Here is a 70,635-nt window from a genome sequence, read left to right on the forward strand (position 1 = left end):
ATGGGGTGACTTTGACACAATAAGAGCATGAGGAATTGCAGGACATAACAGATAATAACAGGAGGCACCTCTTCAATGATACTGTTCACCAAGGTACACATTCCCATGGTGACAAGTTCAGAAACACCAAATGAAATGGCAAAGGAAGCCAAACTAGGACCAAAGAGGAAAAGGTAAATAGAGATGGGCTATTTGCATTGGGGGGTGCAAGGATGGTCAAGGGGAAGAAATTGTGAGTAGGAAAAAGAGAAGACAAAGGTGAAGCAATGGAAAAGATCAGGACTGTTTGGAGGTACCTGCCAAGCATGCCTGCATCAAAAAATTCACAGATCATCTGACCAAACTTTCTCATTGACTTCTGTGGCCACCAGGAACCTGAGTGATTTCCCTCCCATCATGAAGGAAAGATCCATGGTGGATCAAAATGCAGAATCCTTCATGCTGGAAGGGACCTGAGGAGATCTCTAGTCCAACTTCCTGCTCAAGGTAGCGTCACCTCTGGGTCATGGCAGGTTGCTCAGGGCTCCATTCATTTTCAGCTTGAAAAGCTCCAAGGCTGGAGATGACACAAGCTCTCTGGGAAATCTGCTCCATGCTTGACCGTCTTGATGAGCAGAAAGTTTTTCCTCCCTTGTTTCAGCTGATGCCCATTGGCCCCCATCCTCTCACCATGCACAATAGTGAAGAGCCTGGCTGCATTTCCATGAGGACACCCAAGAAGATATGGGAAGGCTGTTATTAGGTCTCCCCAAAGCCGTCTCTTCTCCAGGCTTTGCACATTTGCAGCAGAGGTGGCCAGTGGCTTTCTGGGCTGCATTAGGAAGAGCACTGCCAGCAGGTTGGTGGAGGTGATCCTTCCTCTCAGCACTGTTACAATTTCTCTTGTTGACTTCCCTCAGGGTTTTCAGCCCTGCCACCTTCACTTGCACTGTAGCCACAGCTGCCCTCCACATCTTCCACCAGTCCTACCCTGTCTTCTTGTGAAAAACAAGTCCAGGAGGGCATTCCCCCATGTTGAGTCGGGGATTATTTTCCACCTTCCCTTCAACCAAGGCCACCTAGCAGAGGTCCATGGTCTTCACAGTCCCCACTGGTTACCAGGGCCTAAATTTGTGTCCGTTCTCCAGCTGTCTAAAGGAGACTTCATCCTCCTCCTGTCCTTCATCAGGAGGTTCATTGATCCTGACCAGAAGATCACGGTGCGTTGAGGAGTCAGTGATCCTCATATCAGTAAACCTGAGTAGACCCAGGCCTGGGCTGTGCTCCATGTACAGCCTGGGCTTCAGGTCCTGTTGGGCTGAGTGTATCCCTTGGTCGTAAGTTAAATTAGATTGTAAAAGACAGGAAGCTCCCACCAGCCACTGGTGATTGGGCCATCTGCATGTCCTGACCTTCATACAAAACTGCAGCAATAAATACCCGTGTGGACATCCTCTTTTCGGGGCAGTAGAAGTGATGACTACAATTGTTTTCCTTGTAAGAAAACGCTAAAAGAGCTCACAGGAGCAAAATGAAATAACACTTCAACAGGTGGGATCTGCACAGCTTGCTGCACCAGGATCAAAAGCACGGGTGATGGGATCAGAGTGTGGGAATGAGGCCTTTGGAGGGTTAAGTGGTAAAGCCCAGGGTTTTACTGGGGCACACTGGAATGCCCTGGAGTGTCCTGGCCATGGGAGGGGAGGGTCTGAGACCAGTAGAACTCATGGTACCTACTTTCTTAAATACACCCTGTTAGAAAGACCATGAGACCTCACTGGTCTCTGGGATGTCCCCAGTTCCAGCAAGGGATGGGAGGACCAAAGTGCCCTCCAGTTCCCAGACTGGATACCCTCCAAGTCCACCCCACTACTTACCACCACACCATAACCTGCACTTGCTTCGAAGAATGCCTAGGGAAGAAGAGCAAAGGGGTGGTCTGGACTGGATCTTGGTGGGGCTGGGGTGGGACACAGGTGTCCTCAGTCCCTACAGGCCCATGGCTTCCCCTGGTCTGAGCAGGAAAATCCCTTCTGCTCTGCCTGGCCCCATTCCTCCAAGTGTCACCTACAATACCTGACCATGCAAGGACCAGGGGTGGGGATGGAGACAAGGAGAGAGTGAGGAATTCATGTCCTCCAAAGAGGATGGGGTTGAGGTGGGGGAAGACCCAAAGACAGGGCACTGGGGTGAATTAGTGGACACCAGGGTTGTGGACTGGAGGTATTGCAGGGACAGGACTGTGTCGAATGCAAGTGAGGATTAAAGGAATTCAAGAGGAGGGGACACGGAGACTTCAAGCACAGTGGTTGGTGGGGACAGAAGGAAGAGGACTGCAGAGGACAAAAATGACAGGATTGGGAGAGTGTTTGGGAGTGGGGGTTCAGGGAAGGGGATCTGGGGACACTGCTGCAGTGGACAGGATGAAAAGCAAAAGACTGAGGGGAAAGACAGAAAGAAAGGCATCAGGAGGGATCAAAGGGAGGGGATTTGGGGACCCCACATAGGACATGAAAGAGATCCCAGGGATGAGATGTCTGAAGGGACCAAAACAAGGGGATGGGGTTGCACAAAACGGATGGAGGTGGTGTCATCAGGACAAGAAATCTGTGGGGGCACTCCCAGGGAAGAGACGGGTCCAACCATTCCAACAGGAACTGAGGCTCTGGGCACAAGAACATTAATTGTGGGGGAAGGGGGGGAACAGATGGAATTGTGGAGGGGAGAAAGCTGCATTGTGGGGGCTGGAGGTGCAGGGGAGCCTGCAGGAGCCCCTGGCTTGGGAAAGGGAGAGGCCAAGGCAAGGGGTTTCATGCTCCCCACTGTGATTTCGTTCTGCAGGAGACCTGATGTCCTGCAGCCAAGACCCATCCCCAGCCTTGACCCCCTCCCGTGGCACTGGGGACTCACCTGAGCATCTTCTAGGGTGCACAGCAGGATGGGGAAGAGCAGGGCCATGGTGAGCACTGCGACCTTCATCTTCCTCTGCAGTGTGGCGAGTGCTGGGTGAAGCTGGAAAAAGTGAAGGGCAGATTTATCCCTCCCAGGACTCCTCCTCGCGCACCCCCAGCACCTACGCCTAGAACCCCAGGGCAAAGCCAGGCTTGGCAGAGACACCAGCCCTGGTAGCAGAGTCACCCCCTCATCCGGCATGGATCCAACCACCTTCCTCGGCACCAGTCCAGCTTCCTGCATGGGGCAGCTGCACATGGAAGGGCCCAGGCACCTTGGGGTGGTGATGCGGAGTGGACACAGCACTCATGCCAGCTGGACATGTTGTGGGGAACTGTGTCACAGGTTTACAGAAGCCCAGCTAGACGACATCCATAGCTCTTCCCTTGCCCACTGATGTTGTCACTCCATCTTAGAAGGTCAAAAGGTAGGTCAGGCAAGGTGAAGCCACACTGTCTCAAATCACTTCCCTGTCCTCCAAGTGCCTCAGCACAGCTTCTAGGAGGATCATTTCCATGATCTTCCCAGGCACAGAGGTGAGGCTGACAGGTCGCTAGTTCCCAGGATCCTCCTTTCTACTCTTTTCAAAAAGGGGTGCAATGGTTCCCTTTTTTTCAGGCACCGGGGATTTCCCATGACTGCCAGGACTTCAAATATCCTGGAGAGTGGCTTGGTAACTGTATCAGCCAATTCCCTCAGGACTCTGGGATGCATCTTGTCAGGTCCTACAGACTTATGTATGTTCAGTTCCCCAGGTGGTCCTGAATCTGACCTTCTCTTACAGTGGGAGGGACTTTGCTCCACCAGTCCCTGCCTTGTGGTCCATCTACTCGAGAGGTTTTGGAAGACAAGGTGCAGTGAAGACAGAGGAAAAGGTCTTGTCAAGTACCTCAGCCTTCTCCCTGTCCGTTATTTCTAGTTTTCCAGTCTTGTTCATTGAGTTGATACAAGTTTTTTGACCTTCCTTTTCAGGCTGATGTACCTGTAGAAGCCCTTTTTCTTATTCTTTGCATCCTTTGACAAGTTCAGCTCCAGCTGTGTCTTGGCCTTCCTGACCCCATCCCTACACAACCGGGCAGCGTTCCTCTACTGGTCCCAGGGTGCCTGTCCCTGCTGCCTCTGCCTGTGCATTTCCTTCTTCCCTTTACTTTGACCAGCAGGTCTCCACTCAGCCATGCCGGTCTCTTGCCTTCCTTTCTTGATTTCTTACACCTGGGGATCAATAGAGGTTATTCTTCCCCCCAATGCAGGACTGGCCACTTCTCCTCTAAAACTTACCCTTTGTGTTGGCCAAGTCCCAGACTTTCTCAAAGGCCTCCTGGACTGAAACTCCATTTTTCTGGCTGTCAATGTTTGTGTGCAGGTGGCTCACCCTGATTGCGGTGAGGCATCAACACAAGATCACAGGATAAGAAACTGCAGGACACCACAGCTAATAAAAGGAGTTGCTGGTTTTGTACTGACCAAGGCAGGAATCAAGAGAAGCCTCTTAGAAACTCTAGGAGGGCACAAAGAAGCAAAGTCAGGGGCAGTGGGGAAAGAGCAGAGTTGGACTCTTTGTAGAGGAATGTGTGAGGATGATCAAAGAGAAGAACTTGGGAGGGAAAAGGAAGAAAAAGAAAAGCAAAGGTTAAGCTCAGACATGATGAAGACTGCATCAGAGTTTCCCTAGCAAGTAGTCAATGACTGCAGTGGGACAAAATTAAAGAGTTGATTCCTACAAACGTATGTCTGCTCCCTTCCATGGTCATGGGGAACATAAGTGCTCTCCCCGTTATCATCAAGGGAAGAGCTGTGGTGGAAGGAAATGCACCATCACCCATCCTGGAAGGGACCTCGGGAGGTCTGTAGGCCAAGCACAACCACTGTCAGTGGAGAAAGGAGAAACGAGGTTTGGGCTGTTTGTATGCTGGGCTGTGGGAGTGGGAAACATCGGCCTCTATAGACACGTGTCCAGTAGTGATCTCTCCAGGAGCTGATCTTAGACTCTCCACCTGTCCAGGAGCTGGTCCTGGGATCCCCTCATCCCTCCAGTACCCACACGCACAGACAAACACACACAAACACGCAGACACATGCATGAAACACACAAATTTATTTCTCCAGCAGAGAGTAAGTGAACACCTGAGGCTGGAAGGCAGCCAGATTTGAAATTCTCTGTGACGCCTCTTCATGCTTATTTTTGTCAGGAGCTCCTTTCTCATTCATATTCACCTTCTCCAGTGTTGCTTCAATTCCTGCCTATCTGGTGGTGCTATTCTGGAGCTTGAAGAGGAGATCCTTGACCATCAGATACCTCTCGCCTCTTCTCTTCAGTGTCATATCCCGTGGGATTCTGCCAAGCAGGTTCCTCAGCAGGCCAAAGCCTGCTCACTGAAGTCCTGATCTTTGCCTTCTTCTCTTCTCTCAGGAGCCTCAACTCTACTTTCTCACCCCTGAATGTTACATCCCTGACCAGCACTTCCTTGTTTCTAAATATGATTGCCTGCAGGACACCTCCCCTCACTGGCTCCTCAGTCACCCTTGTCAGGAAGATGTTGTCAATTAACTCCCAAACCCTCCTGAATGGCTTTCACTGTGCTGTGTTGCCCCTTCAGCAAATATTGGGAGAGTTTAGGAGTGCCATGAGGTGCAGGGCTTCTTCCAGTTGAATGAAGAGGGTTTCATCTACTTCCTCTTCCTCATCTGGGGGTCCATAGCAGACATCCACCCACCACAGTGTTGCCCATGACCCTTCAGCTCAGCTGACTCATCCTCCATCCCCAGGCAGAGCTCCACACATTCCTGCTGCTCTCTCCCATAAAGGGAATCTTCCCCTCAGGGTCCAGCCCCATGGCCTTATCTGTACCAGACCCTCAAGACCCAGAGTTTCTCTAGCAGGGGATATTTGTAGTGCCGTTCAACTCCTCATGTTGTTCTGTTCTGAGAGACACCCCAGTCAAGATGAGCCAGCTACACACAAACATGAAAAGCTGACCAAATGGATGGTAACTCCAAGGAGACCTTGAGAAAAGCTGGGATTCGGCAAAGGGAAGTCACTTGAAATTTTGCAAGGAATACTGGTCAGTCCTGCATAGGTGGGGGGCAGGGGACAAATAGCCCCATAGCTCAACACAGGCTGCATCCTGACTGGCTGAGGAGCAACTCAGAGGAGAAGGGCCTGGACACTACGAGGGATGCCCTCCGAGCCAGGAGAGGATGGACACGACGAACAAGGGCAGCTGCCTATGGGGCTGCATTCGGAGGAGCGTGGGTCACCCAGACACCCTGAGTTACCATCCCCCTCCACTCAGCACTGCTGTGGCCCTACACATGAGTGTGTCCCAGGGTATGTCTCCCCATTTTGGAGAACTAGGGAGGACCTGGAGAATGTTGAGTGAAGGTCTGCCAAGGTGGGGTTCGAGACCTAGTGCCCATGAGCTGTGTGGGGTGTCTGAGGGACCTGGAGATCTTTGGCCCAGTGGTGTGGAGGCTCCAGGCACTATAGGAGTAGCCTGAGAGTGACTGAGGGGTGATTTCAGAGATGGTGGAACACTTCTTTTTAGTAAGACACAGGATTACAAGGAAATAATGGTTTAAAGTGCAGCTGGGGAGTCCCAGACTGGACACAGAGAAATGTCACTCGAAGGGCAGTGCTGTGGTGTAACAAGTCACCCAGAGGGAGACTGGAGCAGCCCCAAGCTTTGTGTTTCAAGGAGCAGCCAGGGAGGATGGAAAGATCTCAGTAAAGGAAGGGAGATGCTCAGGTGAGAGCAAGGTGTGGTAGCCGGGAGGACGTCTCCAGCCTGCAGAGAAAGAGGTGCAGGTGTGGGACACAGTGGGACAGCCTGTGGTGGAGACGATAGAGGGATGAGGAAAGTCTGAAAATCCCCCAGCAGAGATGAGCTCTTTCTGCCCTTGGCTCTGGCTGTTGTCTCTGCCACTGATGCTGATGAGGAAGCACCTTCCCCTTCCAGCACTGGGTCTCATGACCTCCCCTTCCCCACCTGAGAGCCTGGGAGGTGTTGGACCATAGTCCTGCCCTTGGCATTGCCCATCCCCACATCACACTGCCCCAGGAAGAGCCCTGAGCAATGTCTGAGCGACAGGATCTCCCTTCCCAGCTTCTGGGGGTCTGGCCTTGGCCCTTTGGCTTAAAGTGACACTTCCAGGTTCACTCAGAATTTGTTCCACCTTTGTTTACTTGTCATATCTGCCTGGAGTTTTCTGCTCTAACCAGCCCCTGGGAGGTTTGTCAGTAATGGTCCTCACTGGGACCCATTAACACTCCAAGAAACTTTGGAGTTTGCATCTGACTTGGAATTCTTGACAGGCACCTTCATCTTCCTATCACTGTCTGAGATTCATGGACTTGGCAACAAACTCACCAGAGGAGTCATTAAAATGCCTTGGGCTGGTCCTCTGGTGCAGAGCTGGGCCGGGCTCCTGGGACAGAGGGAGCTCAGGGCAAGTGGTCAGCACTGCAGAGAGACAGCTCTGCCCAGGAGCAGCTCCTCTGCAAAGCGCAGCAGGGCTGAGGGCACTGCCTGCAGGCACCGAGGGCAGAGGAGCCGGGCACAGAGAGGGGAAAGGCAGACGGCAGTGGCAGGATGCTGAGAGCTCACTGGAGGAGAAATCTTCGCAGCCCTTGACACAGTAAGTCTGTGGGTGCAGGGCAATGCAGCTGCAGGTGGTGGAGGGATGTGGTGAAGCCGGCACAGCCCCAGGAATGTCCCTGGTGTCTGGAGGAGGAGGACGTGCTCCAGAGCAGGGCTTCCCTGCTGCACTGTCAGGGGACAGCTGCAGGGGTGTGCAGTTGTGGGTGCAGCCAGGGGTGCCCAGGGCTGTCCTTGAGAGCAGGGTCCCTGCAGCCCAGGGGCTGTGTGCTGGGGCAGGGACTCTGCTGCCTGCCAGGGTCAGCACTCAGCCTGCCCGGGGAGCTGCCCACGGCGCTGTGGGGAGAAGCTGTGTGGGGAAGGAGAGACCCCCGGCACGGCAGGGTCCTTCTGCTGTGGAGAGGGTGCTGCGTGGGTCAGGACTGCTCACAGCTCCAGATCACCCCTAGGACATATAGTGAGAGCCTTTTTGAAGAAGTACATCAAGCCAACATTTAACTGAAAGGGAAAGAGTCTGTGCTTTGATTTTTCCCTATAAATAGGGAACCCAAGTGAGACCCTCTGAGCTCTCCTGGATCGCAGTGGGCCTGTGACCAGCATCTTCTCTGAGCTGGGATGCCTCTCAGGTACCAGAATCCTTGAGCTATGGTCTGCCGTTAGAACTGACGGGAGACCAGGTCGAAGTTAACCCTCTCGAATCTCAATTATCGCCCGTTGAGGAATGTCGATGCACTGTGAGTATTTACTCCAAACTCGACAAGAGGGAAATTTTAACTGGAAGCTGGCTTCTCTTTCACCCACTCATTCTCTCTTCCTACCGATGTGTTTAGGTATACACAGTTATTTCCACGAGTGTGGGTACATAGTTATTTCAGTGGATCCAAATATTTTTGTCTGTCTGAGTGTCTGTATGTCTTGTCTTTGTGAATGAGCATGTATATATGTATTGATTTAAGGTACCGTACGGTAAGTTAGTGTGAATCTTGTCATCTTTGAATCTGTAGTTAAGTTGCTATTTTAATTATAACATATTTTACTGAATGACTTTTAAATCCTTAATTTGGTTAATGATCAAGTGCTGCTAGTCACTAATACAGCTCACTTAGCTGTGAAATCATTACAGTGTTAATACTTTCATCTGCGACAACCTGCCAATGGTCTCCTGAGAGAGGCAAAGGAGTTTAGTGGGGTTCTGTGAGAAGTGGAGCAAGTTTTGTTCAGAGAAGTCTACCCTAACTGCTCACTGCTTTTCCTCCATGTACAGTCCCCCATGTCCAGAGGCAGCAGATGTCCAACGGCAGCTCCATCACTGAGTTCCTCCTCCTGGCATTCGCAGACACACGGGAGCTGCAGCTCTTGCACTTCTGGCTCTTCCTGGGCATCTACCTGGCTGCCCTCCTGGGCAACGGCCTCATCATCACCGCCATCGCCTGTGACCACCACCTGCACACCCCCATGTACTTCTTCCTCCTCAACCTCTCCCTCCTCGACCTGGGCTCCATCTCCATCACTCTCCCCAAAGCCATGGACAATTCCCTCTGGGACAGAAGAGACATCTCCCACTCAGGTTGTGTTGCCCAAATCTTTTTCTTTCTCTTCTTTTTTGGAGCAGAGTTTTCTCTCCTCACCATCATGTCCTACGACCGCTACGTTGTCATCTGCAAACCCCTGCACTACGGGACCCTCCTGGGCAGCAGAGCTTGTGTCCACATGGCAGCAGCTGCCTGGGGCACTGGGTTTCTCTGGGCTGTGCTACACACGGCCAACACATTTTCAATACCACTGTGCAAAGGCAACACCCTGGACCACTTCTTCTGTGAAATCCCCCAGATCCTCAAGCTCTCCTGCTCACACTCCTACTTCACTATATTTGGGCTTATCATGGTTAGTGCCTGTTTAGCTTTTGGTTGTTTTGTTTTCATTGTGGTGTCCTATGTGCAGATCTTGAGGGCCGTGCTGAGGATCCCCTCTGAGCAGGGCCGGCACAAAGCCTTTTCCACGTGCCTCCCTCACCTGGCCGTGGTCTCCCTCTTCATCAGTATGGCCATGTTTGCCCACCTGAAGCCCCCCTCCATCTCCTCCCCATCCCTGGACCTGGTGGTGTCATTTCTGTACTCTGTGGTGCCTCCAGCAGTGAACCCCCTCATCTACAGCATGAGGAACCAGGAGATCAAGGATGCCCTGAGGAAACGGATAACTAGATGTTATTCTGAACCAATAAACTGCTCATCTTCTTCAAAGCAATTATAATATAACTCTGTACAGGCCCAGCCTCTCAGCTTTTTCTGTTGTTGGTGGTGGTATTTTACTTGTAATGATCTTGTCATCCCCTTTCTGTTTCACTGTCTGCATTTCTTTTCTGACTGAGTGGCTGCATAAATGAGGAGCCATGATCTCTGTGTGTTTTAACAAAAGAAAGGGTCTGCAGTGATGTTTTTTTCTTCTGAAATCTTTCCTCTAAGACATTTTTGGAGCTGCAGGGACAATTCCTGTGTGCAGAGGTGGAGGGGAAGAGAGTCCCAGCATGGCAGTCCTGCCACGGAGCACTTGGTCTTCCAGAGATGTTCTCTCCTCATTTGCACACTCTCTTTCTGGTCCCTTCAGTTTGGTGTAAGGCCTGAGTGCTCTGGCAGCTTGGTCACACTCCTGCTGCGTGGCAGTTCTGTGACCACAGGCTGAGGTCTTCTTCCAAACCTGATCTCAAGAACATGCCCAAGGAATTGGCCCAGAGATGAAAATGCCAGTGAACAGGTGCACAGTGTGATTTGCAGGGTGGGAGGACGCAGCAGTGTCCTCGCACAGCCAGGCCTCCTGGGAGAGACTTGAAGGACCAGGGTCTGGTCTGTGCCCATGTTCACTGGACACACTGGGGAAGCTGCCTGTGCTGGTTTGGCTGGGAGAGAGTTAATTTTCTTCCTAGTAGCTGGTATGGGGCTGCGGTTTGGATTTGTGCTATAAACAGTGTTGATAACGCAGGGCTGTTTTCGTTATTGCTGAGCAGGGCTTACACAGAGTCAAGGCCTTTTCTGCTCCTCACCCCACCCCACCAGTGAGCAGGGTGGGGGTGTGCAAGGAGATGGGAAGGAAGACAGCATGGACAGATGATCCCAGCTGACAAAAGTGATATTCTATACCTTATGCCATCATGCTCTGTTATATAATGCTGGGGGAAGAAGGATGAACATGGGGACGTTCAGAGTTACAGCATTTGTCTTCCCAAAGCACCGTTACATGTGATGGAGCCCTGATGTCCTGGAGATGTCTGAGGTCCTGCCTGCAAACGGAAAGAAGTGAATTAATTCCGTGTTTTCCTTTGCTTACATGTGTGGCTTTTTCTTTACCTATTAAACTGTCTTTATCTCAACCCATGAGTTTTCTCACTTTCATGCTTTTCATTCCCTCCCCCATTGGAGCCAGGGGAGTGAGTGAGTGGCTGTGTGGGGCTCAGACGCCGGCTGGGGTTAAACCATGACACTGACCCAGGGAAATCATCACGCTCTAGCCCCTCCCAAACACCATTTGCAGCACTGGCCTCTCACCCCACACTGGGGAGGAACTTTTTCCCTCCACGGAGGTACATAAATAAGTCGCTCAGAAGTCCATGTTTGCATTGTGAGGAGGAGATGTAAGCATGCACGTCATGTGTGTGAAGTAAGAGAGCACAAATGCCATCAGCTATTCCTGGGGGTGCCATGAAGGTGTGTGGGACAAACAGTGTCATGAGGTCACTTCTCATTGAGACTAACATCACCTGGGAAACCACCTGAATGCAGCAATGGAAGATGTTCCCTTGAACCGTGGTCCCTGTGTTCATTCCTCATGCTGTGGGGCATCTCACATGAGTGCAGAGCAGGGTGATCACCACAGGGATGAGGGGCCTCCCAGACTCTGGCAATGGCAGCAGGAGGCCAGAGAGACACTACAACCCCTGCAATGCACTGCCTCTGCGTGTGCAAGGGAAGGACTCGTGTCTCTGAACACCCCTGTGTGTAAGATGAGCGCATGAGGCCAGCTGAGATGTGGGCACCTGACAGAGCCCTGACACTTCTCTGTGTGTCTCCAGGAACAACCCCCACTCTCCCAGTGAGACTCATCTGAGCTGCCTTGGACAGGCTCATTGCAAGTGCTCCTGTTTATTACGTCAGCCTCACCTGTGATTCTGGACTGAGCCCTCAAAAGTGCCAGAGTAATCAGAGACGTTCTGGGGTGCATGGAAAAGGCAGATGTCAAACCCATCTTCAAGAAAAGCAGGAATGTGGAATCGCTGGAGAACAACGAACATGTTATGAGCGATCCAGACCAAGGGGCCTCACTGTGATAACAAGCTGCAGCTGCGTTCAAGGACATAAACAAGGTCGAGATAGTTTTAGAAACTACATTCCTGGGCAAAAAATAAAGAAGTTGGACTGTTCAAAACAGGATGCCTACCTAGTGGGAGAGCAGTGCTTGGACACCACACCGGGACCAATCATAGAGGGCAGAAGGGCGTGTGAACAAGTAGCTTTAGCCTATTTACAATAAGATAGCAGCGCGTGAAGCTTTGTGATAGTGTATAAATTGCTGTGTAGCCTTTAATAAAGTGGCATCAACTTGATCACATTGATTGTCTAAGTTGTGTCCGGGACTTCCGCGTCAGCACAAGAATGAGAATTGGGAGAATTACAGGCTGGTCAGCTATGTCCATCCCTGGGAAGGTGGTAGGGTACGTCCTCCTGCAACCATCTCCAGGTAGTTGAAGGACAAGAAAGGGATTGCTGAACCAAAACAGGCAGGGGACAGAAGGGCATGTTGTGCACATGGAATTTTGCAAGGTCTTTGACATGGTCTTCCATGGACTCCTTATAGCCAGGTTGGTGCTACCTGGGCTGAAGAAGTGGATGTTATGGTGGGTGGGATGTTGTCTGGGTGATCAAGTCCAAATGTCATCAGTGGTACAAAGTCCTGTGTGCAGCCGGTCACTAGTGGCATCCCTCAGTGACCAGCACCTGGGCCAACACATTGAACATCTTTACCATCCCCCTGTATGATATGTCGGAGTGCACTTTCAGCTCCTTTGTGGGTGATGCAAAGCTGGACAGAGGCCTTGAACAACCTCACTTGGTTCACCCTGCCTTGCACTTCAAAGTCCGACAAGAGGTTTTTCAGGGCTCTCTCCACACTTGAGTTATTCTATGATTCAATGAATCTTTCCCTTGATGAGATTTTTGAAAATAAAAAAGAGGCAGAAGATGAGCTATAGATGTGTCAATAACTACAGCAGTTCCTGGAAGGTTGTTTCTCCACTCAGACCGTTAGTAGGAACAGTATTTGATAGATATTAATAAACAAGCCTACTTTGATCTGGTCAGGTCCTGGGCCATAGGGAGGGTGATGGATGCGTATTGTCTTATGAGGTCAGTTGTGTCTCAGAATCTCACAATTCAGTAGGAAGTGTGTGGCTGTGAAGGAGACCGTGAGGTCAGTTCTGTCTCTGGAGGTGACAGCCCAGCAGCAGGTACACGGCTGGGAAAGTGCCTCTGCCAAAGTACCCATAGGCCTTACCCAGGAGAAGGGCTTGGACATGGGCTGTCATGTCCATTCCACCTGAGTACATGTGGGACAGCAGCAGGCACATGGCTTGGTCACGTCCATCCAAGAAGCTGAAAGGCCAGCAGCGGTCATGTGCTTTAGAAGATCCTGGTGGGGTTCCTGCTCTCTGGTCAGCTGAAAGGCCACAGGAAGGCCTTTGGGTTGGGTTCCCTGCTGGAAGGGTGGTTGCTGAGGCCGTAGAGCTTTCCTTGGTAGTGGGAAACATCAGTGAAGGTCAGGAAATGGTGGGGTGGGAGCAAGGCGGGGAAGGGAGATGGGTGCTCCAGCCTGCAGGGAGAGAGGGGCAGGAGTGGGACAGGGTAGAACAGCCTGCGGTGGGGATGGCAAAGGGTGCTGGCAAGGATGGGAGGCACCAACAGAACCCAGGTCTTTGTCCTCTGGTGTAACCGATGAAGGTTTTAGATCACTTAAAGTATAATGGGGAAAGGTATTAAAAAAAAGTGACTTTAATGTGAATTTGTAACAGTGTGACTTAATGAAATTTGATGGCAAGTTTCACTCTATTACTTACTACATGGAAGAAACAGAGAAAGGAAAATTGACGTAGAGTCGAGTTAGAATGATTTACACAGAGACTGAAGATGAAAAGGGTAAGGGAGACCGTCCCATTACGTCACGAGGTTCAGAACAGGCCCCCTTACTTTCTAAACTCCTCCTCAGAGAGGAGTCTAGGTGCAGCTAGATCCAATCTTAGCCCCAGACCCGGTCAAGGGTTTATGTCTAATGGAATTAATATAAAGAGTAAGGAAAATGTCTTGTTGATTTGTTATGTTAATTTGTTGGGGAATGAGTGATTATATATCCCACAAAATTTTGAGGTAGCAGAAATTTAAGATTTATTAACACTGTGAAGTTTAACTACAAGATTAGGGTGAATGATTTTTGGCAATACTTAATCACTGGCACTTAATCACTTATAAGGGTGATTTATTAAATTCATTTTTAATCAACATTATAAAGTTCCCTGAATCAAATAGACACACACACAAACACACACGCACACACAGGTACAGAGTTTAACGTGTGATAGTAAATTACTGGTACCAAATGGTCACTGAAACTTAGCGAAATCTAATTGTACTTAATTCCTCACTAGTCTTTGTCATCACTTCTCACCAGAGAAGTTTTGAACCCTTTCTCTTCATTGGCATCTCTCAGCAGATGATCTTGGAAAGCTTCATGAAATCTGTTCTTTGACATCCTCACAAAATCTGCCCTAAGAGGCATCCCAGCTCAGAGGGTGATACTGGGGCACAGCCTGTTGTGATCCCGTAGAGCTCAAAGGGTCACACTTAGGGTCACTATTTATAGGATCACGAGATGATTGACTTTGGTCAGTATTTTTTCATTTTGGCCACAATTCTTGTCAGGTAATTCTGGTACCTCCCCGAGTGGGCTACGATCCAGGCAACAGGAGTTTCAGGTACAGTTAGGAAGTGCCCAATCGTCCTAACGCACTGTAGTTATAACCAGGACAAGAAAGTACCAGATTGTCCCAACTGGCTGCACTTGTAGCCAAGATAAAAATGTGCCAGATCGTCCCAGCCCACTGCACTTGGAACCAAGACAAGAACACAATGTTGGCTGGTCCTGACATCGCAAGGTGGCCCAGGGAATCTGCACCACCACACCTTGGCTATGGCAGTTGCCCATGAGAAGACATCTCCTCGTGGCAATGGGGCCTGGCTGATTCCTCACAGCCCCATGGGGAAGCTGGAAGTTGTTGTGCCCTTGTTGTCCTTTCCTTGGCACTGGACCTCCCTTATGAGGACATGCCGAGACAGTTGGGGGTGTTCAGCCTGGAGAAGAGAAGGCTCTGGGGAGACCTTATACAGGCCTTCCTGTAGGGGCTAGAGGGCCTCTTAAAGGGGCTACAGGAAAGATGGGGAGGGACTCTTTATCAGGGAGTGTAGGGATAGAATGAGGGGTCATGATTTTTAACTGAAAGAGGGTAGATTTAGATTAGACGTAAGGTAGAAATTCTTCCCTGTGAGGTTGGTGAGGCCCTGGCACAGGTTACCCAGAGAAGCTGTGGCTGCCCCCTCCGTGGAAGGGCTCAAGGCCAGTTTGGACAAGGCTTTGAGTGGCCTGATCTAGTGGAAGGTGAACCTGGCAATGGCAGGGGGGGTGGAACAAGATGGTCTTTAAGGTCCCTTCCAACCCAAACCATTCTATCATTCTATGATCCCATGGACAACCTTGCTCCTCACCTCACCAACCTCATTATTTCTCTCATTGGCCCCCTGGGACTTGCATCACTTTTCTTTACATCAGACTTCTCCACTGAATCCCACACCTGATTGTGACAGCTTCTTTGCAGCAATTCCTACCTGCTTTCCTTAGAGCAGTGAAGGGAAACAGCCACAAACAAGTTGTTTTGAACTGGGAGAAAGAAAAAGCAAAAAGCTCATCACACTGGCGGCTTTATTCACTCCCTTGATGATACAATCAAGGGACACACCAATCATTTTCACAGTGTACCTGGACACATCTTGTCTTCATGGATGACATCCTCAAAGCAGAGCAACAGTCTGTGTCAAAACTCAACTGAATCTTGAAAAGGAACTCAAAGGCACCAAGATGAGCTTTTGGTACTTCAGGAACAGCTGAAGAACAAACAGAGATACTGTGGGACCACTGCTGAATATTTAGAAAGAGCAGGTGTAGGTAGATCTGAGATGGTCTGTGTCCTCTTTGCCTCAGTTACCACCAGCGAGGTCCCCCAGGCCTTTGTGTTTTCAGTCAAGACTCAGGACAGGAAAAACCAGGGGTGGGTGGGGATCAAGGCAGGGGTGACTTGAGCAAACTACACCCTTACCAGTCCATGGGAGCAGTGGGGCTGCACCCAAGGGTGCTGAGAGAGGTTTTCAGCAGGACATGCTGGTCTGTTAGGATCCCAGTAAGAGAGGCACTCAGACTCTGTGAGGCATCATTTAAAATGCTGTTCGTTAGTGCTAACACCATAAGGAGAGAATCGTAGAGCTAATCTTATGTGCCTTGAGATGGAGGGAACCCCAGGGGATGTAGCATTGAATGGGCTTCCGACCTACAAGCAGCATGCCATGCAGAACCCATCTGTCGATGAGAGTCTCCTGGTTTGGACATTCAAGCTACTCTGGGACTTTCTTAGAAGGAAACAACATAATTTCTCATTTCTGCAGTCAAACAGGAACAATATTCTCATGAGAACTTCTTGCTGCACTGTTAGGTACAGGCACAGCCAGGCAGGTGGCATAAGGAGCAGTAGAGAGTGGGAGCTGCCTGCAGGCTCCTCTGTGACAAAGAGCTGCTGAGGTTGTCCTGTGGCCAAGGGACCCGTGCAGCACAGCACAGGCGTGAAGACCGCGCTGTACATGCAGCAGCACAGAGCAGCACAGCACTGACTGCTCAGGTTTCCCTGGGAGAAGGCTGGGCTCCACCCTGGTGCCCCAGCTGAGGTGCTGCGGCCCAAATGTGCACTGCCAGGAAGGGCTGTAGGTCCATTGCTTGTCACAGGACTGTGACGTTTTTGAATCAAATGATTAGCATAGTGTAGCATGGCGTATGATAGAACAGAAGAGAATAGTTCAGTTGGAAGGGACCTACAGTGACCACCTATTCCAACTGCCTGACCACTTCAGGGCTGACATGTTCTTAAGGGCATTCTCCAATGACAGAATTTGGGCACTGAGGACTTCTAGGAAGCCCTTTCCAGTGTTTGACAATCTTCTCGGTATAGAAATCTTTCCTAATGTCAGGACCGAACATCCCCTGATGCAGCTTTGAACTATTCGCATGCGTCTTGTTCCTGGGTCCCAAGGAGAATAGATCAGCACGTCCCTCTCCATTTCCCCTCCTCAGGAAGCTGTGGGACCGGATGGGTTACACCCAAGGGCGCTGAAAGAGTTCGCAAACGTGCTCACCAAGCTGCTTTCCATGATTTACCTGAAGTCATGGCTAACTGAGGAGGTCCCGTTAGACTGGAGGGTGGCAAATGTGACACCCATCTACAAGAGAGGCAGAAAGGAGGATCCTGGAAACTATAGACCTGTCAGTCTGACCTCGGTGCCAGGGAAGGTCATGGAGCAGGTCATCTCGAGTGCCATTAAAAGTCATATAATGGACAACCAGGGGATCAGGCCTAGTCAGCATGGGTTTATGAAAGGCAGGACCTGCCTGACAAACCTCATCTCCTTCTATGACAAAATGACCCGACTATTGGATGAGGGAAAACTGTGGATATTGTCTAACTGGATTTTCAAAAGCATTAGACAAAGTTCCCCATAGAATTCTCATAGAAAAACTGGCTGCCCATGGCCTGGAGGAGAGAACGGTCTGCTGTGTCAAGCACTGGCTGGATGGACAGTCCCAGAGAGTGGTGGTCAGTGGAGATAAATTCAGCTGGCGGCCGGTCACAAGTGGTGTTCAGATCAGAAGTGATCACAAGTGGTGATCAGAAGTTGAGGGATGTGGTGCGGGGGAGAACTTTGTGAGTCGGGCTGAGGGTTGGACTCAATGATCCTGAGGGTCTTTTCCAACCTGAATGATTCTGTGATTCTGTGATTAGGAAACCTCTCTTTCCTGAGAGATGATCAAACACTGGAAAGGGCTTCCTAGAAGTAGTCAGTGTCCCAATCCTGCAATTAGACATTGCCCTTAATAACATGCTTTAACTTTTGATCAGCCCTGAAGTGGTCAGGCAGTTGGAATAGGTGGTCACTGTAGGTCCCGTCCAACTGAACTATTCTCTTCTGTTCTGTTCTCTCTTACGACCTGACTGGCAGAGGAGTGACCCCGAGGAGAAGGGCCTGGGCATCACTAGGGATGCCATACAAGGCAGAGGTGCATGTCACCGTGAGTAAGGCCAGCTGCCTGTGGGGCTGCGTTAGGGGGCATGTGGCCAACTCAGACAAGGGAGTGATCATCAGCACTGTGGTGGCCACATCTTGACTAGTGTGTCTGGGTGTGGGGCTGCCTGTTCTGAAGGAATGAGGAGAAACTGGAGAGGCTCCAGAGCAGATCTGCCAGGACGGGGTTTGGGGACTTTGTGGAGAGGCTGAGAAACCTGGGCTTCTTTAGCCTGGTGAGGTGGAGCCTCAGGGCACCGTACAAATAACCTGAAACTGCTTGAAGGGGGGGTTCTGAGATGATGGAGCATTTCTTGGTAGTTGGAAGAGAAGGAAATCTCACAAAGTGTATCTTGGAAGGTTCAGACTGCATTTGAAGAAGAAGCTATCTCACTCAAATGGTAGCATTGTAGTACAAGAGATCACCCCGAGGGAGTCAGGATCAGCCCATGGCTTTGTCTTTCAAGAAACAGCTGGTGAAGGTGGAGAGACATCAGTGAAGGTGTGGAAATGCTGAGGTAGGAGCTAGGTGGGAAAGCAAGATGGGTGTCTGCAGCCTGGAGGGAAAGAGGTGCAGGAATGGGACAGTGTAGGACAGCCTGCAGTCGAGATGGCCAAGGGCTCTGGCAAGGCTAAAAGGCCCAACAGGACCAAGTTCTTTCTCCCCTTGGCTATGGCAGTTGCCTCTGCCACTGAGGCCGAACAGGAAAAACTTTATTTTGAGGCTCTGGACTTCATTTACTCTTCACCATTGCTTGGGGAAGCCGGGAGGTGTTGTGCAGTTTTCCTACACTTGGCATTGCTCACCCTCACACCCCACTGCCCCCAGGAAGAGCCCTGAGCCACACATGAGGGGCAGCATCTCCTTCCCAGGGCCTGAGGGTCAGGGCTTGGCCTTTCTGCTTCATAAAACAAACCAAGGGGTTTCTCAGCATTACAGCCACCTGCAGGGTGCCTTTGCCTACCTGCAATCACAGCCTCCAATTATCTGCTCTAACGAGTCCCTGGAGAGGCTTTGTCAGTACTGGCCCTCAGTGGGGCCAATCAGTGCTTCAAGGTACTTTGAGCTTTGCTGCTGACTTTGACTTCTTGAGTACTTTGCTCAGTCTCCTCTCAGTATCTGAGGTTCATGGACTCAGGGCCAAATACACCATGGGGCTCATTAAAATAAAGGAAACCCTAACGAGCTATTTCTCTTCCTTTAGTTTTCTTCAAGTCTTCAGGACTTGTACAGCTCATTGGAGTCATTTCATAGTGTAGTTGAGAAGGAAGATTTCAAAGAGGATCTAACAAAAATTATTTTTTATTTTAAAGGTTATTTTTATTTATTTTCAGATTAGAGAAGAGGTGATAGAAGCCTTCTGCAATTGATATTGATCCAGAGGGTCTCCTCAGGAGCTCTGCACAGGTAGCAGAAGCAGCCCCTTGAGGTCTGGCACTGTCTGGACAACCTTGCTCCTCACCTCCCCAGCCTCACCATTTCTGTCATTGGCCAGCTGGGATTTACATCCCTTTTCCTTACATCCGACTTCTCCACTGCAGTCTGCAGCGGGAGGTTACAGCTCCATTGCACCATCTCCCACCTGCTCTCCTGAGAGAAATGGTTACACAAAGGCACAGAAGAATTTTTCCTATTTGCAAGCAAAAAACAATGAAGCATGATCAAGTTTTATAAACAATAAATCACACTCCTCAACCATATACTAAGTACACGATATCTCTAATGAGGTCGTCTTTCAACAAGGGATAATCTTGGGGGATAATATTTTAACTACATAGATACAAAAAGGTAGATATAAACATAATGAAAGATTTGGCTAAAGAGACAATTAGACTATTGAGAGACAGGCAAGGTTTGAGTCCCTGAAGCTCAAAGCAGCAGCACAGGTGAGAGGTGTCTGAATGAACAAAGAGTAATGGAAGGAGAAAACTGCAGTTCTGGGCCCCACAATTTAAGAAGGGTGTTAAAGTCCTTGAATGAATCCAGAGGGAGTCAAAAAAACCGCTGAAAGGTCTGGAAGGAATGTCCTGTGAGGAGCAGCTGAGGACTTGGTGTTTGTCTAGTTTGGAGAAAAGGATGTTTAGGGGTGACCTCATGGTTCTCTGCAGCTTCCTGAGGAGGGGATGTGGAGATGGAGGTGCTGAGCTCTTGTCATGGTATCCAGTGACAGCACGTGTGGGAACGGTTCAAAGCTGCATCAGGGGAGGTACAAACTTGGCATCAGGAAACATTTCTTTACCAAGAGGGCAGTGGAACACTGGAACAGGCTTCCTAGAGAGGTGGTCGACACCCCAAGCCTGTCAGTGTATAAGAGGCATTTGGACAATGCCCTTAATAACATGATTTATCTTTTGGTCCACCCTGAAGTGGTCATGTATTTGGAGTAGATGGTCATAGCAGGTGGTTCCAACTGAACTATCCTATCCTATCCTATCCTATCCTATCCTATCCTATCCTATCCTATCCTATCCTATCCTATCCTATCCTATATTCCTGTACAAGGTGGATCCCTCCAGCACCTGGGCTCGGACACTCACTCTCCTCAGCAGCTGCCACTGGGTACCAGCCTCCCCAGTTGCAGGCACCTGGACATACAAGCCCTCGAGGCCGCAGCCCCGTCCCAGATGCTGGTACAGACCACCCCAGTCACACACAGACTCTTAAGTTCACTCACTCCAGTCTCTCAGCTGCTGGCACTGATGACATATGGGCTGTCTGACCCCCTGCTCCTGCTCCAGTTGCTGCACTCACACCCCCATGCTCACATGTTCACGCAGAAGAGAGATTCCCTCACACAGGAAAGAGTTAGAAATTAAGTTTAATGAGAAGACAGGACAGGCTGCCCTGCTTGGGTTTCTCCCCTAAACATCCCATAATAACTCCTGTGCAATCCAAAAATGCTCTTCCCCTGCATCCCATCATGTGTCCCACACCCCTAGGCAACAATCCCCTCAGTCCAAATGCTGACCCAGAGCTGCTCTCAGTGGCTCATCCTGACGGGTTTCACCCCTGGACAAGGGGGCTGGTGGCTCTCCCAGGGCAGCCCTGGAAGGAGCTGGGACAAGACGTTCATTCCTCAGGAGCCTGTAAATTGGGATCCCACCTGCCCCTGTGCCTCGGGGCTCTTCTCGGTTTGTGGAGATGGGCTCCTGATGAGCTGGTGGCTCTGCTGTGATGGGCCTGGGAGCAGCTGGGGCAGGGTGGTAACTGAGTTACTCCTCCTGCCATTGTTGGTGCCGCCTTTGTGTGTGCAGATGAGCTTCTTCTCACTTCACCTGACACAGTCCAACAAGAACAGAAATCTCCTGAGGCATCTGTATTTGGAGGTGACACACCTGTGCACTGGTGTTATTTAACAGATGGGAGCAGATCACTGGAATTGCTGTCCAGAAATGCACCATGATTAGGGGAAAAGCTGTAGTGTCGCACGGGCAATGGCTTCGTTCAGGGCCAGGATCACCGTCTTGTTTCTAAGTCTGTAGATGAGCGGATTTAAGAATGGGTACAGGGCAGTGTTCAGCAAAGCTACAGATCTGTTTGTCTCCAAGGAAACATCTTGGCCTCCAGAGCCAGCGCAAACCAGAAGATAAGAAGACTACAATCATCATCAGAAGTTGCAACTCGACAAGTTAGGAACAGTTAACAGCCGGCCTGGAGACAGAGAAGGAATCCAATAAGGTGGGAAAAGATCCCAGACCAGAAATCACCGTGGGACCAAAAGGCGCGTGAAAGGCACATGAAGAGCATATGAGGGGTGGGTGCATAGACTGTAAGGGTATAACTGCCCTGGGATTTCTTTGTTTGGGGTCCCTCTCCAGAGGCACCCAGCTCGAGTTGTTGGGGTCTTTTTCTGGCTGTACCATCTGAATAAATTATTTTTTATGATATTCGTTGCCTGAGAGTCTACTAGGTGACGAACCCAGGGTGAAGAAACTTCTTCAACAGTTTTTCACCCCAGATGAGACCCTAGGCCACCACTTTTGGATCCTCTCATCTCCAAACATCCAACTGCCGGCATCAGGTGAGTTCACCCGGGACCTTTGGAGCAGGAGACACTGAAGGGTGAGTGTTAAAATTCCCTGAGCAGATTTTATGGAAATACTGAAGGGAGTTCCTTGCTGAAGGTTTTTGTGGTGCGTGGCTCAATCAGCGTAAAATGCACAAATTGAAAAAGAGTGAGTGCGTGGCCTGATCAGCAGAAAACACACGTGGATAAATAAGGGAAGTGTTGGGAAATATACCTGGCACAGAGAAGGGGACTCCTTTGACCAAGTGTGGTGGTTTAGGTCCTGCCGGGGTCTGAGACCACACGGCCGCTGCCCCTCCCCCACAAAGGGAGTGAAATACAAACCCCGGGGCTGAGATAAGGAGAGGTTTAATACAACAGTGCAACAGCAAAAAAAACAAACAACAACAATAACAATAACAGTAATAACAATGAACAGAGCAAGAAATGTACTGATACAGCAGTGAGAGCAGAGAGATCGCATAACACACGTGTTCATCGATTCTCCCGCGCTTCGGCGTCAGGAGGTGATGTCAGCATGGTATTGAATAACCCTGCTAGAGCTTCCCCCCACTGCTGGGGAAACTTAACCCTAGCCTAGCTAAACCAGGACACCAAGGTACTACAAAATTGGAAAAGAACTTTTGGTACATCAAGTTTATCAAACAGGTGCACAGCTACTTATGCTAAGAAGGCCGGTCATTTATAACTAGAGATGGAAACCTGGCAGAATGGTGGCCACTGTGAGGGACCTTTGACCAGCACAGACTTACATTTCTGCGACATCGCCTAGAAGATATGTTCCCAGGGCAAACGGATGACTGGTATGTTTGGGATGACTGGGCCTGGGAGAGAGAACACCAGTCAGAGGTATGGGGTGAAAGAGGCATCGCCAAAGGTCACGCTTGCAGTAGCAGAGGCTACTGCTGTGGACGAAGCTGCACATCATGCCCCAACTGCGTCCGCCCCACCTCATCTGACGAATGTTCTTTCTTTGCCTTCCGATTCTGCTCTGCTGGCTGCCAGACTCTATCTTGTGGTTTCTACTGTCTTACCTAATCCTGCTGTCATGCAACCAGGGGTGGCAGGTGAAGGCCCCCACCTGTATCGCATGTATTTACCGACCAACCTTGGAATCCAAGTGACTTGGCTCTATTGGGAAGTAAAAAGAAAAATGCCGAGACTGAGGGAGGACGCTGAGAAATGTGCTCAACTGTCTCCAAACATATGCACTGGGCACAAATCCGACCAAGGAGATACCCAGGTGTTGCTGAGGGAATTATTCCAACCTGATGGGAGAGATAAAATAATGAGTAAGGATGCTGAATTAGCTCAACAGGTGGAAGGAAACAGAAAGCCCTGGCCAGCAAATAATCTAAGCTGGGACATAATAATGCAGCGGGTTGAGCTGTTTGTCAGACAGATGAGCATCCTAGTGACTTTGGGGGATGGCTCCAGCGAGCACTGTTAAAATACAGAGGAATGACACCAGAGAATTTTAATGACATGCTCAGGATTAGTGTCTTTGTTGATCAGGTGGCCCCTGATATATGGAAATATTTGAAAGAGCGTATGCCATGATGGCAGGGAGAGACTTTACAAAAAATTTTGAGTGTTGCTGTGTTTGTATATGATGGGCACAAGGAAAGGCAGACTAAAGACAGGAAAAAAGCAAAAAACCAAGAGGCAGATTTACTGACGGTGGCTTTAGCGAGGAATTTACAAATGAGAGAAAGGGGCTGGGGAGGGAGAAGACTTAATACGGGGCTTGGATTAAAACTAGGAAAAAGGAAAGGGGAATGGGAAGGAATGCTGGAAGGAAGTGTTACCATTTCAGGGAGCTGGGACATATAGAGTGGGAATGCCCGTCCAGCCACGGGGAAGGACAAGAGAGGGAAACTATCTCTGGGGAGAACTGCCCCAGGAAGACTCACAATGACCATGACTAGAGGAAGGGGCCCCTGAGGATCTTGGCAGGGGTGTAGAAGGATTGGAAATTTATAGTGTGTAAGTAACTGTGTTGGGTTTGTGTGTGTAGTGGGGGGTTTTGGTAGCAGGGAATGGGGCTACTACAGTGGCCCCCAGTGAGAAGCTTCTCAAAGCTCCCCCAGCTCCAAGTCGGGTCTGCCTCTGGCCAAGCCAGTTAGTGACAGTGGCTGCACCTCTGTGATAACATATTTAAGAAGGGGAACCTGGGAGGTGGAGTTGGAGTTTTGAGGAGGAGTTACAAGGATGACACCTATCCAGACAATGAGGTCAGTGGAAGAAGGGAGGAAGAAGAGCGGATGGTGTGCGCTGGTGCACGTACTCCGCCTTAAGCCCGTGGTAAGGAGGCAGGTCCACCCCGCTGTGACCCATGGATGTCCACAGTGGAGCAGAGACCCACATGCAGCCCATGGAGGACCCCACACCAGAGCAGGTGGCTGCATCTGAAGAAGGCCAGGACTCTGTGGGAGAAGCTCCTGCTGTTGTACTTCAGCACTGGGAAGACTTCAACATGTGGGAGGGACCCACACTGGAGCATGTCTGGAAAAACATATACCATGGGAAGAACTCACATCAGAGAAAGTTCATGGAGGACTGTCTCCCATGAGAGGGAACCCATGCTGGAGCAGGGGGAGATTGAGAGGAGTCCTCCCCCTGAGGAAGAAGGACTGGCAGAGAGAGGTGATGAAGTGATCGTAACCCCTGTTCCCTGCCCCCCTGTGCTGCTGTGGGGGAGGAGGGAGAGGAATTGGGAGCAAAGCTGAGCCTGGGAAGAAGGCAGGGGTGGGGGAAGGTGTATTTAAGATGTGATAATACTTCTCACTGTCCTACTCTGTTTGTTAAGTGCTGTTGTTGCTACTGTCTGAATTAAATTGTTGGTTTTTTGCTTCCCCTAACGAGTCTGTCTTGTGCCTGTGACCATAACGGGTGAGTCATTCCTCCCCGTCCTTATCTTGACTCACGAGCCTTTTGTTGTATTTTCTCCTTCCCATTCCTGAGAGGGAAGGGGTCACTGAAAGGCTGAGCTGGCCAGGGATGTGAAGACTCACTGTCATGACCTTGGAATAGTGGGGTCCCAGCACCCGAGGAGAGTGAGGTAGCCCATTAGAAGACTGCAGATGCCAGATATGAGAGGAGCAGCCTTTGGCCTATTCTGGGGAGTTTTAGTGGGGATCTCATGGTCAGCAGCACTGAAGGGAAGCAGATCTCAGTGCAACTGGTCTTCAAGAAGAGCATCTTCCAAGCTTGGCAACAGTCTGTATCAAAACTCAGTTGAAACTTGGAAGTGAGTTCCAGGGCATCATACTGAGTGTTTACTGCTTCAGGAATAGTTAAAGAAGTAGCAGAGAGAATGTGGGAGCACTGCTCCATTTAGTAAGGGTCGGTGGAGAAATAGCTGAGATACTCTCTGTCCTCTTCTCCTCAGTCTCCCAGGCCTTTGTGCCTCAGAGCAGGACTCTGGAGGAGAACGGTCAGTGGACGATAAAAACCAAACCAGGGGCTACTTGATCAAACTCAACCCTTCCCAGTCCACAAGACCAGAGGGGCTGCATCCCAGCGTGCTGAGAGAGCGGGAAAATGTCACAGAGAGACCAATCCCTACCATCTTGGAAAGGTCATGGAGACTGGGGGGACTAATTAAAGATTACTGATATCATATAATGTGTAATCCAGAAAAAAAAAAAAAAAAAAAAAAAAAAGGAAAATGGGAAAAGAATAAATTCTTTCTTACCGATAATTAGTATTGAAACTTTTCAAGTTGACTATATTCCTGTGACTACTCAAATTAAGCGCATCAGAAGTGAGGAATTAAGGAACTTTATGCCCAGAGACTTGGCTTATCAGAACTTTTTGCACATTAATGAGCACTCAGGCGCCAAGTTCCTGAACTTCAGATCCTAAAGAAGAAAGAAAAAGGATCTGGAGAACAAGAAGAAAGCAGCAAACCTCCATGTGTCTGAGGGTATTATCGTGCCCCACTGAGGCCATCACTGAAGAGACTATGGAGGGAACAGCCAGAACAGGTGACCATCCCTGGGGGCTGGGGAAGAAGGAAATCAGAGGTGATGGAACCAGGCAGGAAAAGGAATGTGGAGGTGTCTGTGAAAGAATCATAGAATAGAATCACAGAATATTTTGGCTTGGAAGACACCTTTAAAGGTCGTCTAGTCCAACCTCCCTGCAATGAGCAGGGACATCTTCAACGAGATCAGGCTGCTCAAAGCCCCGTCCAACTTGACCCAGAATGTTTCCAGGGATGGGGCATTTACCAACTCTGTGGGCAGACTGTTCCAGTGTTTCACCACCCTCAATGTAAAAACATTCTTCCTTATATCTATCTGAATCTACCCTCTTTTAGTTTAAAACCATTACCCCTTGTCCTATCACAACAGGCCCTGCTAAAATTCTTACCCCATCTTTCTTGTTAACCCCCTCTAAGTACTGAAAGGCAGTAAGAAGGTCTCCCCAGAGCCTTCTCTTCTCCAGGCTGAACAAACCCTCTGATCATTTCTGTGGCCTCCTCTGGTCCTGCTCCAACAAGTCCATGTCTCTGCTGTGCTGAGGACCCCAGAGCGGGACACAGTAATCTCAGGGGGTTCTCAGCAGAGCAGAGTAGAGGGGCAGCATCACCTCCCTCGACCTGCTGGCCACGCTTCTTGTGATGCAGCCCAGGATACGGTTGGTTTTCTGGGCTGTGAGTGCACGTGTTCAACTGTTCATCCACCAGTACCCCAAGTCCTTCTCTGCAGGGCTGCTCTCAATCCCTTCATCCTCCAGCCTGTACTGACACCAGGGGTTACCTAGACACAGGTGCAGGACTGTTACTGATTGTTACTGATTTGTTATTAATTTGAGTTGATGATTTTTGGTGATTTTGATAAGGAATGATGAGGACTATTCGATTAAATAGAATCTCACAGAAATATCGGTTTTGATAAAAGATAGTGGTGTAATGTTTTAAGCAGTCATAGAGATGTTGTATTTAGTTTAAAGTAACCATACAACCAGCTACGTTGCGAGACGAGGCACCATTGTTAGACTGTTTGGTGAGGATGATTTACGGCCCTGTAGACTAAGTGTTTTAAAAGTTGTATTGTGAAAGGCCCTTGAAGCATGTTAAAATTGCAAAGTGAGCCAAAGTCCTTGACTCAAGGGCGTTGGAGGGTCTTTCTTTTAGGTCGGCAGTCCGTGGTGGTCGCAAAAGCAGCCCCCCAACTCATTTCAGGACTCAAGTGCGCATGACGGGAAAGAGGTGAGAAAAATGAAAATGAGTTACAGGAATTATCATGTTTATGTATGAGAACTTGATTAATACGTCTGACTGTATCCAATATAATCAACGTGTTACATGAGTTAGGTGTGCATTGTTGGTGAGAAGACTCCCCTGTGCACCCGGCCATTAATAAAGAAGTGTCTGCTTATCTGCATCACATTGGTGTCAATAAGTTCTTTTATCCCGTTTTGGTGACACAGTCATGCTGATATCCCAGAAAGGGCAGGAGAACATTTCCATCGTGCTGTCCTGTGGGCATCTCCTTCTTTATGTGCACATGTTTGAGGTGTTTCCTCCTAAGCTCTGTTTTGTTTATTACCATGTCCCTTCTGATCTCACCATGCAAGACCCTTTCCTTGAAAGCCTGTCCACCACTACCTCATGAGATTATTGGCCATTGTCTCCTTTCATCCACCCTTTCACTTTAAAGTCTTCTTAGCAGGTTGCCCAGCCTGTTAGCAAAGGTAGTTTTCTCCCACTTCATCAGGTGAATCCCATCTCTTCCTCAGGGAGGGTCTCAAGGTCAGAGGAACCCATTACTAACACCAGTGGCACAACCAATTGTCTACCTGCAGGCTCTCTTCCTTTCTCAAAACTTTTCCCCTCCCCAGCAGGACTGAGAAGAAGATCACCTGCACCCAAATGCCTTTGAACATTGTGTCCAGAGTCATGCAGTCATGCCTGACACTTTCCAGGTCTCCTGGGGCAGTATCAGTGGTGCTTGTGTGGAAGAGCAGCTGGGGTAACATTCCAAGGGTTGGACAAGCTTCAGCAGCCTCTCAGCAATGCACCCTTGGATGAAGGAGAGCTGACAGGGCTCCTTGGAACCTGCTGGAGCAACAATGGAGAGACATCAGTAAAGGAGGGAACATGCTGGGGTGAGAGAGATGTCGGTTAGTGTGTTGGTGTGTACACCCTGTTGAGGAACAGACAGAGATGCAAGACACTGTAGGACAGCTTGTGGTGGAGACAGCTGTGTGGTCTAAGAAGCAACATCTCTGTGCATAATATTTATTAATTCATCAATTCATGTATATAGTGATATTTTCAGAGTGTATTTTTAGAAGGGAAGATTTAAATATAAAATGAATTATTTCTTAAATTACATTTCAGAAACTTTCTCCAGTTTTCAACTTCTAGATCAAGAAATATCTGCATTCTCCAATCTGTTTCCAGCTCCACAATGGTCTCAAGGCAGGACACAGATCAGCCCATCAGCAAAACTGATTGTACCTCTGTGAAAACATATTCAAGAAAGGGCAGAAAACACCAGACAGGTAGAGGTGGAGGGAAGAAACACATAAAGAAATCATGGAGGGAACACCAAAGTTGGAGAAAGAGGAGGAGGCGCTCCATGGTGGAGCAGATCTTCCCTGCAGCCCATGGAGGATTAGTACCAGAGCAGAGAAAAACTGTGGGAAAGAAGGAGTAGCAGAGAAAAACTGTTATGTACTGGTTGTGACCCACAATCATTAATGTTCCTGCACTGCTCAGGATGTGGGAGAGGAGCCTGGAGTGACAGAGTGAAGCTGAGCCTGGGACAGGGGAGAGGAAAGGTGTTGTGTTAATATTTGTCTTTTTTCCCTTATGACTACAATTCTTAATTAAATCTCTGTTTTAACCGACAATAAATTGAGGTACTTTCATTCAAATCAAGTCTTGCCCGCAATGGGAACTGGGAAGTGATCTCCCTGTCCTTGTCCCCACCCAGCAGCTTTCTCATTCCCGTTCTTCCTGCTGGGGTGGGAGAGGCAGTGAGCCAGCAGCTGGGTGGCAGTTTGGTGATTAGCCACAGTTAACCCAGCCGATGCCTCGGCTGGTGGATGAGGGGAGAGCAGGGAAGGTGTTTCACCTCCGTATTAACAATTCTTTTCATGCTGCATTCCATCACACCCTGATAGGCGTGAGTGAGGTGGACTGGAAACAGGGTGAATGGCCGGATCCAGAAGGCCATGGCCAAGAGCACAAAGTCCCCTTGGGAGCAGGGCACCAGTGGTGAAGCCCAGGGGCCAATGCTGAGTCCAGTCCTGTTTAACAGATGGGTTTGCAGATGGGAATGGGAAGGGATGGGATGCAGATGGGAAGCTCGAGGGAGCTCGTGACTTCAGGGTGTGACTCTCTGTGAGAGAATATGGACAGAGTCTGGGGCAGGGGGTGCTTTGGGGTTCTTGGGATCTCTGCTTGACAAAAAATATATTTTCTTTTGGTTTAAGGTCACTGTGGAAAGGGTCTTCGTAGGAGGTAAGGTGGACTTAATATCACAGCAGAGGAGGGTATTTTTTTTTTTTTGATTGAACCATGCCTTGTGTTGATTTAGTTTTCTGGCAATTAAACATAGCTCTGCATCTGCGTGGTCCTTTTCCAGGTACAGCAGGTGGGAGTTGGTGTCAATGGGCTGAAAGACGCAGCTACAGCCGGTCGTGGAGAAAGCTCAGGTTTGAACAAAGGTGCTGGAAGTCCCAGGGGGCTGATGAGAGAAATGTGGAGTTGGAGGTAGGGACAAAGATTGCCCAGAGAGTGTCTGACATAGAGGGTCTTGGCTTCCCTACATGTTCACCCTCTATCAGGAGATGCTCAGGATCAATATCAAGTTTGCTGATGTCAGTGTGTGAGCAGAAAAATAAGGAATAGTGGAAAAAGAAGAACTTGCTGCTTCTTGAAATTTAGTACTGAAAACTTTTCACTTTGCCTGCATGCCTGAAACCTCTCAAATTAACCACTTCAGAAGGGAGGAATGAAGTTCTGCCCAGAGACTTGGCTTGTCAGGGGGATTTGTGTGTTAATGAGCCCTCTGGTGCCAAGTTCCTGAACTGCAGGTCCAGAAAAGGGATTGAAGTGGCCTCTAGAGAAGGGAAAGTCAGCAGCAAACCTCCAAGTTTCTGAGGGTGTTAGTGATCCCCAGCGAGGGCCATGACTGAAGAGGCCAGGGAGGGAATGAGGAGACAAGGTTCCTGTCCCTGGGGGCTGGGGAAGCAGGAAGTCAGAGGCACTGCTTACGGGTTGCAAATCAAATGTTCAGGGGACTGTGAAAGGCCTTGATGTGTTTCATCAACAGGATGGTCAAGCCCTGACCCCCATCCACTGGGAACAGGGATCCTTTCACTGCTGGGATGCTCAGGGCTCTTCCTGGGGTCAGTGAGATGCAGGGGGGTGTGATGCTGATGCAGGACAGCGGTAGGACTCCCCCCAGGCTCTGTGGAGGTTGGAGGAGGAGGCAACAAAGTGCTGTGGCTGTAGGAACTGGTGTCCTCTCAGGGACCTCATCTGAAGCAACAACAGCCATATTTTAAAGGACAAGGACTTCATTTCTCTTGTGGGGTCCCAGCCTCAGCCAAGGGTCCATCCCCACCACAGGCTGTCCCACACTTTCCTATGCCTGTGCCTGTTTCTCTGCAGATTTTAACCACCAGCCCTGCTTCCCCACCTCACTCTGACCCTATAGTGTCCCAACATTTACTGATGACTCTCTGTCCTCACTGTCTTCAAACACAAAACTGTCATTTTCTGTGGTTCTACAATGGCTGTGAGATCCCCATAACCTGTGCAGCTTCTTCCAAAGCCCTGATAATTCTCTTCAGTCGCTAAAGATGTCCCAGCCCCCAGGTTCACTTGAATGCTCTATTTAGCCCCATGTCCCAGCACTGAACTGCACATACTCCTTCTTATGCTGTCTCAAAATCAAATCTCAACATATTTCACCTCAATGTGATGCACTCCCACCCCCTGCTAATTCCCATCTTCTTCCTGCCTTTTACACACACCCTGACACACACACACCTCTCTCTCCCTGCACTCCCATGAGTCCCACAAACCCATCTGCTTTCCCTGCAGCAATGGGACCTCAGCACAGGAGGTTTGTGCATCCTCCAGGCTCATGGATGTTTCCTGAGGTCCATGCAAGTGTGAGGAGTAAAGGAAGAAATGAGAGGTGTCTCAGGCTCTCCATCAGCCCCAGGGCTGAGGGCCAGCCATGGCATGAGATGGAGGCCAGTCTCTCCCTTTGTCCCCTGCTTCTGTCTCCAAGGGATCCTTATTGTCCACTCCCAGTAAGCTCCTCTGTGCCAGCCTCCTCCCAGTAAAAATTCTCCTGTCCCAGAGGCTTCTTAGACTTCTCCAGTTTCCCCAATAATAGAGAAATTTGCCCCAAGCTGGTCCATTCAGAAATACGTTTCCCTTGATCATTGATTTCCCCATGGAAACACAGTGCTGATTCTTTGTTCTTCTCAGGGGATGTCCCTGCCCGCAGAGGGCCTTTCACCACTGAAATGTTTCCATGCTGGCCTGACCTGTCACTCCTACCCTGTCCCTCTGCTCCCCACAGGGCCCTGAGCTGGTGGTGCTGCTCTGCAGAACGAGTGGGCTGTGGTGCCTGAAAGCCATGGGGTGACAGTCCCAGACAGATCCCTGTGATCATTCACCATCTCTGTAGGAACTGGGCACCCACGGGTGAAGACTCAGCCCAGGCCCATTCCTTAACACCTTGCCCCATGTCCTCCTCCCTTAGAGAACCAAACACAGCAGATTGGCCTTGTGGGGGCAATTTCTTCAGCCTGACCTCAGCTTTGGAAGAAGAGCCCAACCTCCAGACATTGAGGAAATCCCCTTTTATTACAGAGATGCCACATGGGAGGCCAGCTGTACCATCGTGACAGACACATGAGAACAGACCCCTGGGTCAGACAGGCTGGTTCATGCCTCTGGGGAAGTGGAGTGGGTGCAGACATGGACAAACATGACTATGACAGATCAAATGCCCAAAGTGCAGGAGGTTCCAATAATGAATGTGAAATCACTTCTGAAGAGACATGGGCAGGTTAATGGTGTTGAGAAACAGCTGATTGAATCAGCTTCTTCAATGTCTCTTTAAGCTCCTGGTTCCTCATGCTGTAGATGAGGGGATTCACTGCTGGAGGCACCACCGAGTACAGAAATGACACCACCAGGTCCAGGGATGGGGAGGAGACAGAGGGGGGCTTCAGGTAGGCAAATGTGCCAGTGCTGACAAACAGGGAGACCACAGCCAGGTGAGGGAGGCACGTGGAAAAGGCTTTGTGCCGTCCCTGCTCAGAGGGGATCCTCAGCACGGCCCTCAAGATCTGCACATAGGACACCACAATGAGAACAAAACATCCAAAAAGTAAACAGACACTAACCATAATAAGCCCAACTTCCCTGAGGTAGGAGTGTGAGCAGGAGAGCTTGAGGATCTGGGGGATTTCACAGAAGAACTGGTCCACAGCATTGCCTTGGCAGAACGGCATTGAAAATATGTTGGCTGTGTGCAAGAGAGAATTGAGCAACCCACTGCCCCAGGCAGCTGCTGCCATGTGGACACAAGCTCTGCTGTTCAGAAGGCTCCCATAGTGCAGGGGTTTGCAGATGGCAACGTAGCGGTCGTAGGACATGATGGTGAGGAGAGAAAACTCTGCTGTTATCAAGAAGGCAAACATAAAGACCTGGGCAGCACACCCTTGGTAAGAGATGGGCCTGGTGTCCCAGAGGGAATTGTCCATGGCTTTGGGGAGAGTGGTGGAGATGGAGCCCAGGTCGAGGAGGGAGAGGTTGAGGAGGAAGAAGTACATGGGGGTGTGCAGGTGGTGGTCACAGGCGATGGCGGTGATGATGAGGCCGTTGCCCAGGAGTGCAGCCAGGTAGGTGCCCAGGAAGAGCCAGAAGTGCAAGAGCTGCAGCTCCCGTGTGTCTGCGAATGGCAGGAGGAGGAACTCAGTGATGGAGCTGCCGTTGGACATTTGATCCCTCACGGTATGAGGGCCTGGTCACAGAGGAAAAAGCATCCGTAAGTTAGGACAGATTTCTAATTTCTCTCTATTCAGTTTCTCATGACGCTGCTGGATAACACAGAGCTGCCCTGGGAGAGCTGTGCCCTTCTGGAGGACAGGCTGCAGTCCAGCAGGACCCCACTGGGAAAGAGTCAAATGTCCTAAAGGTGGGGAGACCTGAAGATTGAACTGGCTCATTTGTATCACCCTGAGCCTGCAGATTATGAAGGCACTTGGACATTTCACTCTCATGGAAACATCTGCATGGCAATGCCCAAAGGTATTGCTCACAGCTGAACCCCACCCCATCCCAGAGAGTCCAGTGATACCAACACGGGGAGCAGAGGCAGAAGGGGAAATATGGAGAAATGCCACAGAGCTGCTGTGAGGAGGCAAGAGAGTGACAGAGGGTCAGGCTCTGCTGGGTGGGAGAAGAGACCAGGGGTTTCCTCTGGAGTAGGTGTCTGCACTGCAGGGGATGGCAGGGAGGTGCCTGAATTCCTCCTCCCAAGCTGTTTCCAGTAGCAGCTCCCTCCTACACTCTGCCCATGTCTCTGTTGCCTGGAGCTGTCACAGCCAGGAGCTGCTTCTCTGTTCCCACGTCTCCTCCCTGTCAGTGCTCACAGCCCCCATCCCACGCGCTGTCTGCTCAGCTCTGCCCTGCAGACCCCTCCTGGCATCAGGGCCTTGCCCAGGGGCATCTCTGTGTGTGCAGGGGCTCAGGAGAGGCTCAGACAAGTGCTAACGAGACCTGGGGTCTTAGTGCCTGCTCCAGAAAGGAGAAATAGATTCCCATCTCCCACTGCCCGCCTAGCAAAACAAGAGGACACTTACCATGTTAACTGCTGTGAAGATTTCTCCTCCAGTGAGCTCTCAGCATCCTGCCACTGCCGTCTGCCTTTCCCCTCTCTGTGCCCGGCTCCTCTGCCCTCGCTGCCTGCAGGCAGTGCCCTCAGCCCTGCTGTGCTTTGCAGAGGAGCTGCTCCTGGGCAGAGCTGTCTCTCTGCAGCGCTGACCACTTGCCCTGAGCTCCCTCTGTCCCAGGAGCCCGGCTCAGTTCTGCAGCAGAGGACCAGCCCAAGGCATTTTAATGACCCCTCAGGTGGGTTTGATGATGTGTCTCTGAACATCAGACACTCAGAAGCTGCTGAAGAAACCTCTGAAGAAATCAAAGATAGATTCAAACTGCAAAGTTTCTTGTGGCTTTAATGGGTCCCACTGAGGGACACTGTTGACAAAGCCTCTCCAGGCTCCACTTAGAGCAGAAATGTGCAGGCAGTGATGGCAGGTAGGGAAAAGCAAAGGAAAGGTGGCTCTGATGCTGAGGAAACCTGCATGTGTTTCATGAAGCCAAAGGGCCAAGCCCTGACCCCATTAACCAAAGAGCCAAGCCGTGACCCCCAGGCCCTGGGAAGGGAGATCCTGTCCCTCACCCATTGCTCAGGGCTCTTCCTGGGGCAGTGGGTGATGGAGATGTGCACCTGCCAGGCTGCTGAGTAGGGACAAGGGGGCAATGAGGCCCCAGTGCTGCAGGGGACTGTGCCTCCTCATAGGCATCGGTGGCAAAAAGAACAGTCATAGACACATGAAGAGATTGCGTTTGTTGGGTGCTTTCACCTTTTCCACAACTGTCTGTCTTCTCCACCACAGGCTGTCCTATGGTACTGTATCACCTGTGCCTCTTTCCCTGCAGGTTGTACTCACCCACCCAGCTGTCCCACCTTGCTCTCACACAAGCATCTTCCTTCCTTTACTGATATCTCACCATCTTCCCTGGCTCTTCCTTGAAATGTTGGGTTTTGGTTTTTGAAATCTTCCAAAAGCCTTGCACTGATCCAGACTCCTTCTGGGTGATCTGTTACACTGCAGCACTGCTCTTGGAGTGAATACTTTTTGTCCCTGTGTACAGCCTGGACTTCCCCAGATGCCCTTACTGGAGTTATTTCATTCTCATGCTGTTTTCCACTATGAAGTAAAACTCCACCATCTCTGAAACCTCTCTTCAAGCACTCTCAGGTTACTCCTATTCTGTCTGGAGTCTCCACACCAGTAAGCCCAGAGCGTTCAGCCTCTCTATACTGGTCATGTGCTTGAGGCCTCCAAACACCATCTTGGGAGATGTCTGGGAACCCTCCAAGGTGTTTGCAGATGAAAGCATAGTGATCATAGTCCAGGAAAGACAAAGTGAGACTTTTTACCAGCACCTGTAATGGCAGGACAAGGGGCAATCGTTTTAAACTGAAAGAGGGTAGATTTAGATTTGTTATAAGGAAGAAATGTTTTACGATGAGGGTGCTGAGAGACTGGACCAGTTTGCTTGGAGAACGTCCAGGGAGGTGGCATCCACAATTTTACTGGGCAATGTGTTCCTGTGTCTTTCCACCCCCACAGTAAAGAATATCTTCCTTATAACTAATCTAAATTTCCCCCTTTCAGTTAAAAGCTTTTACCCCTCATCCCATCCCTACAATGCCTGATAAAGAGTCCCTCCCCATCTTTTCTGTAGGCCTCCTTTAAGTACTTGAAGGCCTCTAGAAGGTCTCCCTGGAGCCTTCTCTTCTCTGGAATGAACAATCCCAACTCTTTCAGCCTGTCCTCATAAGGGAGGTGCTCCAGCCTCCTGATTATCCTTGTGGCCTCTTCTGGACCTCTTTGAGAAGGTCCATGTCATTCTGACGCTGGGGGCCCCAGAGGTGGACACAGCGCACAAGGTGGGGTCTCATGAGAATGGAGTAGAGGGACAGAATCTCCTCCCTCAACCTCCTGGCCACATTTCTCTTGATGCAGCCCAGGAAATGGTTGGCTTCTTGGGCTGCAAGTGCATGTTGCTGGCTCACAGTCAGTTTTCCATCTGCCAACACCCCCAAGTCCTTCTCCCCAGGGCTCTCAAACCACTCTTTGCCCAGTCTCTGTTTGTGCTTAAGATTACCCTGATCCATGTGCAGGACCTTGCACTTGGCCCTGTTGAACTTCATGAGGTTTGCATAAGCCCAGCTCTCCATCCTGTCCAGGTCCCTCTGGATGGAACATCCCTTCCCTCCAGCGTGTCAACTGCACCACACAGCTCGGTGTCGTTGACAAACTTGCTGAGTGTGCACTCAATCCCACTGTCCACGTTACCAACAAAGACATTAAACAATGCCGGTCCCAAAACTGACCCCTGAGGATGCCACTTGTCACTTGGACATTGAGCCACTGACCACAAGCCTTGGACTGTGAGTGTGCAGCCAATTCCTTATGTCTGAGCGGTCCATCAATCAAATCCATGTGTCTCCAATCTGGGGGTCTGGTACTGACAAGGCCATGGGGCTGGACCCAGAGGGGAAGTTGCCCTTTATGGGAGAGAGCAGCAGGAATGTGTGGAGCTCTGCCTGGGGATGGACGATGAGTCAGCTGAGAGCTGAAGGGTCATGGGGAACATTGTGGTAGGTGGATGTCTGCTATGGACCCCCTGATGAGGAAGAGGAAACAGATGGACATTCTTGATTCACCTGGAAGAAGCCCTGGTCCTCATAGCAGACCTAAACTATCCCAAAATTTGGTGAAGGGGCAACATACCCAAGTGAAAGCCATCCAGAAGATATTTGGATTTAATTACTATCATCATACCAACAAGGGTGACTGAAGAGGCAGTGAGGGGAGGTGTCCTGCAGGAAATGAGACTTAGAAACAAGGAAGAGCTGGTCGGGGATGTAACAATCAGGGGTAGGAAAGTAGAGTTGAGGCTCCTGAGAGAAGGGAACAAGGCCAAGAGCAGGACTTCAGGAGGGTAGGCTCTGGCCTGATGAGGAACCTGCCTGGAAGAATTCCATGTCACATGATGCTGAAGAATTTCCTAAATTAAGACACCAACTTAATCAAAAGAGAGGAAGATAGCAGGGCCCACAGATATAGGCTCTACTTACAAAATAAAAAGCTGGAGTTAGATGTCAGACAAGTACAGGATTTAGAAATGGAATTACAGATTTTAAAAATGGGCTTGAGAAATCAGGAAGGCAGCTCAGTTTCTAGCAGAGCAGCATATAGTCACTAACACCAGTGACAATAAATGCAATGCATTCCCTGCAGTCTGGGAACTCAAGAGTAAGTCTTGGTCAAGATCCATAGGTTCTACTGGGAAGGCCCAGGTTCCTGTGGGCTGGCACCATGGATCCTGGTACCCTTGCCAGCAGATTCTTGGGGATGACCCACAGCTGAAGAGGTCATTGGGAACCTGAGAATCTTGGCCCTGTTATTAGCAGGCACAGGAGCATCCATGAACACTCTTGGGTCATCTGGGGTAACCTCAGGCTGAATAACTGCAGAAAAAGCAACGTCAAATGCCTGTGACAGAGCCCATCATCTTGACCCAATTTCTGAAAATGTCACCTTCCAACCAGGGAATAATTCAAGGGAGTCATGTGAACAGACCCATCAGGTCAATCCACATATTAAGGGAAAGGAATATTTATTATGCTGTGGATGCAGAAGGCAATAAGCATTGGATTGTGCCTCAGAATATTCAAGAAGAATGTCATCAAGCTCCTCCATGAGCTGAGGCAAACACTCTGAGCAGAGTGAAGGACAGTGAGTGCTGGCCTAACACGAAGAAGGATGTAGATCTCTGGGGTAGGAGCTGTCTGTCTTGTGCCGTGACCAGTGCAGATTACACTGGAGTAAAAGCCCCAGCCCAGCACCAACAGAGTGGAGGCCCACGGCCACACTGGAAGACTGATTTGGTGGGAGCTCTGCCAGTGACAGCTTGAAACACCAAGTGCATCTTGGTAGTAGCAGATCCTTTTAGTGAATGGACAGAAACCCCCTTGCAAAACCAACATGGTTGCCACCACTGCAGATCTCCTGTTGAACGCTGTTATTTCTTGCTGGGGTCTGCTCCACAGCACTGAGTCTGATCTCAGCACCGACTTTGTGGCAATAATTCTGCATGAGCACTGCAAAGCCTGGACATGACATGTCCCCCCTGGCTCTGCCAACCCGTGGGGCAGGGGAGAGGGAAAGGGCAGTGAAGGGGTTGGGTTTGGCTCTTGACCGTGGGGTGCAGCAGCGATGAGGAGTCAAGGGAGTGGATGGGGAGAGACAGGGAAAGGGACCACAAAGTGTGATGTTGATTGTGAGGCCACTCCTGTTACAGGATCCTGATTGGCCAGCAGATGTCCCCAGTAATTTGGGGACAAGATGTTCATCATAAAATGACTCATCCCAGCTGAGACAGGAGAGGGACAGAGAGGAATGGGAGAGGCAAGTCAAGGGGATCTGGCTGGAATGGGGATGATTTTGAGGTCACTTCAACATGCTTGGGGATGGGAGGGGGTGAGGCAGGTGGAAGAGGCCCACCTGGGGTCTGATTCTGGGGATACCTCTGTTATTCTGACCTGAAAAACCACGAGAGACACAAGGGCCAGCAGGGTTCATGGCCACCATGCTAAAGGTCTAGCCCTGAGATGGGTGAAAAATCTTTTCCTTATCTCCAGGTTGAACATCCCCTCTTTCACCCAACACTCACCTTCCATCCTCTGAACATGCACCATGGTGCAGAGCCTAGTTCTCTATTCTTTATGGCCTCCTCGTAGGTGCTGCCAGGCTGCACTGAGGTCCCCCTCAGCCCTCCCTTCTCCAGGCTGAACAAGCCCAGCTCCCTCAGCCTCTCCTCACAGGCAAAGCATTCCAGGCATGGCCTCTCTTGGGGGCCATTCACCAAACCCCCTCCAGCTTGCCAACATCATTCTTGTCCTGGGGGTCTGAAATCTCGACACAGTAACCTGGACAATGCCCTCTCTTGATCTCCTGGCCGCACTCCTGGCCATCAAGCCCCGGGGGCAGCTGGCCTCCCTTACTGCCAGGGCACACGGCTGCCTCCTGCCCAACCCACCAAGACCTTTCCCATGGGGATTCTTCCAGCCAGGCAGCCCCCAGCCTGTGCCATTGACAGGGTGAGGTTGTCTTAAGGCCTCATGTACTTACTCTTCATGGTCAGGAGGTCTGGACTAGACATCTGCCCACCACAATTTTGCCCATGATTTTCTTTCCTCTCATGTTAACTCCTCAGCTCTCCGCTGACTCTCAAGACCTCACAGTTTCTCCAGGAGGTGGTTTTGGTCACCTTACTGTTACAGTAGCTACTTGCAAACCCTCTGGGCTCTCTAGTGTCCAGTCTAGACTTAGGCTATCAAAAATACCAGGCTTCCTGGCCTCTTGTACTCACTGGTTACTCTCGTTTGATGTTCACTACTGGTTACACCCACCAACATACACACCAATGTGACATGCACACACACAACGGTCTTGCCAGTTGCTGCCCCCCACAGAACAGTTGGAAGAGCAACTGATGTCATCTACCTGGACTTGTGAAAAGGATTTGACACTCTCCCACATGAGATCCTTGTCTATAAATTAGAGAGAAATGGATCTGACAGATGAACCACTCGGTGGTTAAGGAATTGGCTGGACAGTCTGACTCAAAGATTGAGATCAGTGGCTCGATTTTCGAAAGGAAAGTGGTGATGAGTGGCGTTCGTCAGGGGTCAGTATTGGTATCGGCGCTGTTTATGATCTTTGTTGGTGACATGGGCAGTGGGACTGGCTGCAGCTTCAGCAAACTCTCCAGCAACACCGAGCTGTGTGGTGCGGTCTCCATGCTGGAGGGAAGAGATGTGCCATCTAGAGGGACCTGGACAGGCTGGAGAGCTGGGCCTGCGCAAACCTCATGAAGTTCAACATGTCCAAGTGCAAGGTCCTGCTTATAGTTCAGGCCAATCCCAAGCACAAATACAGGCTGGATGATGAGTGGATTGAGAGCAGCCCTGCGGAGAAGGACTTTGAGGGAAAACTGGCTGTGAGTCAGCCATGTGCACTCACAGCTCAGAAAGCCAACTGTATCCTGGGCTGCATTAAGAGAAGGGTGGCCAGCAGGTCAAGGGAGTGGATTCTTCCCCTCTACTATGTTCTTGTGTGACCCCATCCATAGTTCTGTGTCCAGTTCTGGGGGCCCCCAACATCAGAAGAACACAGACCTGCTCAAGCAGGTCCAGAGGAGGCCATGAAGATGATCAGGGTGCTGGAACACATCCCCTGTGACGACAGGCTGAGAGAGTTGGGGGTGTTCAGCCTGGAGAAGAGAAGGCTCTGGGGAGGCCTTATAACAGCCTTCCAGTACTTCAAGGGGGCCTACAGGAAAGCTGGGGAGGGACTCTTTATCAGAGAGTGGAGGTATAGGACAAGGGGTAAAGGTTTTCAACTGAAAGAGGGGAGATTAAGATTAGATATTAGGAAGAAACCTTTTAATTTGTGTGTGGTCAGAAACTGGAACAGGTTGCCTTCTCGCTGGAACGGTTCAAGGCCAGGTTGGATGGGGCCTTTAGCAACCTGGTCTAGGGGAAGGTGTCCCTGACCAATAATCTTTAAGGTGCTTTCTAACCCAAGACATTCCATGAGTGAAAGATTTTATGATTATTCTCGACTTCCCATCAGCAGACAATGTCCAGCCACCTCCTGGGAGGTAAGAATTCGGTACATGCTTTGGAAGAATAATATCTTAATAATGAAGGTCACGCCCTCCTCTCGGCACTCCTTTCTCTCAGCTGTTATTGCTGAGCATGATGCCATATGCTGTGGAATATGCCTTTGGTCAATTCAGGTCAGCTGTCCCATTTATGTCCCCTCACAGCCACTTGCCCACCCGGAGGGTACCAGCTTCTGGAGGGGGGGTTGGAGAGACAGCCTTCCTGCAGTACGAACACTGCTGAGTAACAGCCAAATCATTGGTGTGTGATCAACACCGTTGGAGCCATGAGTACGAAGCAGAGCAGGACAGGGGCTGCTATGGGGGAAGTTCACCCCATCCCAGCCAGAGCCAGTACCGTGGGGTTGAGGGGTCTCTTCTGACCTGTGTTAATCTTTGATTCAATGAATCTTTCCCTTGGAGAGCTCTCTGAAGCCAGGATAGACAGAGGAAGAAGAAAAAAGAGAGAAGCAGAAATAGAGATATGAAATACACCAGTGTAAATACAGCAGTTCCTCAGAGGAATGTTTCTCTACTCCAAACCTTGGCAGGAAATCCATCAGATAAATCTGATGAAACAAGCTGACTTCTATCTGCTCAGGGACTGGGTGATGTTTGGGTACAGCATCATGTGGTCATTGTGTCTCAGAACTCCTAATCCAGCAGGAAGCCAATGGCTGTGAAGGGGGCTGTGAGGTCACTTGTGCCTATGCAGGTGATAGGCCACAGCAGGACCACGGCTGAGAAAGGGTCTGTGAGGTCACAGCTGGTAGGTCAGCTCTTGACTCAGGGCTGGGAGAGGACCTTTTAAGGTCCCGTCTGCCAGCACCTCTGCCAGGCCAGCAGAAGGCACCCAGCTGGCACATGGACTGTGAGATCCCCTCTGCCCAAGGGCCCAGGCTCACTCCAGGAAGGGGGCTGAGATTTGGGTTGTTGTGTCTCTTCTGCCTGTGAACATGACAGGAGAGCAGCAGGCACAGGGCTTGGCTGTGTCTACCCGAGAAGCTGTACAGCCAGCAGCCCTGGGAGATCTTGGTGAGGCGGCTTCTGTCTGGTTGGGTGAAAGGCCACAAGAAGGCGGAGGGGTTGTGTTCCCTGCTTGAAGGGTTGTTTCCCAGAGGGTTGTAGGAAACAGCAGGAGACAAAAACATTGTCACACAGTGCAGTTTGGAAGGTGGAGACTGGGCATGAGGAGGAAGAAATGTCACCCCAAGGGTTGTGCTGTGGCACAAGAAGTCATCCAGAAGACAGATGAGATCAGTCCATGTCTCTGTGATTCAGGGAACAGAGTGTGAGTGTGGCCAGACGTCAGTGAAGGTGTGGAAATGCCAGGGGCAGAGCAAGGTGAGGAAGCGAGGTGGGTGTCTACGGCCTGCAGGGAAACAGGAGCAGCTGTGGGACAGCATAGGACAAGCTGTGGTGGAGATGGCAAAGGGCGCTGGCAAGGCTGGGCATCAGCAAGAGAACCGAAGTCTTTGCCCCCTTGGGTACAGCCATCGTCTCTGCCACCAAGGCCTATGAGGGGACATGTTGTCCTCAGGCACTTGGGGGGCCTCATTGCCCCCTTGCACAACCCCCATAGGGCTGGGAACTGTAAACCCATTGTCCTTCACTCAGCATCACCCACCCCACATCCCACTGGTCCCAGAAGAGCCCTGAGCAATGTGTGAAGGACACGATCTGCCTTCCCAGGGGCTGGGGGTCAGGGCTTCACCTTTATGCTTCATCAAACAAACCCCGGCTTTTCTCAGCACCTGAGCTGCCTGCACTTCCCTTTGCCTACCTGCAATCATGGCCTCCAATTATCTGTCCTAATGAGTCTTTGGGGAGGCTTTGCTGGTCATGGTCCTCAGTGGGACTCCATGATGCTTCAAGGTACTTCAGGTTTTGCTTTTTATATCAAGTCTTTGAGAGGTTCGAGTAATCTCCTCTCAGTACCTGAGGGTCAAATACACCAGGGGCTCATTAAAATAAAACAAGCCCTAAGGAGCCATGTCTCTTCCTGTACTTTTCTTTAAGTCTTCAAGACTTGTACAAGTAATTGGAGCAGTTTCCTCATGTAGTTATGGATGAGTATTTCAAAGAGCTTCAAATAAAATGAGGTTTTATTTTCAAGGGTGTATTTTGTTACTTTTGAGTGTAGAGAAGAGGTGATGTCAGCATTCTCCAATAGATACTGCTGCAGGGTCTCTCCTAAGGACGTCTGGACAGGTGGAAAATCAACTCCTTCAGGTCTGACATAGAATGCACAACCTTGGTAAACCCATGCTGGATTCTTCCAATCACCTCCTCCATTTGATATCTGATATTTGAAACATTCCCCAACAAAATCCCTAAAACAGTCCTCATTGCCTCTTCTCCCCATGGCCATGCCACTTTGGAAGCTCCCCCATCATCTGACCCCTGCCCAGACCCAGCCGTGTCCCATGCTGATCTTTGCAGACAGCCTTGCTCCAGGGTCTGCCGGGGTCTGGGCCAGGAGAGAGGCCGGGCAGGGCTGGCCATTGCCCCCACCCACGCACTGAGCCCAGCAGGAGGATGGAGATGGTCTTGCAGAAAGACTCGTCCATAGCCCTGGGGTGAGTAGCCAGTGCTGGAAATGGCCGATGAGAGAGGCTGGGGGTTGATGAAGGCCCTGGGCCACCCTCCTCGTCTGTCCATGCCACCAAGGGCACAGACCAGCCTCTTCTCTCCTGCACCTGCATGTCTTTGATCCCTTCCACAAGCCCTGGCTCTGTACCACAAATGCCCCGGTGTGAGTCCTCAACCTGTGTGGTCACTCAGTGTGAGTTATATGCTGATGGTGTTCTATCCCCAGTAATTTCCATCCCAGCCCAGCTCCCTCCAAGCTCTCCTACCTCCCCTGCCCTCTCTCCACCTCTCTCCCCAGCAAAGTCCAGTCTGGGCTGGTCCCAAGGCAGTGCCCACTGCAGGGTGCTCTGGGCACTCACCCCACAGCCTCAGCGCCTCTGAAGGGCACAGCATCTCCTCGGGGGCACAGAGGGGTCAGCCCCAGAGATGGGAAGCATCCATGGCACAAGGAGAAGGAGGTCAGGGGCACCCTGCATGCCCTGCTCTCCTCTCCAGCAGATCCTGAGGGGTCTGCAGTCACTCCGTGCCACCCTCTCCCTCATAATAGTACTAGATGCCTGAGGCAGTAAAGGCAGAAAGTGTTTTCATTCCCGTTTATTCCTGCCCTAGTAAGGATGGATGCCAGAAGAACAGTTTGTGGGTGCATTTATTTTGCTTAAGGACACAGAGTGCCTGGCTCCTCCTTTACACAATGACCATGGGTCTGACAAGACAGGAGAATACTGATGTGGGAGGGAAAGACTAATGGAATTTCTTTGTAGAACACATAATCACAAAAGGAAAAAAATAAAAAAATAACTATATCAAGAAGGAAAGACATGCTTAGGTTGTCATACAGTGGGAGTAATTTGTAGAGAAATGAGAGTCTATGGCTGCCATAAAACGTCCAATCAGTTTCCTCAGGGCATCCTTGATCTCCTGGTTCCTCATGCTGTAGATGAGGGGGTTCATTGCCGGAGGCACCACTGAGTACAGAACTGCAACCACCAGGTCCAGGGATGGGGATGAGACGGAGGGGGGCTTCAGGTAAGCAAACATGTCAGTGGTGATAAAGAGGGAGACCACGGCCAGGTGAGGGAGGCACGTGGAAAAGGCTTTGTGCCGTCCCTGCTCAGAGGGGATCCTCAGCACGGCCCTGAAGATCTGCACATAGGACACCACAAAGAAAACAAAACATCCAAATGTTAAACAGGCACTAAAAAGAAGCAGCCCAACTTCCCTGAGATAGGAGTCTGAGCAGGAGAGCTTGAGGATCTGGGGTATTTCACAGAAGAACTGGTCCAGGACATTGCCTTGGCAGAGTGGTAGTGAAAATGTGTTGGCCGTGTGCAGGAGAGAATTGAGGAATCCAGTGCCCCAGGCAGGTGCTGCCATGTGCACACAAGCTCTGCTGCCCAGGAGGGTCCCGTAGTGCAGGGATTTGCAGATGGCAACGTAGCGGTCGTAGGACATGATGGTGAGGAGAGAATACTCTGCTGTAGCACAGAAAAAGAAAAAAAAGAGCTCTGTGGCACATCCCAAGTAGGAGATGGCCCTGTTGTCCCAGAGGGAATTGGCCATGGCTTTGGGGAGAGTGGTGGAGATGGAGCCCAGGTCGAGGAGGGAGAGGTTGAGGAGGAAGAAGTACATGGGGGTGTGCAGGTGGTGGTCACAGGCGATGGCGGTGATGATGAAGCCGTTGCCCAGGAGGGCAGCCAGGTAGATGCCCAGGAAGAGCCAGAAGTGCAAGAGCTGCAGCTCCCGTGTGTCTGCGAATGGCAGGAGGAGGAACTCATTGATGGAGCTGCTGTTGGACATTTGTTCTCCCTGGGCATGGGGGAGTGTTGAAAAAAGAGAAAACATTGACAAGTTAGGGCAGATTTCTTTGAGTCAATCCTAAACATCCCCTGAAAATGACTTCTTTTTCTTTGGGGGAGCTTCATTTAACTCCTTTTTATGAGCTCAGGTTCGTGCTGCTGAGTGAGGGCACTTTCTTTGAAGAAGCAGAAGACAACATCTCTCGCATTGCTTTGAGATGGAACCCGGGGGAGCCCTGATCAACAAAAGCGCTCCCTGTACCCTCGTGCAGAGTTAGGAGAGCTGCTCTGTCCACAAGTGACCTGCTGGTCATCACACAGGAGCCCTGTGCTTATTACACTTATCTCTGCTGGAGGATAATCTCACTAGCACCGCATCTGAAGAAGAAACTGGGCTTTTGTGAGCTTAGAAGTCTCCAGTTTCAAAGTCCATTTCTCCAAACTCTTCTCTCCTTTCTCATGCAGTGAGAAGAGAATGATGAGGAGGGGTGGCCTGGCTCTTTGCTGCCTGGAGATACCCCTGCAGGAGCTATTTGTTTCTAAGTCTCCTCCCTGCCAGTGCTCACAACCCCCATCCCACCCGCTGTGTGCTCAGCTCTGCCCTGGAGACCCCTCCTGGCAGCAGGGCCCTGCCCAGGGGCATCTCCCTGTCAGCAGGTCCTAAGGACTAGGTCAGATAAGCACTGATATGCAAGCAAAGGTGGTGCTGGTGCTGTCTGTAGGTAGAGGGGTGGGTTAAGGCACTTTATGTGGCTTCTAGCAGATCCGCTGATCCCCCCGTGTAACAGATCAGGAGTCACTGATTTATTCACTTTTGGCAGCATCTTTCCATTTCACTGAAAAGAAAGCTGAAATCACAGACCCTAGAAAGGTCTTAATCTTCCAGAAATCCCCTGCCTTTGATTCCTCTTGAAAAGCTGCCTGTGCCAGTGTCCTGGCAACAGCTTCACAAGACCCCTCCACAGCAGAAGGACCCTGTTCTGCCAGGGGTCTCTCCTTCCCCACACAGCTTCTCCCCACAGCGCCGTGGGCAGCTCCCCGGGCAGGCTGAGTGCTGACCCTGGCAGGCGGCAGAGTCCCTGCCCCAGCACACAGCCCCTGGGCTGCAGGGACCCTGCTCTCAAGGACAGCCCTGGGCACCCCTGGCTGCACCCGCGCCTGCACACCCCTGCAGCCGTCCCCGGGAGAAGGCAGCCGCCATGGCCTGTCCCTCTGACAGTGCAGCAGGGAAGCCCTGCTCTGGAGCACGGCCTCCTCCTCCTGCAGACACCAGGGACATTCCTGGTGGCTGTGCCGGCTTCACCACATCCCTCCACCACCTGCAGCTGCATTGCCCTGCACCCACAGACTTACTGTGTCAAGGGCTGCGAAGATTTCTCCTCCAGTGAGCTCTCAGCATCCTGCCACTGCCGTCTGCCTTTCCCTTCTCTGTGCCCGGCTCCTCTGCCCTCGGTGCCTGCAGGCAGTGCCCTCAGCCCTGCTGCGCTTTGCAGAGGAGCTGCTCCTGGGCAGAGCTGTCTCTCTGCAGCGCTGACCACTTGCCCTGAGCTCCCTCTGTCCCAGGAGCCCGGCCCAGCTCTGCAGCAGAGGACCAGCCCAAGGCATTTTAATGACACGCAGGTGGGTTTGGTGTTGAGTCCATGAAACTCAGGCAGTGATAGGAATTTGAAGATCCCTCTGAAGACATCCATGTCAGATGCAAAACAAAAGATCGTAGAGTGTTAATGGGTACCACTGAGGACCATTACTTACAAAGCCTCCCCAGGGGCTTGTTAAAGCAGAAAACTCAAGGCAGAGATGACAGGTAAACAAAGGCCATGTCAAGGGGGAACAAATTCTGAGTAAACCTGGATGTGTTACATTAAGCCTAATGCCGAGGTCTGATACCCAGCCCTTGGATCTCCCTTCACAGGGCAACATGTCCCTCACACAGAGCTCAGGGCTCTTCCTGGGGCAGTGTGATGTGGGGATGGGCAATGCCAAGGGCAGGACTATGGTCCAACACCTCCCAGGCTCTCGGGTGGGGCAGGGGAGGCCCTGAGACCCAGTGCTGGAAGGGGAAGGTGCTTCCTCATGGGCATCAGTGGCAGAGACAACAGCCAGAGCCAAGGGCAGAAAGAGCTCATCTCTGCTGGGGGATTTTCAGACTTTCCTCATCCCTCTATCGTCTCCACCACAGGCTGTCCCACCGTGTCCCACACCTGCACCTCTTTCTCTGCAGGCTGGAGATGTCCACCCGACTACCACACCTTGCTCTCACCTCAGCATCTCCCTTCCTTTACTGAGATCTCTCCATCCTCCCTGGCTGCTCTTGAAACACAAAGCCTGGGGCTGCTCCAGTCTCCCTCTGGGTGACTTGTTACACCACAGCACTGCCCTTCGAGTGACATTTCTCTGTGTCCAGTCTGGGCCTCCCCAGCTGCACTTGGTGGCATTAGTTCTTTCTCATGATGTATCTCGCTACAAAGAAAAGCTCCATCCTCCCTGAAATCACCCCTCAGTCACTCTCAGGCTACTCCTATAGTGCCTGGAGCCTCCACACCGCTGGGCCAAAGAACTCCAGGTCCCTCAGCCACCTCACACAGCTCATGGGCATTAGGTCCTGAACCCCACCTTGGCAGACCTTCACTCAACACTCTCCAGGTCCTCCCTACTTCTCCAGAATGGGGAGCCACATCCTGGGACACACCCATGTGCGTGTGGCCACACCAATGCTGCATGGAGGGGGATGGTAACTCAGGTTGTCAGGGTGGGCCATGCTCCTCCAAATGCAGCCCCGTAGGCAGCTGCCCTTGTTCATCGTGTCCATCCTCCACTGGCTCGTAGGGCATCCCTCGTAGTGCCCAGGCCCTTCTCGTCAGAGTCGCTGCTCAGCCAGGCAGGTCTCACCTGTCCTGATGTATGAGGCTATTCACCCCCACCCATGCAGGCCCGGCCACGTCTCTCTGTAAAACTTCATGTGGCTTCCATTTGCTTAATCCCAGATATTCTCAGTGTGTCCCTTGAGTAAAACTCCATTTCATCATTTTTTCCTGTTTGTGTGCAGTTGGCTTATCTTGACTGGGGTGTCTCTAACAAGAGAACAGCATAAGAAGTTGCAGGGCACTACAAATCCCCTCTCCTGGAGAAACTGTGGGGTTCTGGTGGTCTGGTACTGATAAGGCCATGGGGCTGGACCCAGAGGGGAAGTTGCCCTTTGTGGAAGACAGCAGCAGGAATGTGTGGAGCTCTGCCTGGGGATGGATGATGAGTCAGTTGAGAGCTGAAAGGTCATGGGCAACACTGTGGTGGGTAGATGTCTGCTATGGACCCCCGTGATGAGGAAGAGGAAGTAGATGAAGCCTTCTGCATTTAAATGGAATTAGCTCTGGATCTTATGGAAGAACTAAACTATCCCAGTATTTCCTGAAGGGGCAACATAGCAAAGTGAATGCCATTCAGGAGGTGTTTGGATTTCCTCGACAACATCCTCCAGACAAGGGTGACTGAGGAGCCAGTTTGGGGAGCTGTCCTGCAGGCAATCATACTTAGAAACAAGGATGAGCTGGTCAGGGATGTAACAGTCAAGGGTGGGAAAGTTGAGTTGAGGCTCCTGAGAGAAGGGAAGAAGGCAAAGAGCAGGACTTCAGGAGAGCAGGCTCTGGCCTGATGAGGAACCTCCTGGGAAGAAGACCATGGGACAGGATGCTGAAGAATTTCCCAAATTAAGACACCCGATGTAATCAAAAAAGAGGAAGATGGTAGGGTCCACAGACATATGTTCTGCATACAAAATAGAAAGCTGGAGTTAGAGGCCAAACAAGTAAAAGATTTAGAAACGGAACTAAAGGTTTTAGAAAATTACCTCGAGAAAGCAGGAAGAGCAGCTCAGTTTCTAGTACAAGTGACAATAAATGCAATGCATTCCCTGCAGTCTGGGAACTCAAGAGTAAGTCTTGGTCAAGATCCATAGGTTCTACTGGGAAGGCCCAGGTTCCTGTGGGCTGGCACCATGGATCCTGGTACCCTTGCCAGCAGATTCTTGGGGATGACCCACAGATGAAGAAGCCATTGGGAACACGAGAAACTTGGCCTTGTTATTAGCAGGCACAGGAGCATCCATGAACACTCTTGGGTCATCTGGGGTAACCTCAGGCTGAATAACTGCAGAAAAATTAAAGTCAAGTGGCTGTGACAGAGCCCGTCATCTTGACCCAATTTGGGAAAAGGTCACCTTCCAACCAGGGAATAATTCAAGGGAGTCATGTGAACAGACCCATCAGGTCAATGCACACAGTAAGGGAAAGGAATATTTATTATGCTGTAGATGCAGAAGGCAATAAGCATTGGATTGTGCCTCAGAATATTCAAGGAGAATCTCATCAAGCTCCTCCATGAGCTGAGGCAAACACTCTGAGCAGAGTGAAGGACAGTGAGTGCTGGCCTAACACGAAGAAGGATGTAGATCTCTGGGGTAGGAGCTGTCTGTCTTGTGCTGTGACCAGTGCAGATTACACTGGAGTAAAAGCCCCAGCCCAGCACCAACAGAGTGGAGGCCCACGGCCACACTGGAAGACTGATTTGGTGGGAGCTCTGCCAGTGACAGCTTGAAACACCAAGTGCATCTTGGTAGTAGCAGATCCTTTTAGTGAATGGACAGAAGTCCCCTTACAAAACCAGCATGGTTGCCACCGCTGCAGATCTCCTGTTGAACGCTGTTATTTCTTGCTGGGGTCTGCTCCACAGCACTGAGTCTGATCTCAGCACCGACTTTGTGGCAATAATTCTGCATGAGCACTGCAAAGCCTGAACGCGACACGTCCCACCCTGGCTCTGGCAACCCGTGGGGCAGGGGAGAGGGAAAGGGCAGTGAAGGGCCTGGGTTTGTCTGTTGACCGTGGGGTGCAGCAGCGATGAGGAGTCAAGGGAGTGAATGGAGACAGACAGGCGAAGGCACCACAAAGTGTGATGTTGATTGTGAGGCCACTCCTGTTACAGGATCCTGGTTGGCCAGCAGTTGGCCCCAGCAATTTGGTGACAAGACATTCATTACAAAACTGCTCATCCCAGCAGAGACAAGACAGGGACAGAGAGGAAGAGGAGAGGCAGGCTGAAGGGAGCTGGCTGGACTGAAGATGATTATAAGGTCACTGACCTCATAGGTGCTGCCAGGCTGCAATGTGGTGCCCCTCAGCTCTCCCTTGTTGGTTGATGGAAAGCCGACTATAAGCCAGCAACATGCACTTGCAGCCCAGAAAGCCAACCGTGGCCTGGGCTGCATCAAGAGAGTGTGGCCAGCAGGTTGAGGGAGGGGATTCTGTCCCTCTGCTCCACTATTGTGAGATACCACCTGCAGTGCTCTGTCCAATTCTGGGGCTCCCAGCGTAAGAAGGACATAGACCTGCCCAAGCAGGTCCTGAGGAGGCCACGACAGTGATGGGGGGACTGGAACACCTCCTCTATGAGGACAGGCTGAGAGAGTTAGGGTTGTTCATCCTGGAGAAGAGAAGGACCCAGAGAGGCCTTATAGTAGCCTTCCAGTACTTCAAAGGGGCCTAAAGGATCACAGAGGAGGGACTCTTTATCAGGGACTGTAGGGATATGGTGAGGGATAATGGCTTTAAATGGAAAGAGGGGAGATTAGATTAGATAGAAGGAAGAAATTATTTATTGTGAGGGTGTTTGGACATTAGAACATGTTGACAAGTAAAGTTGTGGATGCTCCCTCCCTGAAATGTCTCTAGGCAACCTATTCCAGTGTCTCAGCACCCTCATCATACAACATTTCTTCCTTATAACAAATCTAAATCTACCCTCTTTCAGTTTAAAACTGTTGCCCCTTGTCCTGCCATTACAGGTGTTGGTAAAAAGTCTCACTTTGTCTTTCCGGGCCTATGACCACTATGTTTTCATCTGCAAAAAGCTTGGAGCGTGCCCAGACATCTCCCAAGATGGCATTAAGAGCCCTCAAGAACATGACCAGTATGGAGAGGCTGAACAGCCTGGGCTCACTGGTGTGGAGACTCCGGACAGAATAAGAGTAGCCTGAGAGTGCTTGAAGAGAGGTTTCAGAGATGGTGGAGTTTTTATCTGTGTGTACAGTCTCCTCTTCCCCAGCTTCACTTTCTGGCATTATTTCCTTCTCACGCTGTTTTCCACTATGAAGAAAAAGTATTCATTCCAAGGCCAGTGTTGCGGTTTAACACACCACCCAGAAGGAGTCTGGATCAGTGCAAAGCTTTTGGAAGATATCAAAAACCAAAACCCAACACTTCAAGAAAGAGCCAGGAAGAACGGTGAGATATCAGTAAAGGAAGGAAGATGCTCAGGTGAGAGCAAGGTAAGAAAAATGGGTGGATGACTACAGACTGCAGGGGCACAGGTGATGCAACACAGTAGGACAGCCAGCGGTGGAGATGACAGAGGGTTGTGGAAAAGCTGAAAATTCCAAACAGAGTCAACCTCCTCCTGACTTTGGCAACGGCTGGTGTTTCTGCCACTGATGCCTATGAGGAGGCACAGTCCCCTGCAGCACTGGGGCCTCATTGCCCCCTTGTCCCTACTCAGCAGCCTGGCAGGTGTATATCTCCATCAACCACTGCCCCAGGAAGAGCCCTGAGCAATGGGTGAGAGACAGGATCTCCCTTCCCAGGGGCTGGGGGTCACAGCTTGGCCCTTTGGTTAATGGGGTCAGGGCTTGGCCCTTTGGCTTCATGAAACACATGCAGGTTTCCTCAGCATCAGAGCCACCTTTCCTTTGCTTTTCCCTACCTGCCATCACTGCCTGCACATTTCTGCTCTAAGTGGAGCCTGGGGAGGCTTTGTCAACAGTGTCCCTCAGTGGGACCCATTAAAGCCACAAGAAACTTTGCAGTTTGAATCTAACTTTGACTTCTTCAGAGGTTTCTTCAGCAGCATCTCAGTGTCTGATGTTCAGAGACTCATCACCAAACCCACCCAAGGGGTCATTAAAATGCCTTGGGCTGGTCCTCTGCTGCGGAGCTGGGCCGGGCTCCTGGGACGGAGGGAGCTGAGGGCAAGTGGTCAGCGCTGCAGAGAGACAGCTCTGCCCAGGAGCAGCTCCTCTGCAAAGCGCAGCAGGGCTGAGGGCACTGCCTGCAGGCACCGAAGGCAGAGGAGCCGGGCACAGAGAGGGGAAAGGCAGACGGCAGTGGCAGGATGCTGAGAGCTCACTGGAGGAGAAATCTTCGCAGCCCTTGACACAGTAAGTCTGTGGGTGCAGGGCAATGCAGCTGCAGGTGGTGGAGGGATGTGGTGAAGCCGGCACAGCCCCAAGAATGTCCCTGGTGTCTGGAGGAGGAGGCCGTGCTCCAGAGCAGGGCTTCCCTGCTGCACTGTCAGAGGGACAGGCCATGGCGGCTGCCTTCTCCCGGGGACGGCTGCAGGGGTGTGCAGGCGCGGGTGCAGCCAGGGGTGCCCAGGGCTGTCCTTGAGAGCAGGGTCCCTGCAGCCCAGGGGCTGTGTGCTGGGGCAGGGACTCTGCCGCCTGCCAGGGTCAGCACTCAGCCTGCCCGGGGAGCTGCCCACGGCGCTGTGGGGAGAAGCTGTGTGGGGAAGGAGAGACCCCCGGCAGGGCAGGGTCCTTCTGCTGTGGAGAGGGTGCTGGGTGGGTCAGGGCTGCTCACAGCTCCACATCACTCCTAGGACATTTCTGAGAACACATTATATGGGGAATGTCAAGGCAGGGATTAATCAAAATATAAGGAGCTTTCTGAATTCTGTGATTTCATTTTGATGTTTTTGTGGTATTTGGTGGGAGAAATGGAAAAGGAGTTCTCATGCTTGAGCAGCTTAGCTCAGAAGAAGTCGGAGGGACAGAACAGCTCCCCTTACCCTCCATTAACCTGCAGCCCATCCTCTTCCCTCGCAGGACTTGCTCTGTTCTCCCTGGCTACAGCAGAAATCCTGAGGGATTTGGGGACACTCCCCAAGTGAAATGGGGGGAGCTTCAAAAAGCCCAAAGCTCTCTAACAGCTTTCTGCCATCCTCGTTCCTTAGCACTGGGTGTGCAGATGCTGACAGGCCCTTTTGCATTACAAACACTCACATATAACAAAGTCTAACACCAGCTCTGGCTCCTGATCCCAGCATTTACACAAACCCACTGCTGCAGAGCAGGGCTGACTCGTGGGCAGCCTGCAGGCAGAGGCCCTGCTCTTCATGGTGCTTTAATCCAGCACCAACTGGAGTTCCAGGAACAGAACTGAAGAAAATTTTCCTAGAAAAGGAAAAATGGGAGCGTGGGTGCAGTAGGGAGAGGGGTGTTGTGAAATGACATTGATTTCCCTCAGAAAAGTTTCTAATGAATTGTCACTGTTATTTCCTCCTCTGATAGTCCCCCATGTCCAGTGGCAGCAGATGTCCAACAGCAGCTCCATCACTGAGTTCCTCCTCCTGGCATTCGCAGACACACGGGAGCTGCAGCTCTTGCACTGCTGGCTCTTCCTGGGCATCTACCTGGCTGCCCTCCTGGTCAACAGCCTCATCATCACCGCCATCGCCTGTGACCACCACCTGCACACCCCCATGTACTTCTTCCTCCTCAACCTCTCCCTCCTCGACCTGGGCTCCATCTCCACCACTCTCCCCAAAGCCATGGCCAATTCTCTCTGGGACAACAGGGACATCTCCTACTCAGGATGTGCTGCCCAGGCCTTTCTCTTTCTCTTCTTGGTCATAGCAGAGTTTAATCTCCTCACTGTCATGTCCTATGACCGCTACGTTGCCATCTGCAAACCCCTGCACTACGGGACCCTCCTGGGCAGCAGAGCTTGTGTCCACATGGCAGCAGCTGCCTGGGGCACTGGGTTTCTCTGGGCTGTGCTGCACACGGCCAACACATTTTCATTACCTCTCTGCAAGGGCAATGCTGTGGACCAGTTCTTCTGTGAAATCCCCCAGATCCTCAAGCTCTCCTGCTCAGACTACTATCTCAGGGAGTTTGGGCTTATCATGGTTGGTGTCTCTTTAGAATTTGGGTGTTTTGTTTTCATTGTGGTGTCCTATGTGCAGATCTTGAGGGCCGTGCTGAGGATCCCCTCTGAGCAGGGACGGCACAAAGCCTTTTCCACGTGCCTCCCTCACGTGGCCGTGGTCTCCCTCTTTATCAACACTGGCATGGTTGTTTACCTGAAGCCCCCATCCATCTCGCATTCATCCCTGGACCTGGTGGTGTCTTTTCTGTACTCAGTGGTGCCTCCAGCAGTGAACCCCCTCATCTACAGCATGAGGAACCAGGAGATCAAGGATGCCCTGAGGAAACTATATGAATACATATTATTATAGTATTAATAAGGTGTCCATCCTCATATAAATCCCAGGTATTTTGTAAAATCCCAATTTATCTTTTGTTCGTCTTTTTCTTTAGATTGCATTTGTTTGTTAAACTATATTTATGGTCATCAAGTATTATTCATACAACATCTTCTTAGGTTTAGAAAGAATTTTTTCTGAATTTGCCTCTCCTCCATTCCCTTAGATCTCCTCTGGAGCTGGCATCTAGCCCCAGCAGGCAGAAGGGATTCAGGAGCCAAGGGCCCAGCTGCCCCATAGAGGAGCAGACCAGTGCCCTCAGGGCTGCCCCTCACTGTCTCGGCAGGCACTGCCTCTCTGCTGCCTGTGAGGTCGGGCTGTTGCTTCCCTGGAGCCATGGCCAACGTGAGCGACAGGACGTGGCCTTTTCAGCGCTGGGCTCTCCTTTGTTCAACATTATCCTGCTGTGCCCTTGCATTTGTGTCACCACCAAACTCTTGTGTAGCTTCTGACAGTCCCCTTGTGTCCAGTGACACCCCTGTGACTGCAGGCAGGATCAGGCCATGGGAACCAAGGTGTCAGAGCTGGCCTCCATGCCAGCACCACCATCACCAAAGGGGTTCCTCAGGGCAGGGCCAGAAGGCTGGACGACTCTCCCAAAGCTGGTATCGGGAATACACTCAAGAAACTGCTCCGTCAAAAAGACATTTGCTCGTTTGAGGTTCTGGATGGTTTCACAGGGACAAGCGCAGAGACCTAGTGGGATCTGTTTAGGGGCCAAGGGCTGGACCAAGACCTCCCTTCTTGGTTGCACATGTGACAGAATTGCAGAATCACAGAAGCATCTAGGTTGGAAAAGACCTTGAAGATCATCTAGTCCAACCATGAACCTCACCCTGACCGTTCCCAACTCCACCAGATCCCTCAGCACTGGGTCAACCCGACTCTTCAACCCCTCTAGGGATGGGGACTCCCCCCCAGCCCTGGGAAGCCCATTCCAATGCCCAACAACCCCTTCTACAAAGAAATACTTCTTAAGAGCCAGTCTGACCCTGCCCTGGCGCAGCTTGAGGCCATTCCCTCTTGTCCTGGCGATGGTTCCTTGGCTCAAGAGACTCATCCCCCCCTCTCTGCACCCTCCTTTCAGGGAGTTGCAGAGGGCAATGAGGTCTCCCCTCAGCCTCCTCTTCTCCAGACTAAACAACCCCAGTTCCCTCAGCCGCTCCCCATCAGACCTGTGCTCCAGACCCTGCACCAGCTTCGTTGCCCTTCTCTGGACACACTTGAGTCATTCAATGTCCTTTTTGGAGTGAGGGGCCCAAAACTGAACCCAGTCATCGAGGGGCAGCCTCACCAGTGTCGAGTCCAGGGGTAAGATCCCTTCCCTGTCCCTGCTGGCCACATTATTGCTGATACAAGCCAGGATACCCTTGGCCTTCTTGGTCACCTGGGCACACTGCTGGCTCATGTTCAGCCGGCTGTCAATCAACACCCCCAGGTCCCTCTCTGACTGGCAGCTCTCCAGCCACTCCTCCCCAAACCTGTAGCACTGCTGGGGGTTGTTGTGGCCCAAGTGCAGCACCCGGCATTTGGCCTTATTGAAACTCATACAGTTGGCCTCAGGCCATCGCTCCAGCCTGTCCAGGTCTCTCTGCAGAGCCTCCCTACGCTCGAGCAGATCAACACTCCCACCCAACCTGGTATCATCTGCAAACTGACTGAGGGTGCACTTGATCCCCTCATCTAGATCAGCAATAAAGATGTCAAACAGGAGTGGCCTCAAAACCCAGCCCTGGGGGACACCACTCGTGACTGGCTGCCAACTGGATTTAACTCCGTTCACCACCACTCTTTGGGCCCGGCCATCCAGCCAGTTTTTTACCCAGCAAAGCGTGCGATCATTTAAGCCTCGAGCAGCCAGTTTCGCCAGGAGAATGCTGTGGGAAACGGTGTCAAAGGCCTTACTATAGTCAAGGGAGACAACATCCACAGCCTTTCCCTCATCCAATAAGCAGGTCGCCCTGTCATAGAAGCAGATCAGGTTTGTCAAGCAGGACCTGCCTTTCCTAAACCCATGCTGACTGGGCCTGATCATCTGGTTGTCCCACATGTGTTGTGTGATGGTACTCAGGATGAGCTGCTCCATCAGCTTCCTGGGCACCGACATCAAGCTGACAGGCCGTAATTTCCTGGATCATCCTTCCGACCCTTTTTATCTGTGGGTGTCACATTGGCCAATTTCCAATCTGTCGGGACCTCCCCGCTCAGCCAGGACTGCTGGGAAATGACAGAAAGCAGCTTGGCGAGCACCCCAGCCAGCTCCTTCAGCACCTCGGGTGTATCCCGTCTGGTCCCATAGACCTGTGTATGTCTATGTGATGCAGTATGTCACTGACTATCTCCTCCTGGACTGTGGGGGGGTCGTTCTCCCAGTCTCTGTCTTCTGGCTGAGGAGGCTGGATTACCACAATACAAGTGGTCTTGTTATTAAATACTGAAGCAAAGAAGGCATTAAGCACCTCAGCCTTTTCCTCACCATTTGTTACCATGTTTCCTCCTGTATCTAGCAGGGAATGGAGGCTCTGCCTGGTCTTTCTTTTGCTACTGACATACTTATAGAAACATTTCTTGTTGTCCTTGATTGCTGAAGCCAGATTAATTTCTAGCTGGGCTTTAGACCTCCTGATTTCTGCCCTGCTTAGTCATTCCAGTAATCTCTGGGACTGGTCCCGCTCTGCTGTGTTGTACTTCCAGCAGATGTCTGGGAAGTTAAAGTCTCCCACAGAACAAGGGCAAGCAATGGTGAGATTTGTCCTAAGTGCCTACAGAATATTTCATCCCCCTCTCTGTCATGGTTGGGTGGCCTATAGTAGACTCCTACTACAACATCTGCCCTGTTGGTCTTCTCCCTGATTCTAACGCAAAGACACTCCACCCTGTCTTCACAACACTTGTGCTCGAAGCAATCATAACAGTCCCTAACATACAGCGCCAACCCACCACCTCTCCTTCCTCGTCTATGCCTGCTATAGACCTTGTAGCCATCAGCTGGTACACTCCAGTCATGAGAATCACCCCACCATGTTTCTGCCCATTTCTCAAGGCCCTGTCCAGCCCTGTCCTTGGCCCTTGCGCCATCCAGGGAAGATGGAAAGGGCCTCAGCAGCAGTGAATCCCCTCTGGCTGAATCTGCTTCCTACCCCACCAGCATGGCCAGTGGAGGGTGACCCCATGGCTCCAGGACACCACAGTCCCCTTGATCTGCAGAGCAACACCGCTGGCTTGGGACCCTGCAGGAGCACAGAAGAAAGCCAGGACCAGCCAGCCAGGCCAGCTCAGACATGTGAATCTGGGGAAAGGGATGTCCATGGAGAAGATTAAGGCAGCAATTCTATGCCTGCAGGGAAGAAGCATGAGAAAGAGAAACCTCTTCCTGCAGGCACACATTCAGGGCAGAATGCTGTGTTGCTGGACCTGACTTTTTGTGCTGGCATAGGAGGAGGGTTTCGGTGTCTGTTGCGGTCTCTGTCCACTCTGGCTTGCACAGGCTCATCTTGCAGTCGACAGTGGGTCTTCAACCTCCTCAACTGTAATTCATCCTTACAGAACTTCTAAATCACTGTCTTTCTTTGTTGTCTGCGTCTCCAGGCATCTGCTCAGCCCTCACACAGCCTGGGTGTTGGCTCACTCCTGGGCACTTCTTTCCAGGTGAGCCCTCTCCAAGTTGCAGTCCCAGGGGTGGTTCTGAGGGGAGATGCTGCTTGGTGTCAGGTCTGCTCCAGAGCAGACAGGGCTGAGCAGGGTGTCCATGAGCAGGGCCTGCCCTCCTGCCTGCTGCAGCTGGTTGGGGGGCTGGAACAGAGGTGTCCTCAGAGCCAGCACCCAGACAGGGACCTTTCCCCTGCCTCACGCCTCCCTTTTTGGACACAGGCAGGTGATGACTGATGAGGGCTGCACTCTGATACTCATGAACAAGGCAGAACTGGATGAGGATGTGAATGCTGAGGGCAGCCGTGGCTGCAGTGACCATGGCAGAGGAAAAAGACAAACAGCCGAATGACAGCCTTGGCCTGCAGCACAGCTCATTTCACATGGTTCAGCATCTGCTTGGCAGGATCCTGGAGAGCCAAGATCCATGGAGCCCTCTTGGAACTTTGGGGACAACAACATCAAAGCCCAGCAACACCTCAGTGTGATGTTCTGTGAGGTAAACAGGCCCTAGCTGGAGGCTGGTGAGGATGGACAGAGATCTTCTAGCTGAAGTGTTCACACACCAGAACGCATTGCACAGGGGTGGGAGAGGGAGCAGGTTGTCTAGGAGCTAGATGCAGACATGGCCTTGGGGTACAGGGGTGGAGGCAGGACAGTGAAAGCTCAGATGGGGCTGAAATCAGATAAAGGCTGAGGAACTCATTGTTTTCCCTTCCTCTTCTCCTGGTAAGATCTGCCCCCAGACCTCCCTGTTCCTTGAGTCTCTGACTAACATCTCTGCAGGCAGGGCTGTACCCATGGCAGAGGAAGGTGTGCCTGGGGAGCACTTGCACCACTTGGCCACACACAGGTGCACGGGACCAGAGGGGATGTGCCCAAGGGTGCTGGGAGAGCTGCCTGGGGTCATTGCAAGGCTGCTCCTGGTCACCTTTGAAATGTCAGGGCAAACAGGGTGGGAAATGGCAGACACTGCACCCATTTTCAAGCAGGGCAACAAGGAGCATCCATGGAACTAAAGGCTGGTCAGTCACATCTCAGACCCCAAGAAGGTGATGGAGCAAATTCCTTTCAGTAATTCCTTTGCCCACATCCATCAGCTGTTGCTCTCTGAGATGCCCTGGGGTAGCTGAAGTACCCGCAGGGTGCTTGGAAGGGTGACACAGGACCTATGGGAACCCTTCTGGAGCATTCCCTGGTCACCAGGAAAAGGATCTCCAGACACTCAGTGGAGACAACTCCTTTGTCTCTATTGACTGGGAGGGGAAGTCTAGACAACTTGATTTGACATAGATATCTGCATGGAGGTGTCTGATGTTGGGGGAGACCAGTGTCTTCCCTTTCTTCACCTACAAAGGAGTCACTCTTCATTTACCCTGGAGGGAATAAAAAGGGAGTGTTCATGGATGATGCAGAGACCCCTTTGAGCAGACACTGTAACACAGATGTGTTGAGACAAGTGTAAATTTGGCCACGCAAACCCAGGGTGTTTCGCTGCAGGTGGTCACCCAGCTTCCCAGTATCAGGGGAGAGAGCCTGCCACCTTAGTGGTGACTCTCTTTGTGCAAGGGGTGAGGAGTGGCAAGGATGCTGCTGGGTGGGGAGAGGCTTTATTGTGCTGGGATCTCTTCAAGACATAGAAATATCTGTCTTTTATGCTGCAGGTCTGAGTATGATAGTAATGTTTAGAAAATGTTAATAAAAATGAAACAATTAAGAGATAAGGGAAGATGAATACCCAAAACATCTTGAACACAGTTTCCAGCTTTTTTACGTTCTTTGTGCTCATTTCCTCCTAGTTTAGTTTTGACTTGTTTTGATATACCAGTCTTTGGGGGATTTCATGAACATTTTTTTAATTACGATTTTAAAGACAAAAACAATTCCAGACCCAGGGTGGGATGTAGCTACAGGGACACAGATGCCCTAAATCACAGGGAAAGAGATGCCTGGTGGCAGTGCAGGTGTCCTGGGCCCCTCTGCCTGGCCTCTACCAGCAGCTCCCGAGGGGCTCTGGTCTCCTGCAGGAGACCTCCTGGCCTGTGTGACAGCGGCCAGTGCCAGGGAAATACGTCAGATACACCGGGGCGTCTGCAAGGGGCACTTGATGTCCATGGTCAGACAGCTGAGCTCTGCCTGGAAAGGGGAAGAACTGCCTGAGACTTCTAAAAAACACCTGAGCACCTTTTCATCAGCTGAGATGATTGAAAACTTTGAATAAAGTGATGAAGTTTTTCCACCATGACCACATGGGAATTTCTAGGAAGTGTATGAACTGAAACTGAAGCTCTGAGCTTCAGGGAGTCAGAAGCCTGCCCTTGTCTCTCAGCAGTCTAATTCTCTCTTCAGCCACCTCCTTCACTGTGTTCATATCTCTCATTTCCCATGGATCTGTCTGAAACATTGCTAGTGAGGTTCTCCCCTGGGGATGGTGAACCTCAGTGGAGGCAGCTTCCCCTTAGCACACAGCTGAGCAGTGGCGGTTGTTGTTTGTTAAACTCTCCCATGTTTTCCTTCTGTTTGTTTGCAATGAAGAGAAATTCTGCTGTGCCCGTGTGCAGCCAGGTCTCTGAGGGAAGCCAGTGGGAGCTGGTGCAGAGGAGCTGTAACCTCCAGCTGCAGCTGGGCTGGAGAAGTCTGATGTCAGGAGAAGTGCTGCAAGTGCCAGGGGGCCGATGGGAGAAATGGCCCGTCTGGGGAGGTGAGGAATCAGGTTGTGTATGGAGTGTCTGACCTCCAGGAGGAGCTGGTCCTACCCCTCCTGACAGCAGGAGGAGACCCCCTGCATCAACATCAATTAGAGAATGCTGCCATCACTGCTGCTGTAAACTGAAAAAGTAATACAGGGTACTTAATAGAAAAAAATACTTCTGTTTTAAATGCTCAGTGAAAAATGCCCCTTTACGTACACTCCAGAGACCTCTCCAATTAGTTACCGAAGTCTTGAAGACTGAAGAAAATAATTGGAAGAGACATGGCTTTTTGCATTTTCATGAGCCCCATGGTGTCTTTGGTGCTGAGACCATGAGCCTCAGACACTGAGAGGAGCCTGAACCGACGGCTGAAGAAGTGAAGGTCAGAAGCAACACCTACAGTTCCCAGGAGTGTTACTGGGTCCCACTGAGGGCCATCCCCAACAAAGCCTCCCCAGGGGCTGGTTAGAGCAGGAGGGTGAAGGCAGGAATGAGAGGTAGCAAACCCAATGTAAAGGTGGTTCTGATGCTCAGTCTGCCTTCATGTGTTGAAGCCAAAGGGCCAAAGCCTGACCTGCAGCCCCTGGGAAGGGAGATCGTGTCCCTCCCACATTGCCCAGGGCTCTTCCTGGGGCAGTGTCATGTGGCAATGTGGGTGCCAAGGGCAGGACTAGGGTATGGCACTGATGGGTCTGTCCTAGTTGGGGCAAAGGGGCCATGAGGTCTTGGTGCATTAAGGTTTAAGCTTGTCCTGGTAGGCCTTAGCTGCAGAGGCAATAACTATAGGCAAAGGGGGAAAGACCTTGACCCTGTTGGGGGCTCTCAGCTATGCCAGAGCCTTCAGCTGTCTCTATCACAGGCTGTGCTCAGCATCCCACACCTGCAGCTCTTTCCCTGCAGGCTCTCAACATCATCCTTTCTTCCCCACCTTGCTCTCACCTCAGCATTTCACTGCCCTTCCTGATATGGAATAGAAAATAATAGACTATTTGACTTGGAAGGGACCTACAACAAGCGTCTAGTCCAACTACCTGACCAGTTTGGGACTGACCAAGTTAAAGCTGTTATTAAGGGCATTGTCCAAATGCCTCTCAAACACTGACCAGCTAGGGGTAGTGTCCACCTCTCTAGGAAGCCTGTTCCAGTGATTGTCCACCTTCTTGGTAAAACAAATGCTTCCTCATGTCCAGTCTAAACCTCCCCTGCCGCAGCTGTGAACTGTTCCCACACGTCCTATCACTGGAGCCCAGGGAGAAGAGAGCAGCACCTCCCACTCCATTTCCCCTCCTCAGGAAGCTGCAGAGAACGACGGGGTTGAATGTCAGATTCCTCAAAACTAGACAAACCCAGAGTCCTCGGCTGTTCCCCATGTGACATTCCTTGCAGCCCTGTCACCAGCTTTGCTACCCTCCTCTGGGTGCATTCAAGAACCTTCACATCCTTCTTCAGTTGTGGGGCCCAGCACTGCACACAGCACTCAAGGTGAGGCCGCACCAACACTGAATATCTCTCCATCCTCCCTGGCTCTTCCTTGAAACACAAAGCTATGGGATGGTCCAGACTCCCTCTGGGTGACTTGTTGCTCCACAACACTGCCCTTGGGGTGAGAATTCTCTGACTTCTTGACCATTCTCAGCCTACCAAGATTATTTTCATTCCGTTATGTCTTTCTCATGTTGTTTTCCACCACAAAGAAAAGTTCCATCACCTCTGAAAACACCCTTCAAGCACTCTCAGGCTAATGCTTTACTACCTGGAACCTCCCTGCCATTGGCCCAAAGATGGCCATGTCCCTCCGCCTCTACACACAGGTCACGTGCTTGAGGCTCCATACCCCATCTTTGCAGACGTCCCCTTAGCACTCTCCACCTCCTCCCAACTCCTACAAAATAGGAGCTGCACAGAGGGACACATCTGTGTGTGTGGAGCCACACCAGTGCTGAGTTGAAGGGGAAGCCAACTCAGGTTTTCTGGGTTGCCACATTCTTCCTAATGCAACCTCCTGGGCAGCTGGCCTTGTTCCTGTGGAGCATGCACCACCGGCTCGTGTGCCGTCCCTCCTAGTGTCCAGGCCCTTCCCTTAGGGTCACTGCTCAGCTGAGCAAGTACTCGCTGGCCCTGATGCACGGTGTTATTCTTCCTCCCAGTTCAGGACTGGCCATGTCTCCTTGGAAACATCAAGAGGTTTCTGTTGTACAAATCCCTGAGTTTCTCAAGGTCCCCCTGGACTAGAAGCTCCACTTGTTCAGCTGTTAATGTCTGTGTGCTGATGGCTCACCCTGACTGAGGTGTGTCTCACACAGTAACAGCAGAAGGACTCTCAGGGTACTGCAGGAAATAAAAGGAGGTACTAGATCAATTTCTGGCCCAGAGAAGACTTACTGCGACAGCCATCTCTAAAACACCAAAGGAGGGTTCAAAGCAAGGAAACTCATATCCAATAGAGTAAGGGCAAATAAGGGTTGATGTGCTCAGCTGTGTTAGTGGCCTATATGTATACAAAAACAGAATTTTAGAAAATATGGATCCCTCCAGGAGCTGGTCTTAGACCCTCCATTTACCCAGGAGCTGGATACATTTTCCTGCCCTCTCCTGACTCAGACACTAAAGGAAGCATACAAAAAGTGAAAGCAACAGTACATAACCTGACACAAATAACCAAACATTGTCCAAGCATGCAGGGATGAGGTTAGAGAAGCTAAAGCCCAAATGGAATTGAATCTGGCGAGGGATGTCAATGACAACAAGAAGGTCTTCATGAAATACAAAAGTGTGACAAAAGGAAAATGATGGAAAATGTGGGCCCATGGCTCAATGAGACAGGGGACCTGCTTACTCACACATGGAAAAGGTTGAGTTACTGAATGCCTCCTTTGCCTCGGTCTTTAGTAGCAAGATTGGCCTTGAGGAATCCCAGGACTCTGAGAGCAGGGGAAAATACAAGAGCAAGGAAGATGTAAAGTTGAGGGAACACTGGCCTGATGGGTCAAGGAACACTGACGTGATGGTGAAGCGGCCAAACTGGCTATGGACTGGTGATACAGAAGTCCTTGGGCCCTGATGGGATGCAGCAATGAGTGCAGAGGGAGCTGGGAGATGTCATTTCAAGGAAAACCTCGATGATCTCTGATTATGCATTGTGACTGGGAGAACAGCCTGGAGACTAGAGGAAAGCAAATGTCACTCCTTTCTTATAAAAGGGCAAGAAGGAGGAACTAAGGACCAAAAGGCCAGTCTGCCTCCCCTTGACTGCTGAGAAGGTGATGGCATTTTAAAGAGAAGAAAATAATCAGGAGTAGTCAGCATGACTACATGCTTACCAACTTGATAAACTGCTCCCATGAAGTGGTGGCCTGGCAGATGAAGGGAGAGCAGTCAGTATTGTCTGCCTGGACTTCAGGAATCTTTCAACACTCTCTGCCACAGGAACCTCACCGAGAACCTGTCGATGTATGGGCAGGATGAGCAGACTAGGTGGTGGGTGGAAAAGGGGCTGAATGGCAGGACCCAGAGGGTCGTGATCAGCTGGGCAAAGTCGAGCTGGAGGCCAGCAGAGAGTGGTGTGCCCCAGGAATCCATACTGGGTGCAGTCCTGTTTAACATTTTCCTTAATGAGGTGGAAGATGGGGCAGAGGAGGGATTGATACACCAGAGCATTGTGCTGCCATCCAGAGGGACCTCGACGGGCTGGAGAAATGGGACAAGAGGAACCTCATGAAGCTCAGCAAGGGGAAGCGCAAAGTCCTGCCCCTGGGGAAGAACAGCCCCATGCACCAGTATATGCTGGGGGCAGCCAAATGGAAAGCAGCTTGGTCAGAAAGGCCCTGGGGGTCCTGGTGGACACCAGGTTGAACCGAAGCCAGTAATGTGCCCTTGGGGCAAATAGGGTGAATGGCATCCTCGGCTGCAGTGGACTAAACATTGCCAGCAGGCACAGAGAGGTGATTGGTCCCTCTTATGCAACACTGGTGAGGCCACACCTGGAGTCTGGAGTCCAGTGTTGGGCTTACCAGTACAAGAGAGACATGGACATACACAAGGGTGATGAAGGGACTGGAGCACCTCACATGTAAGGAAAGGCTGAGAGAGCTGGGACTGTTTAGGCCAGAGAAGAGAAGGCTCAGGGGGGACTTTCTTATAGTCTAGAAACCCCTGAAGGGAGGGTGAGCAGAGGTGGAGCCAGGCTCTTTTCAGTGGTGCTCAGTGACAGGACCAGAGGCAGTGGGCACACAGGGAACACAGGGGATTCTCTGGGAACATCAGGAAATGCTTTTTCACTGTGGCCAGGCACTGGCACAGGTTACCCAGGGAAGTTCTGGGCTCTGCATCCTGGTTGAGCAGGGTGTTTGGGTCAGATGATCTCCAGAGGTCCCATTCCAACCTCAACCAGTCTGTGATTCTGTGATTCTTTACACCCTCCCTTCAAATATTTGTACACTATGAGATCCCCCTTGAGTCTTGTTGTCTCCAGGCTGAACAGTCCCAGCTCTCTCAGGGAACTAGAGAGATGCTCAAATCACTTAATAATCTTCACTGGCCCTAAGATGGACTTCCTGCAGGAAGTCCATGTCTTTCCCATACTGGGGAGTCCTGCACTGGCCCCAGTACTCCAGAAGTGGTCTCACCAGTGCTGAGTGGAGGGGCAGGATAACTGCCCCCACCCCCAGCAACACTCTTCTTAATGCAGCACAGGAGGCTGGTGGCCACCCTTGCCACAAGCATGCATTGCTGGCATGTGTTCGGCTTGTTCTTCACTTGGACCACAAGGTCCTTCTTCACAAAGCTGCTTCCCAGTCACTCAGAAACCAGCATGTTCTGGTTCATGAGTTTATTTCTCCCCAGGGGAAGGACTTTGCATTTCTCTTTGTTGACCTCTGTGAGGTTCCTCTCATCCCTGTTCACCAGCCTGTCCAGGTCCCTCTCAGTGACAGTGACACTACCTGGTGCATTCACAACTCCTCCCTAATGTTGTGTCATCCTCAAGCTTCTGGAGGTTGCACTCCAACCCATCATCTAGGTCACAGAATGAACAAGTTTAACACTCTTCATTGCTTCCTGGGGCACACCACTAGCAACTGGCCTCTGAATGGACTTTGTGCCCATGACCACAGCCCTCTGGGTTCAGCCACTGAGCCAGTTCTAAATGCACGTCCTTTCCACTTATCTAGCCCAAACTTTGTCAGGAGGAGGCTATGGCAGAAGGACTGACTGGATCCCCTGGATTCTCCTTCTCACCTTTCTTGGACATGGGTCTGACACTTCTTTCTTCCACACCTCTGGAGTCTCTCCTGATCCCCAAGATCTTTAAATAACCACTAATGGCACTGCAATGAAATCAGCTAGTTTCCTCAGCCCTCATGGGTGAATCCTGTCAGGCCCTTATTGAAGGGAAGTTGCTACAAGAAATTGCTAATGTACAGGGACCTGTAAAGTAGGACACTTAGTTTGAACGTTAACCATCACTTGTGTTTTACTAGCTTTTATTTTTCCCATACTTTACAGCAATGTATGTAATTTCATTTATAGTTTTTCCTAACTACCCTCTGTAGTCATTACCCACTTGTAAGATGTTTTGAAACCTTTAACTCCTTGCCTAGTAAAGATAAGACAGACCTTGGACAGTCTGAAAAACTCCCTGAGTACATCCCTGATAGCAGGAACCTAAAGAAATCAAGTGTCTAAGAAGACGTCAGTGTCAAGAGAAGCGACTGGAAGCTGGTCTGAACTGACCTCCTTGGAACAAACAGGAGCTGAAGGACGGATGAGGTCACTCTATGACCAGATACGGACACAAGAAACCTAAGGTTCACTAACGGACAGTGTGAGGAAGACTCTGTGGATCCCTAAGGAGGGGAGGAGACCCTCACTCTATGTTTACTACGCATGCTAAGACTATGTAGATGAATTCTAAGAACCCATTAACATCAGACTGCCTTTTCTAAGAAATCTGATGCATATGTGTGCTTTTTGTGTATATTAGTCAGTGTTTTGTTAGTAAGTGCGGCACTTGTGGTGGAGCGATCCCCAGTGCTGCCCAGTGCTGCGAAAAAAGAATCCCTGCTGAACAGTTATACTGAGTTCTGACTGTGGAGTGAAGCTCTTTGTTTCCACACTGTAGGACAGCTTGTGGGGGAGACAGCCATGTCCTCTAAGAAGCAATGTCTCTGTGCATAATTTTTATTAATTCTTCAATTCTTGCAAGTAGAGACATTTCCAGAGTGTAGCCTAAAAAAGAATGATTTACATATTAAAGAATGATAAAATATTTCGGTTGCTATTTTCTTCAGTGTTCACCTTCCAGATCAAGAAATACCTGCATTCTCCAATTGATACTGACCCTGTGTGTGCCCTGACGGAGTCTGAAAAATCATGTAGGAAAAGCAAGGTCAGTGAGGTCACACACTCTATGGCCAACCTTTGTCACTATGTCCCCACCACTGAGGTCTCTCTTCTCAGCCCCCTGGGCTTCTTCAGATCCAGTCTTTCTGTCTGTAACTGAAGGTTGCAGCTCATTTGCACCAATTCCCACCTGCTCTATTTGGAGAACTGGCTGCACACACACTCACAGGAAGTTGTTTCTTAATTGCCAACAAAGAATAGCAAAAGAAACTTAGTTCAACAGCAAAAAAAAAAAAAAAAAAAAAAAAAGTCTTTTGCACCTGCCCTTTCCACAGTGGGTGACTGTATGGGGTGTATGTGACAAGGGGTTGGTAGCTGGAGGGCTGCAAGGGTGGCTCTGTGGGACGAGGCCAGGGGTTGCCCTGTGCCAGACAGATCTGTTTCCAGCTCCACAATGGTCTCAAGGCAGGACACAGATCAGCCCATCAGCAAAACTGGTTGTGCCTCTGTGAAGATACATTCAAGAAAGGGCAGAAAGCACCAGATCAGTAGAGGTGGAGGGACAAACACATTGAGAAACCACGGAGGGAACACCAAGTTTGGAGAAAGAGGTGGAGGTGCTCCATGGTGGAGCAGATCTTCTCTGCAGCCCATGGAGGATTAGTGCCAGAGCAGAGAAAAACTGTGGGAAAGAAGGAGAAGCAGAGAAATACTGTTATGTACTGGTTGTGACCCCCAAATCCAAATGCCCCTGCACTGATCGGGATGGGGGAGAGGAACCTGGAGTGAAGGAATGAAGCTCAGTGAAATAGGAAATGTGTTTTAATGTTTTTCCTTTTTCCCTTATGACCTGAATTCATAACTATATATCTGTTCTACTTAAAAATAAATTGAGTTAATTTCCCCCAGTCAAGTCTTGCCTGCAATGGGAACTGGGAAGTGATCTCCCTCTCCTTGTCCCCACACAGCAGCTTTCTCATTCCCATTCTTCCTATTTTCTCCCCCATCCCACTGGGGTAGGAGAGGCAGTGAGCCAGCAGCTGGGTGGCAGTTTGGTGATTAGCCACGGTTAACCCACCACAGCAATGAGATGCCTCAGCTGGTGGATGAGGGCAGAGCAGGGAAGGTGTTTCACCTCCGTAGTAACAATTCTTTTCACGCTGCATCCTGTCACACCCTCATAGGCGTGAGTGAGGTGGACTGGAAACAGGGTGAATGGCCGGATCCAGAAGGCCATGGCCAAGAGCACAAAGTCCCCTTGGGAGCAGGGCACCAGTGGTGACCCCCAGGGGCCAATGCTGAGTCCAGTCCTGTTTAACAGATGGGTTTGCAGATGGGAATGGGAAGGGATGGGATGCAGATGGGAAGCTCGAGGGAGCTCGTGACTTCAGGGTGTGAGTGTCTGTGAGTGAATATGGACAGAGTCTGGGGCAGGGGGTGCTTTGGGGGTTCTTGGGGTCTCTGCTTGGGAATTGTGTTTTCCTTTGGTCTAAGGCCATCTCCACTGTGGAAAGTGGCCATCAGAGGAGGTAAGGTGGACTTAATATTACAGCAGAGGATTGTATTTTATTTTTCATTGAACCATGCCTTCCGCTGATTTAGATTTTTGGCAATTAAATTTCATTCTGTGTCTCCGTGCAGGTCCTTCTCTAAGTACAGCAGGTGGGAGTTGGTGACAAAGGTCTGAAAGATGCAGCTACAGGCTGCTGTGGAGAAAGCTCAGATTTGAACAAAGGTGTTGGAAGTCCCGGGGGACTGATGAGAGAAATGTGGAGTTGGAGGCAGGGACAAAGATTGCCCACAGAGTGTCTGACATAGAGGGTCTGGACTTCCCGACATGTTCAGCCTCTATCAGGAGATGCTCAGGATCAATATCCATTGGAGTTTGCTGATGTCACTTCATGTGTGAGCAGAAAAACAAGGAGTAGTGGAAAAAGAATAAATTGTTTCTCATTGACATTTAGTGCTGAAAGCTTTTCACGTTCACTGCACACCTGAAAGCTCTCAAATTAATATTTCAGAAGTGAGGAATTAAGTGATGCCCAGAGACTTGGCTTGTCAGGGGGATTTGCATGTTAACGAGCCCTCTGGTGCCAAGTTCCTGAACTGCAGGTCCAGAAAAAGGGATTGAAGTGGCCTCTAGAGAAGGGAAAGTCAGCAGCAAACCTCCAAGTTTCTGAGGGTGTCAGTGATCCTCAGCGAGGGTCATCACTGAAGAGGCCAGGGAGGGAATGGGGAGACAAGGTTCCTGTCCCTGGGGGCTGGGGAAGCAGGAAGTCAGAGGCACTGTTTACGGGTTGAAAATCAAATGTTCAGGGGACTGTGAAAGGCCTTGATGGGTTTCATCAAGAGGATGTTCAAGCCCTGACACCCATCCCCTGGGAACGAGGATCCTTTCCCTCCTGGGATGCTCAGGGCTCTTCCTGGGGGCAGTGAGATGCAGGGGGGTGTGATGCCGATGTAGGACAGCAGTAGGACTCCCCCCAGGCTCTGTGGAGGGTGGAGGAGGAGGCACCAAAGAGCTGTGGCTGTAGGAACTGGTGTCCTCTCAGGGTCCTCAGTGGAGGCAACAACAGCCATAGTTGAAAAGACATGGTTTTCAGTTCTGTTGGGGGTCCCCAGCCTCAACCAAGGGTCCATCCCCACCACTGGCTGTCCCATAGTTTCTTGTGCCTCTGCCTGTTTCTCTGCAGATTTTAACCACCACCCCTGCTCCCCCCTCACTCTGACCTCATGCTGTCTCAACATTTACTGATGACCCTCTGTCCTCACTATTTCTTCAAACACAATACTGTCATTTTCTGTGGTCTGACAATGGCTGTTATATCCCCATAACCTGTGCAGCTTCTTCCAAATCCATGCTAATGCTCTTCAGTTGCTAAAGATGTCCCAGCACCCAGCTTCCCTTGAGTCCTCTACTTCGCCCCCTGTCCCAGCACTGAACTGCATATCCTCCTTCTTCTGCTGCCTCAAAATCAAAACTCAAGCTATTTCCTCTCAGGATTATGCACTCCCACCCCCCTGTTACTTCCCATCTTCTTCCTGTCTCTTACACACACACTGCCACACACACCTCTCCCTGAACTTCCATGTGTCCACAAACCCTTCTGCTTCCCCAAAAGTGACAGGACATTTGTGCATCCTCCAGGCTCATAGATGTTTCCTGTGGTCCATCCAAATGTAGGAGTGAAGGAAGAAATGAGAGGTGTCTCAGCGTCCCCATCAGCCCCAGGGCTGAGGGCCAGCCATGGCATGAGGAGATGGAGGCCAGTGTCTCCGTGTGTCCCCTGTTCCTGTCTCCAAGGCATCCTTATTGTGCCCCTCTGTGCCAGCCCCCCTCACAGGAAAAGAATCCTGTCCCAGAGGCACCTCAGGCTTCTCCAGCTGCCCCAGCAATAGAGGAACTTACCCCAAGCTGGTGCATTCAGAAATAGGTTTCTCTTGGTTATTTCTTCCCCCCTGGAAGAACAGTACTGGTCCTTTGCTCTTCTTGGGGAATGTCCCTGCCCCCATAGAGCCTTTCACCAATGAAATGTTTCCATGCTGAACTGACCTGTCACCCCCTCCCTGTCCCATGCTCTCCACAGGGCCCTGAGCTGGTGGTGCTGCTCTGCAGAACGAGTGGGCTGTGGTGCCTGAAAGCCATGGGGTGACAGTCCCAGGCAGACCCCTGTGATCATTCTCCATCTCCAGGGGAACTGGACAACTAAGGGTGAAGGCTCAGCCCAAGCCCATTCCCTAACACATTGCCCCATGCCCTCCTCCTATG

At 50.9% G+C, this 70,635-nt stretch overlaps 2 protein-coding genes across 2 annotated transcripts; one reads left to right on the forward strand and one right to left on the reverse strand.

Annotated features, from left to right (window-relative positions):
- Window positions 1-32,022: 32,022 nt before the first annotated feature.
- LOC141936094 (olfactory receptor 14A16-like) lies at window positions 32,023-41,637 on the reverse strand. The gene is made up of 5 exons (XM_074852819.1): window positions 41,484-41,637; window positions 40,845-40,915; window positions 40,650-40,723; window positions 33,166-33,248; window positions 32,023-32,981 (listed from the first exon to the last, which is right to left on the reverse strand). The coding sequence occupies exons 1-5, from the start codon at window positions 41,635-41,637 to the stop codon at window positions 32,023-32,025; spliced, it is 1,341 nt and encodes a 446-aa protein (XP_074708920.1).
- An 11,595-nt stretch (window positions 41,638-53,232) lies between these two features.
- On the forward strand, window positions 53,233-54,159 carry LOC141936095 (olfactory receptor 14A16-like). Its single transcript, XM_074852820.1, has one exon. The coding sequence runs from the start codon at window positions 53,233-53,235 to the stop codon at window positions 54,157-54,159; it is 927 nt and encodes a 308-aa protein (XP_074708921.1).
- Window positions 54,160-70,635: the final 16,476 nt, after the last annotated feature.

The sequence above is a fragment of the Strix uralensis genome, chromosome 31 (assembly GCF_047716275.1).
Source record: "Strix uralensis isolate ZFMK-TIS-50842 chromosome 31, bStrUra1, whole genome shotgun sequence".
Classification (NCBI taxonomy): Eukaryota; Metazoa; Chordata; class Aves; order Strigiformes; family Strigidae; genus Strix; species Strix uralensis.

Excerpts from the sequence above, each read along its gene's own strand:
- LOC141936094 (XM_074852819.1), bottom strand. The coding sequence starts at position 41,637 with ATGTTTTTGTCTCCTGCTGTTTCCTACAACCCTCTGGGAAACAACCCT. Across the intron at positions 40,916-41,483 it reads CTGGCTGTACAGCTTCTCGG|AGAGCTCTCCAAGGGAAAGA; the intron begins GTAGACACAGCC and ends TCCTGGCTTCAG. Across the intron at positions 40,724-40,844 it reads AGAGACCCCTCAACCCCACG|TGTTCGTACTGCAGGAAGGC; the intron begins GTACTGGCTCTG and ends GTTACTCAGCAG.
- LOC141936095 (XM_074852820.1), top strand. The coding sequence starts at position 53,233 with ATGTCCAACAGCAGCTCCATCACTGAGTTCCTCCTCCTGGCATTCGCA.